We start from the raw sequence: 72,089 nt of genomic DNA, 5'->3' as shown, positions 1-72,089 counted from the left end.
AACTACTATAGTAAATTACCCCATTTTCTATAATGCGTATTTGGGCAGATTAATGTGTAGTGGCAAAATAAATACAATTACCTATTTAACCTCCCTAGCGGTAACCCCAAGAGTGACTCGGGGTAGAAAAAAGTTGCTACAAGTGGTAACCCCGAGTCACTCTCGGGGTTGGAACACCTAGGGAAGGTTAGTAAATAGAGCGCTTACCTAATCCACCGGGGTCCCGCGATGTCCAGCGCCTCGATCTCCGTCTTCTTATTTCTTCTTCCTGCTTCTGCATCCGATGAGTCATCGGGGGAGTTCCCAGTGACGCTGGTGCGTGTGTACATCCCGGCCGGGCGGGGCGGGAAATTCAAAATCTATTTGTATTGCATTCAATACAAAATTACTGTATCGAATGGAATACATTGGATTTCTATGTGTAAAAGCAGTATATTGTTTTCAAGAACATTTATTTTACAGTATGTATAATACTATGGGTATAATATGTATTTTTTTTTTTATTTTTGTTTTTAAATATATAGATTTTTTAATTTATTCAATTTATTGTTTTTAAATGATTTTGTGTTTCAAACTTTATTATACTCATACTATTATATTATACTGTAAAATAACTTTTTGTGAAAAACAATGTACTGCTTTTAGACATATAAAACCGGAAAGAAATGAACCGCTAGGGAGGTTAAAAAAGAATGCTCAAGAAATAGTGTGAAGTACAGAACATCATAACGACTAATGAGAACTGTCATCATTAAAACCAACCTACTGCAAGTTACATTTTTATTGATTGCTTGCAGTGCTTTGCTCTGTTGAATAAACCCTCAGATACTTGAAAACGTTGAACAATTCTTACGTTTTTCTATATCATGAGTTGTGGAAAGAAAACTGTATGCCCTGTGCAGTCATATTTTTATAGCAACAATCATCAAAGCTTTACATGCAAATGTATAGGACTCCCGGGCTCTACAATAAAATCTGAACAAGGTCTTTTTTTTTTTAAATAATCTCAGAGGATACAGTTTAGTCCTTAGGCTAGTGGGTTTTATCATCTAATTTCTCAGTGAGCCAAGTAAGCTTTGAAGAAGCTCCAGCAATAGATATGAGAAAGAAAAGAAATGCTGTAAAGGACAGGGAAACTACACTTTTTCTGTGTGGATGAAGTGACACACTTTTGTCACTTTTGGACTGACACTGTACCATCAAGTAGTTATGCTATGCTTGATATCAGCAATGTCATTTGAATCAAATGATACATCACATTCCCAGCAACAATTAAACTTAAATTGGGATAAAAGTGGGATGGAAGTGTATTCCATAAATAAAGCTATTTTATCACCATCCTCATTGTCAATATTCTAGATATGTACCTGCTGATATGCTTGAAGAGCAGTTTCTGGAACACGGATCCCAAGTCTCAACATCCATTTTGTCTCTTCAATCAGGTGGATTATTCTTTAATTAAATATAGAAATAATAAATACCAGACATTTCTAGTACAACAATACTTTACAAATAGAAAAATTAATATTACATTTTGCAAGGGAAAATATTATTGGAATAAAAAATTACCTCATATCAGTGTTGACCCTTAGCCGTTGTGTAACAGGTTCTCGGACAAGTAATGTAAAATTAAGTCCACTCAGACCTCTGTCTACCTGAGACTTCCATTTTTGATACCACAGATCTTCGTATGATACCAAGGCAGAAGCTATTCGATTGTAAAGCTTTACTGTATGTGAGTATGTCAGGCATGTTGTTACAATTCTGACATTTTTGAAAGCCTTTGGAAAGAAAAAGGCACAATGAAAGATATGGTAATATGATGTTGAACACCAACATAATAACAATACTTAGTAATTAGACACCTATTAAAAATAGTATAGAAATACTCATAAATTATTATATTTTCATAAATCATTTAGACAGCACCACCATGAGATTTGCTTTACCTATCTGAATAAGAACAAGTAACAATGTCATTCTTTCTTCTAGGATAGTAGGAAATGCTGGAAATTGATATTGAATCAAATATTATCAAAGTGGGATAAAACAAGTGATGTCCCAAGAAAATTTACTTACAGTTTACTGTTGTAAGTAGTTTCATCGGGTCATTCCCCTATTGTCCTAATACAACACCATCCTAAACTATAGTTCATTAAAAACTGAGAAACAACATCCAGAAAATTTCTGTGGCCATAAACTTTCTTTCAGTTGGGCTTAAAGTTTAAAGTGTTTTTCCAAAAGGGGGGATGGAGGTCACTGTTGTTGCCTGTGTAAAATAGGAGCTTTGCCTTGCATGATCCAGCTTGCACTGGTAACTTTAAAGGTCTGGACCTGTCTTTTTTATACTGAAACTTAACAAGAAGCTGGTTTCCTCTACCTTCAGTCCATAACAAACTATGGATAATTTTAGCTAATGTTTATTCTCCCTATATTTTTTATTCTCTTTTGCCCCTTGATAAAGAAATTTAAAATAAAACTTTTCTCTGTTCATTTCATACCTTATTTTAGACCCAGTGACATCATCACAAAACATTTGAGTTTCTCTGTACATATCAGACAGATCATATCTGATTGGGGGGGGGGGGGCTAAAATCCAGTAAGGGAGGGAGGGATGGATAAAATTGTACTCATTTTTAGAGTAGAGATTAAGATTATTGATTATTGAAGATTTCCAGTGATACATTTTCATTATCATCCCTACCTTCATTGTATTTTCAATCCTTGACAGCAGCTTTCGTGACCAGATGATTGCACCAACCGCAGGTGGCATGTTTCTTGATAAACCTGGCTCTTCCTAATATAAGGAAAATGTACATTGTTATAACAACATAAACTGGAGTTAGAGATATAAAGTCATAAGGGTATTGCATGTTTCTTGTGTATTCATTAGTACATCTACTTTACAAAAAAACATATTTTTCTAATCAGTTCACAAATTTATTTTTGCCAGATGGGAACTGTCACACTTACTACACTAACACACCCCTAACAAAATACTGTGTGCTTTTATGGTCAACCACAGCATATGACAACTGCTTTGTCGTGCTGTGTCGCTGAGTGTGGTTAAGGTTCGGTTCTTCCTCCAAAGGAGGTGAAGCAGCTGTGAGGCCAAAAGCCACGTGTCAAGAACTGAATGCAATCCACCACAACTACAGCTGTGTGCAAACACTTGAATGGGAATGACTGGGAACTTGTTTGAACTTCCTAGAGTGCAAGTCTCAAATGGCTCTGAATAATTTAGCATCCTTGTTTGACAAGAGGAATACATATCAAAATTGGTTCATAAATTTAGCACATATTTCTAGGTTAAAAAAATGCAAAGCATTAGGCAAACATTCACTATAAAAATGATAAACATAAGTTGTTGTTTTTACCACAGTAAAACAAAAGTACCACAGTACCACAAAAATATTGTATTCCAAGCAATAGACTGCAACTTGTTTCAAGCATTAATTGAGCTTTAGTTAATGCAAAGTAACAGTTTTAGGCACTTTTTGCCCTTTATCAAGTCATGGGTGACTAAATAATGGGAAGGGAACACATGAAATTGTTGCCTTTGTTACTTTACATGAATAAATAAACTTTGAAAAATATGCTGCAGCCTGGTGTCTTGACTCTTTATAGTGGGCCATGCTGCAGTTACATTTATAAAAAAACTAATTTCACAGGCTGCTTAATTACAAGGCAGCAAAACCACAGAGAGTAACTTTACAAAATATGACAGCCAAAGAACTTGATTCTTCAGAAATAAGTCTATGATGCTCATATTTCTTAGATTTCCTTAGCTCACATGCCCAGTGATTGGCCTACACAATGGAGGCTACACAATCCACTGCACAATCAGGCCCCCTCTCTCTGTGACTTTGCCATCCCTGCACCTGTAATCAAGGGCAGTCAATTGCACATTGCAAAAGTTTGCAACAGATATTTCACCGAAGATGAGACATATTTTCACTCTAAACAGGCAAATAAGTAAAACATGGTTATAGGTCAGGCTTCATTCTCTCACATTTCCACTTTCAAGTCAAACATTGTAGTATATGTCTGGCACAATCTGTGTCACTGCTCTTGTTTCACATTGCCTTGTCGTAAACTTACATTTTATTGGTGGTTGGTTTTTAGTTTACAATACTATAATCCAGCAACTATGAAGTGCAAGGCCCAAGAGTCTATATAGGAAAAAGTAAATTAAGGGTTTGTATGGCCAGCTTATTGTTACAGCCATACAATACCTCCCTGTTCAGTATAACTGAGCCCAGTCATGTCTGTTTACACAATTTCACATTCTTTATATATAACATTTCTACGTACCTTGAAGGTTTCATATAATTGTTGAACCTCTTTTAGCTCATCATAGAACCAGTCAAAAACTTCTACATAACATTCATTTATGATGTGCTGTATCCCCTGCCGATGTCTTACAGCAGAAAACCTTTCAAGAGAAGAACAGCATTTTGAGTAATGAAAAGCAAAAAAACAAGCTACTTATATATAATAATATTATAATAATAGTTGTATTGATTTTTTAAAAGGCAAAGATTAAAAGCTAAACGTGAGTCCAATTCTTTCCTGCTGTTCAAAGTGACAACTTTCATTCCTAACCTACATCATTTTATGCAACGTTTTGTGCACATACATAAAAAGGATGTTCTATTTTCAATGGAAAATAAAGCCGTCAACAGTATTTCACGGAACTTTCCAATATCTGGACAAATACGTTTTTGATAAAAAATCTGTAATAACTATTATGATATTTAAATATACAGTAAAGTTAAATTGTTTTAACCTAAAAACATTTTAAGTTTTGGAGTGGAGAAGAATAAGAACTCATGAATGAGTTTTAGGGCAATATATAGGGCTATACCCTTAAACAAAGTCTGAAAATCTTTATATTCCATTCTAAATTACATATGAAATGGACACTCACATGGTACTTCATGGTAATGGTAAATGAATAGGCTGCTTACTACACCAAACAGCAATGCACAACATAATACACATCTATATGACCACACTAAGACTGTTGCACAGATATGAATTAGGGCTTAGGGCAGGCATGTCCAAAGTCTGGCCTAGGAGACAATTGCGGCCCGAGTTCGGATTTCCACTGGCTCGCAGCCTCTGTCATAAAATCAATAATATGTGGCCCGCCAGCACTGTTGACCACAGTATAAAATACACGTGTACAAAAAAGCTATTTTATATTTCATTAGAGTTGATCAATCGCCTTGCAATTATCGGCCCGCTACTTGATGGGCATAATCAGCAGGACGGGAGTGCCCAAGTGTGCACAGGGAATCCCCTACATTATTACGCATGGACCACGCCCACTCTGATTCCAAGAATGTGCTCTGCATGGAGCCCGGACTAAAACCGGAATCCGTGCACAAGGAATCCCTCACGTCACCCTGGTCGGCGTGTGCTATGAGGGACCTGCGCAGATCATGCCCACACTAACCCTGGTTAGTGGTCAGCCCCCACACATTTTCACCTCACCAAATCTGGCCCTCTTTGCAAAAAGTTTGGACACCCCTGGCTTAGGGCATGCTACTTTCTAGAAATTTGTACTGTATTGATTGATGCAGAAAGTTTTTGAGTAAATGTGAGTTTTAGCGTTTATTGGCTAACTCCAGCTATTAGGGATGCAAGCTTTTGGGATGACTTCGACCTCTTCGTCAGTTTATACAATTCTCTTTACCAGTAAAAATATGGATGTAATAATTCTTCCTTAATATAAATTGGTATACCATATTTATATTATATTTTTATAATAAAACATTTTGTTGATTATGTTTCAAATCAAATTCAGTTACATTTCTACACAATAACAAATATCTAATTATTTATAGTTTTTTGCATTTCCAGAATTTGTAAAGCAATAGCCATCATTCCATCAAGGTTTATAATAAATATGTATAGAATGCCACAATATAATTTGCCAAGTTATAAATAGGTTAAGTAGTTCAGTGAATATTTTAAAGAATATATGTTGATAAATATTTGTAAATAACCTTGTTGACACGGTGCAGTGAATGTAAATATGTGTTCCAGTAACTATACTCAAGCAAAGTTTTCTTCTTAAAATGAAAATAAGCAAAGTTTCTTCTTCTTAAAATTATACAAACTTGGCAATATTAGGACCTATTAGACATAGCGGTGGTCTATATAGTAGTTGCTCACAGGAGGCCTATTCACTAATCTGATCACAATACTTAATCTTAAATTTTCTAAATCTAGACCATCACAAACCTGAGTTTTCCATCTCTAGTTTAGAATTGGAAATTAGGAAATAAGCCTACTGGTAATTGTACAATCTTACCGATGAAGAATAGACAAGGCATCTTTGCATGGTATTCTTCTAAGAAACAAAGCTTGTATGTACACAGAAATGTACTTTTCAGTTTGCTGGTTCATCACTAAAAATTCTGAATACCCCTCTTCAAAAGGGTTATGATCTCTGTAGAATAGAAGATAAAATTTATTATGTAAACCCTCTTGGATAAAGTCAGTGTACATGGAATTCAAAGTCAATATCCTACGTATTCTAAAGTAAAAAAAATGAGTTTGAAATTAAATTCTAGTTTTAAATCCAATCTCTTGGAATATTTATTAGATATGATACACAGAGCAAATAGTGAGAACTCCAGACAAATCAGAAAAAGAATAAAGAACCAACACTACAAAGAACAATTTCATTTTGTTGTACTCAAAATGTTAAATGTAAAATAACATTTCAAATAGTTGTAATTATTAAACAGCAATTATTGACCATTTAATGAAGAACACTAAGTCTTCTGTAAAGACTAAGCTTTCCATAAAATTAGATGGTGGCACAGGCATAGACACAAACATACACAATATCAGCATCCCTACACTGAAATCTAATATCTTAGGAGGTGGTACTCTTAGCTTTAAAATAATTGTTGCACGTCAATCAATCATCAGTTGGAGGTCTCATTTTATGAATCCATTATAGCTTGGTAAGTGCTTTGAAAATATACTGACATATACTGCTTTCTCTGAAATATTCTATGTACACAGAGTTGTGTATATGAGTGTCTTTTAATACAATCCAGCCCATGAAAGTGGTTTGGATCCATCTACAAGCCGCATTCATCTGTAATTTGTATTCTGCACAACCTAGAGTTATCTGCCATGTGGGTCATATACATTATACTGCTCTTTAGGGCCCTATAAGACCTACCTATACATATTCATATTATGTTTTAATAGCCAACATTTATTTTGAAGCAGTGGTAAAAGGGCTTAAACTCTGGACATTGGCCCTGATTTATTAAAGTTATCAAAGGCTGGAGAGAATACACTTTCACCAGTGAAGCTGGGTGATCGAGCAAACCTGTAATGGATCTGGTCCAGAATTGAAAAGATTTGCTAACAAATAGCTAATGACTTTTAGGTAATCCATTCCAGGTTTTCTGCATAACCCAGCTTCACTGAAGAAAGTGTATTCTCTCAAGCCTTGGAGAACTTTAGTAAATCATGCATGTGTCAAATATATATGATATATATTTAGTCGATAAAGCTTGAAGTTTTAATATCTTCATGTCATAATGTTACATAATTCTTAAGATTCAGTTTTAGGCTAAGATAATAAACTTTTATGACATTAATAATGTACATACTATCAATAAAATACAAGGTATCCCTACTAATATCCCTATGTTTTACCTGAAATAGGTAAGAGCTTGTCTGGGTTACTTACCTTCTTTCTGTGTCTAACAGTATGTCGATATCTATATACTGAGTCAGCAGTTCAATCATCTGCTCTATCTTTTCCATTAAAACTGAAGACAATGTACAGTCATCATCATCCATATCTTCTCTGTTATACAGATTAGCTGCCAAGATATTTGAATTATAACAGATGTTGTTATGAGCTGAATATGTGTCACCAATAAAGTAAAAATTCTTCAAGCAATCACAATAACCATTGCCTATCAGCAAATTCTTTTCGGTTTTAGGCTGCAATTCTTTGGTTTTATTAGAGTTCACCAGGCAAAACGTTAGTTTTTTCTAGGATCTTGAACCTGCATTCTTATAGCCTACAATTATTTATCTATGATGTTTCAATTCCATTGTAGACAGTTCTGAGTGGTATCTTGCTAAACCAAATTTTATAGGGAAGAATGATTGAAGAATCAGATACATTTCTTGTTTATGACACATTAAGTACTTTATAAGCAATACAATATCATATTAGTAATCCACATTTTATTTACTTACACAATATTTCTTTATTCTAGTGACTTTTAAATTAGTTATTGCTTTAAGGATCAATTAGTTACTAAGTAATAACATTCTAACATTGTAAACATCTATGGCACAATCCACATAGTCGTGTGTATCCAGGGTCGACTAACCCCAACAGTGCATATGACCTTAATCTACATAAATAACTAGGTATTGTGGCACATTGCAGGTGACGTTATTCAAAACCAAAACAAAAACATATAGGTTATTACCAAAACCATGTTATATTTTATAAACCATCTAACTACAAAAATGTCACCGTAACAATATGGTTTATGTGCAGTTCTTAATATTTAAAGAATAAATAATTCACTAAATAAACAAATGATACAATGCACTAAAACACAATAATGTAATATTGGTTTGATCAGGAAGTGCAAGTTACACTTAAGAAAGTCAATCCATAATAGGTTTCATATGGTATTTGTAAGCTGTGTAAACCACTTTACTCAAAGAATGCAGGTCTCCTGAGACATACCCAGCATATGTTTTTCCTCATTTGAAAGCATCATTTCAGTGTCTTCTTCATCTTCTGAGGGATCATCAATTTTTAAGTCAGATGGCGCTTTGTGAGGAAAATCAGAATGTTTCACAGAGGGAACTGTTACCATGTAGGGGTCATCGGTACACATCTGGAAAAGTGTCAGTCAACACCAGGAAGTTAATAAGATGCAGGCATATCTAGACATTATGTTATATGCTGTTTTTTTATTGTATATGAAAAATACTATCGTAAAGCCATACAGAATAATCTGAATTTTTTAGTAAGACTACATTTTATCCCATGCAGCATGCAGTGAAAACCTAGAAGACATTCTATCCAAAAATGGCAAGTAGGAATGCTAAGTATAGGTCCTCTTAAGTATTTAATTACACTGAAGACCCAGAAGTGGCATTGAAAAATTGGTTGCAGATGTCTCCATCAAGCCATGTCCCTCTACTTCAGGGATCCTGCATGTCAGGTCACTCACAGTTGAACATAATTCTGGCAGAGGTGTTCTTCTACCATTGGCTTCCTAGCACTGGGGCGCACTGGGGCGCATACTGTAAATCTGTAGCTAGAGAATCATTAGCAGTGCTGCAGATCCAAATGCATTCCAAATTGGGGTTTATAAGTCTCTATCTAAACTACTGCTACCCAACTCCTGTTAATATTTCAAAGACTAACACAATACAAGCAAAAGTCACAATTTACAAGTTATTAGAGTGCATATTGAGCTATCAGGATGACAGTAGACAAACTATAGGGTTTCAACCAGGGAATGTATGTTACAATTGTAACCTACAGGCCCTAACTCAGGTCTGAAAATATGAAACATGTACTGAAAGTTATGTTTATTAGTGTATTATCTATACATTCTCATTGCTAACTTCTTTAATAACCATGGCATTCTGTTAAACCTTTCTCCCTGAGCCAATATGACATTGAGATAGGCAATGAGAAGGTAAAATTATTGTACTTTATAATGTTTTTGAGGGCTGAATTATAATTTTCATTACAAAGTACTGTTACAGAAGCTTATTCCATCAACTGTTAATCTTTAAAATCTCGAAGAAGGTGGTGGAACTTTATCATGCCCAGTGTTTGCAGAGAGATGCGGCAATTGAATAGCAGGCACCGGTCTTTTCAATTTAAACAAATGTGGTTAGTACCTTTTTCAGAGTGATGTTTGAATTCAGTGTGAGTGTGGGGGTGGAAAATCTCAGTATCATGACTAGTGTATATGGGAGTAATAGATTTGCTGTCTACTGTGAAAAATACAGAACAATTTTAAGTATGACAACTGCAGGGTGTGTGGTGAGTATTTTTGTAAAGTGTTCTCACTGTAAACTGTGGTAAACACAGAAAAATTCTTATTAAATGGGTGAAAAAAATATGTGAAGATCAGTGTGGTTTCTGCCCCACTGTGCTATGAGACAGCAGAAGCAGCACTGAGAAGCTACTAATAAGGATGACAAAGGAAGCCCTCACTCTCAGGAGGTAAATCTCAATCTATCTCTCAATATGACTATGGCTCTATATCAAAGAGACTGGATTTCTTCCGTAAAATTATTTCTTCTAGCTGTAAAGGTTGTTGTAAAGCTGCAAATCTGTCTTCTTACCTAACACACTCCCTCCCTGCCCTCATCAAGAACAAGAATCAGAATGTGAACAAAAGTCCCAGTCTGTGTTTCATATTGGTAGGAATGGTGGGCTGAATTCTTGTTAGTTGATAGAATGGCTGCACATGATCAGTGTGCTTTGCACTGACACCTAGGAAGACTCTATTGGTTGAGTTTTAGAGTTCCTGGACGCATGTTTGCACCAATTTTTGAAATCATAACAAAACTCCAATCATAACAAAGGAAAACTGCAATGTAGTGGGTAAAACAAGTAAAATGATACCAAATTGTTTTTTGAATGAAAAGGTGAAATAGCTCTTTACCTGAGCCTCATCCTCCTCAACAAGAGTGTGCAATTTCCCAGGAGAACTGGCATTTTGCCTTAGTATTTGCGGGTGGTGAGGGACAGCTTCAGTCTGGGAATCTACAAACAAGAAACAAAATTTACACAAAAGCAAACAAAAATAAAAAAAACAAAATATATTAAAGGTGAAAAAAAGTGAAGGTTGCCTTTAGTTTTATTTTGTGTTCACTGGGAAAATTAAAAAATCTTATTGGTTGGTGTGAGCAACTCTTCCAATTTTCCAAAAATTCCAAAAGTATACAGCAATCCAGTGATTGGCCCTTACTCTATGTGATAAATTTAAAACATTTTGTTCTGCATACAGTATTTTGTTTTAAATATGAAATTTCCCGTCTGTTGTATATTAGATTTTGTTTTTCTGTGTTTAGGAAATTGTTTGCTGGAATGCAATTACAGAATGACTGAGACAGATCACGTTCCTGCTCACATTGATCATCCTGTCTGAAAAAAGCATGTGGGTAGAAAAAAAATGATCATAACCAGGCAAAGGAGAGAGCAGCAGGAAAGATTCTTTCTAATACATTTTAAATACTCACAATCAGAGTTCATTTACAACCCTTTAGCCAGTCACTCATCAGATTTTTCTAAGAACTGACCTGTTAAAGTTTCCAAATAATAATGGCTACTTATAGACATTCAATTTAGTTTAAAGAAGTGGAAAGGTTCAAAAATGTGTTTATTTACACCTAGGCACTGACTGAATGGATATAATCTGAATAGCTAATTTAGGTATGCTCTCATATTACAAAGAGTATAGTACATAGAGCTAGTTTCTGAAATATCATGGCATGAAATGTGTTTTATATATGAGTATCACCAGAAAAATTGGTCTTAAAAAAATTGAATTTGACATTTTTTCATGATTTTGTTTTTTGACAAACAACCTTTATGTGTGTTAATTTCCCCATATTGACAAAACAAACTTTTACAATAGACCATTTGGCGCAACAACATGTGCTTACACTGAATGCAACCATAATCCTCGAATTGTTTCCAGTTGGGTTCACTCACATATGCCTGTGCACAATGCTTGCAAGTTTGCATGTTCAGAGGCACACGGCTGATTCTAGAGTTACCATCAGAAAGCCTTACGGACAGAGCTGTGATAGATGATTGTTGGATGACAGCTTGTATCTTGTCTACCTATTAATGACCTGGCTTGTCTCCTGTCCAGCGTTTGTCTCTATCAACCTGTTGCTCACCAAGTTTGTCTCTCAACCATAGCTTGTTGTCAGATCTGACAAGCTCTGCTAAACAATCTGATCTCCATTGATCACCCATTCCTTGGGTCCTCCTTAATCACAACAAATTTTCTTCCAAGCTGGGCCTGTTGGCACCTGTGACACTCTGTGACCTCAAGCTCTATTTTACCCATCCAGGGACATTTGGACAAAAGGTGCAAGAAAGGTACCCTTGCCAAGCAGGCACATGATATTTAAACAAGGATGAATTATTTTTATTTTTAGCCTAAAGACTGCACTTTTTTAAAATCTCATTATTAAATGTACATGGAAGCATAATTTCAAAACTTATTTCAATAAGGGCCCACCTAAAAGTTTATGCAGTTTATATCAAAAAGGTCTATCAACAGTTATTTGTTAATATATGTCTGTGAAAAAAATCAAGAAACTCTAACTGGAGTTAACCTGTTTCCTTAATTTCCTCATTTGTGGTTACACAGACGCTTCCAGATTCACTGTTATCATCTTCAATGAGATCTTCCTGAGGAGGCTTTCGTAGACCTTGTGTCATCCTGGACAATATTTTATACTGTAAAACATACATAATACACTAAAATATAATCTCTAAAATAGATTTATCCACTGATAAGACTATATATAATTTTAAACAATGTTGTTGTTATGAACTTCAACCTATATAGAAATAGCTGGAAAAAAAACTAAAAAAGTGTAACTTGATAAAATTCACACGTTCAAACAATGGTTATTTAGCATTAGTTATTTAGCTTGGTCCTAAAAAAATATCTATCATCATCATCATATTAATAGCTAAATTTACAAACCATTGCCTTTTCCATAAGTAAAATGTTACCTCATGCAACTTTTCCATGATGTCCAGAGTTTGTTTAAGCTTGATGCTAAGAGCTTCCAAGTGGTACATAATTATATCATCATCTGTTATAGCCACACCACTGCTTTGATACTCCTGCTGCTGGTCTAAAACAAATGAATTGCAGACAAACAGAATTTGTGATGAACTGGAATCCTCCTTCCTAATGTAAAACTATTGCAAAAAGCTAAAAAAAAACCTGTATCCAAACCCAAGAACAACAATTTTTATATAATTGTCTACCAGACCTTACCCAGTCTATCTGACCTTTTAGCCAGTCTTTGAACTCTCGCGGACACTATCCAGTTTATCAAATGCTGAAGTATGTTTACAAACAACAATGTAATGTGAAGGGCTTCAAAATGGAGTAGCCCCTACAATTAGGCCAACTGCCCACCTGTACCTATAATATTTAGCATAGCAACTGCAATTATATCGTAATGGTGTCAGTAGGCAGCACTATTATCCTTACAAGAACCTTTGAACTGGTTAGTAGGACTAGTACCTGTTCCATATAGGTTCATGTGTATCAGGGCAATTTATTCTTGGCCATTTAATGGGTAGAATGTGTGTGTGTGTGTGGGGGGGGGATGGTGAAATGCAGATTTTTCTTGAAGATATGGTTTACTGGTACACATCTTTTCTCATCTTTTTCAAAAGCTTTCATTGCAGCTGCTGCCATTTTGTCACATGACAAAATGAGCTGCAAAGGACGTCAATGCTTGAAGACTTCCCTTGGCCAGACATGAATGAACAGGTAGTTATGTAATGCTCAGAGGGTGCCACTGATTGTGGTTACTACTCTGATCATTGTCCTAATGGCATTATCCCTGGGTCACCCAACATATCTTAGTACTAGCCCAGGGGGAAAATGCTCCCCCAAGCTCAGTCCTCTTCTGAACATACGACTCATCTCAGTAAAAAAAATTGTAGAATGTAATATTGGTATATTTTGGGGATTCACTTTTTTTTCCTGTACCTTTTTTATATACATTGGGTGTTTTCTTTTATATTTTTTTCTTTTACTTTCATGTGGTTCCATAAACTTGGTTAATACAAAATTCTTTACCAACTAATTTAATAATATTTGCAATTATAATACACACCTAACCTTCTACTTTTGCACAGAGTGAGCGACTATCCATATTACTTCTGACAGATAATAAAGGTTCCCATATACATTTTACTAAATACAGCAATGACATCATTGCAGACAAGCACTAAATTTCCATTGGCGTGCTTTGTTCCAGCACAATCATTTGACCATTTCCTGTCACATTCTGGTTTTGCATTTAGTTTGATTTCCATTGTCTCTTTATCTGCTGTCTCTGTTACTGCTCAAGGGATTTATGCAAATGTGAACTCATAATTAGATGTCCAGATTTACATGCTCACACAGCAGGAGAATATTAGGCATAAATAGAGTCCACACAGTCTAACATTACAAAGAACAAAACTGATGCTTTAAAAATTATTCTAACAGACATTAAACTGCAATATGATTATTCAACATAAGAATGGAAAAATGTATCTAAAAATGTTGAAAAAACAATGAAATACTTCACAGACTTTCACTTGAAACTTGTACATTCAAAATCATTTCAATCAATTTTATTTCAATGCATATATTGGGCCTAATTTATTAAAGCTCTCCAAGGCTGGAGAAGATACATTGTCTTCAGTGAACCTGGGTGATCCAGCAAACCTGGAATGGATTTCGTAACGGTTATTCGCTATTTGTTAGCAAATGTTTTCAATCCTTGGGCCAGAATGATTCCAGGTTTAATGGGTCACCCAGGTTCACTAAAGAAAGTGTATCTTCTCCAGCCTTGGATAGCTTTAATAAATCCAGGACATTATGTCAGCCAATAAGTATATTGTGTCACATACTCAAGGCAGTAGACTGTGAGAAGAGGCAAGAAGCCTCTGTGCCAAAAGGTGATGTTATTAATGCGTGGTAAACAGTGGTCACTATAACAAGCTTGTTTTTTCTTTTTTTTCTTTTTTTACATCCGAAGCTTAAGTCCACCACCTTACCAAAAGCTTATTGCAAATTAAGTGAAGTGATTAAACACAAGCACTGACAAAAAACACTTACCATTTACTGATGTCTACATTCCAAACAAAATAATAAATATACTCTCATGAAAAACAGATATATGTCAATATACAGTGGTTTCAATACCACATGTTCAGATGTAACAACATGGCTTAAACATTTCTGGTCTGATATACTTGGCCTTGTGTACAGATAGTTGTTGGGAATTAAGACAGATGTTATATTTTTAGAATAGCACAATTAAAACATATTAAAATACCTATGCTAGATGTAAGTGATGGTGGCATTTTCAGACTTGTTTTATTAGTTTTGGCGGCCGGCAAGGAAGATAATCTTCCAGGTGCAGTGGAAACAGAACTAAGAGAGGAGTATCGGTGAAGCCCATGAGCTCCAAACAGCCAATCACGTAATCGGTGTACTTCCTCCTGAAAGCAGTTGTGCACTGCAAGGCAAGCTTGTATTCTGCATTAAAAAACATACAAATTAGACAAATAGGAAAGGGATATGATAGTAAAAGTTTTTTACGTTTTTTTTTTTTAGATTGATCATCCAAAATTCAAAACTATTTAAAGAATTTATAAAAAGCATTGATTGCTTTATTACAGTAACACCTGGCACATGCATAGGTACATAAAAGGCAGCAAGTTAACCGTCAGTTCTTGAAGGTGATATGTTGGAAGAATAAAAAATGGGCAAGTGTAAAGATCTGAGCAACAATGACAAGGGCCTAAGTGTGATCGGTAAATAAATGGTAAATAAAATATATTATAAAATAAAATAGGTAAATAAATCAGAGAATCTCCAGAATGACAGGTCTTGTGGGGTGCTCCCAGTATGTGATGGTTATTACCCACCAAATTGGTCCAAAAGAACAACCAGCAATAGGGTTATGGGCACTGAATGTTCATTGATTCACAGTGGGTGGAAAAACATACTAGTTTCAAGTTCAACTGCAGGCAAACACCTTTTGGCTTTTGATAATATAATAATTGTTGGAACCTTATTTAGGTTTTGATTGGTCTCTGTATGATTTCCCTTTACTTCCAATTTTCTGCTATTTGTGCTTTCCACCCAGTGGCCCCAGTACCGTTCATCTCTTATTCTGGTTACTTTTGTTTACTGTATTCACAATTGGTTGGTTAGACCTTAATAACTAAAAATGATGAAGCTTTTACTGCATTCTATCACAACTAGTCAATTTGCTTTCACTTTAAAGAACACTGAACATATCTATCAATATTGCACAGATCGATATACAATAATGCAAGCAAAATATTCCCAATAGCACATTTTGTCCTGTTCATGCATTAGGGATTTTAAGTTGATCCCCTCAATACACTTTTATATATACTGACAGTTTTTTCTGTGTTCTACTGTGTTCTGTTACTCACTTTTCATAAAAAGAACTGCCGTTTTTTAACATAAATGACTTGTATTTATCTTTGTTAGGAGCTTTCTCTTCTGCAGCCTCAGTCGGAATAGATTCTTCTTTATTTGATACCATATGATTTCTTATTATGTACCAGAGTCCGTCTTCTGACCCTCCAGCCGTGAGACTTTCTTTTAGAAATAACTTACAGTTCTGTGTTAACTGATTTGATACCTGGCAGAAACAAGTAAGCAAAATGAAACCTAGGAAACAAGGACCTACATCACACTAATATATTAGAGATTTGAGGTTTGTACAAATGCCTGGAAATTCATACATAATAGTTGTTTTGCGGATTCCAGGCATTTATCAGATGGCTATCCACATCCCTTGACCACTTCCCTTTTCCCCCTTCCACTGTAATAAATGTGGATAACTACCTGGATATATAGTTATTTGCAGTTGCTGTTTGCAGAACTATGCATCTCATTTTAAACCACAATAATAGTCGGACAATAACTGCAAGTATTCTCACTGTCTATTCAGGCAACGCAGTCAACGCATATTATTTAAATACTGAATTTATCTTGTAACTAACTGAAATTCATCTCTCTGTTTTTAATGTATGTTGCAAAAAAATAACATGGAGATATTGAACTTGTTGTTAACAGTTAACCTACAACATATATAAAATACAAAAGTGAAATACATTTTAGGGGAAACTGAAGTGAGAGAAGTTAAGTGATTATAATTGTTGTTAGTTGCCTGGTTATTCATTCTTAACACCTGATCTGCAAGATCAATACACTTTCTTAATTTTGTCATTTCTGATCCTCGGGTATAAATCTGATGTCAGTAGAGGAGTCCCAGTACTTTTTAGTAACCTGCCCTGCTGTGCTGTGTCACTGGGCCTGATTTATTAAAGCTCTCCAAGGCTGGAGAGAATACACTTTCACCAGTGAAGCTAGGTGATCAAGCAAACCTGGAATGGATTTCTTCAATGTCATTTGTTATTTGCTAGCAAATGCTTTGAATCCTGGACCAAATCCATCCCCGGTTTGTTGGATCACCCAGCTTCACTGGTGAAAGTGTATTCTCTCCAGCCTTGGGGAGCTTTAATAAATCAGGCCTATAAATCAATGTCCACTTCACCTCCCACTCCTCTCTGCCCCATAGAACAGAACAGGCTGTCTGTGCAGCAATTGTTCCTAAAACTGTCACTCATAACAAACACTATCAACAATATAAAAACATAAGCTTTTGTAATACTTTAAGGAACCCATCCACAACACCTTGATTAGACAGTCAGGTAATCTCAGCTAAGGCAGCAGAAGAGCTAATCAGCAGCTTTTCTAATGAGACTTGGCACATGCTAATGTCTGTGGGAAATGTGAAAACAATACAAAATAAAAACAAATTTTAATAAATGAAAAATAAAAATAATTTAAGTTTTTTTGACCCATATTTAATACACTATGTATGGGTTCTGAGGGGTGGAAGCAGAGACTGTATGTCTATGGACAGAAGCCACAGTCATACCAAAAGGGCTGAGCTATGGGCATCGGCCTGTGATGTGATGGCTTCCTGATAGCACGGCTCTCTACTGTTTCCTTCAAAAAGTCAACTGTCAAGGCTGTCAATACCACAATGAACATGAACCCATGGGAATTGTTCACAAGGAAGAAGTAGAAAGTTAGCAGACACAAGCAAGACTGTCAGGACCAACTGGTATTTGGGTTTATTTTAATGCCACAATACAAAGTGGCTTTGCAAATGAAAAAAAAAATAGGATTATATACAGTTAAAGTAATTAAAGTTTCAATTTCATAACATTTTACCTTAGTAAGTAAAAGTCCCAAATAACCATTTTTTGAGAAGAACTTTGTCATGTTTTCAATCTGCTGTATGCCACTGAAGAAGCCAGGGATTGTGCTGTTTACGAGATTTGCTGGATCCATGTCATGAGACAATGCTTCTATGTGACGATAAACCGCCTCCAGGTACTTCACACGGTCCTTTGTAGCATTGGTAGCCTCTGTAATGCTATATAAAATATAGTGTTACAATATAATATAATAACGTTTTATTCACAAAAAAATCCTTGTAAATCAGTCAAAAATCATTTGAGGAAAAAGTAGCTTTCCTTTTTACTTTATTATACTTTGTTACATTATTACCCAATGTCCATGGCTTTCCACTTCTTTAATAGTTTGGATTTGGCAGATATTATGACTCCAATAACAGATTTACATTCTTTTCCTCGTAGTTGCTCTGTTATCAATCCCAACATCTTCTGTCTCTGGTGCCAGCGCTGAAGTTCAGTCATAGGAGTCGCTGCAATATCTAGAACTCTAAAATCAAGGAGATTATATTTAGAGAAGTCCCCATGTAAACTTAACAATAAAAGATTGTAATATAAATTTTTAAAAAACTTGCACTTTAAAAAAACAGCATTGATTTGTTATGTTTTGGTCATTTTAAATTAGGAGATGTAAAATTATTATTATTTATACATCATTCTATTTCAAGATGAAAAAAAAGTATATCCATAATATATTTTAGAAAGTAAACATTTTGAACTGGTGTAATTATTGATTCTATGTATTTCAACTACAGATATGCAAATAAATGCTGCACTGATTTCTGTTATTAGGATTTTGTGCTAATGTGATTTAGTGTAGTGATTACACAATAAACAAATTAATATATGTATTCAAATATATCTTCAACTACTATATCACATTAATAAAAAGCACAAACTGCCTATACAGGGAAGAGTGTCCATTATCCTTATTCCACAATTTCATACCTTTCATCTACACTTTCCACCAAAACCTGTTCAATGGTTTTAATCCATTCAGATACTACGGCTTCATTTTCATTGACAGTTTCTGAATCCAGCATCATAGATCTCTGTTGTAGAAGGTCTGGGCTGATAATGTTATGTGGTCTCTTCAAAATCTGCATAAAAAAAAACATTTAGTGAGCAAATGAAGATAATTTTTAAAGTTTACAGTAAGTAACCAGACTTTTAGTCATTACAGAAATGTAGCAAGTAAAACCATATATATTAGAACCAGTACAGGAAGAAATCTTTCTACCAAAAGTCAGAATTAGATTTTGTTTGCAATCCCTTAGAAATGAGAAACTTTTCAGCTCAGGCTCCAATAATGTTGGTTTATTCATGGGTTTATATTCTGAGAATTACAGTAAATACATTGCAATGCAATATAGATTAGGCAGACAGCCTATATTATAGAATATGGGACTGATGCTAGCTGTTTAATATAAGGAAAATAAACATATTTTGTTTTCAACACAGATCAAAATATTGGGCATTGGTTATACAGTAAAGCCATAAATCGTAAATTGTTATACCTACCATGTTCACACACCACCCTTTTTTCCTTTTTTTTTCAAATAGTTGAACTAATGGTTTATAACTAATTAAGATTAGCAATTCTGCGAGGCTTACATTTCTATGGAACAAACCTAGAGGCAAATTCCATTAAAACACCTGGTGGTGGGATTTAATCTTGCTAATAAATTCTTATTAAAAACTTATACCAAGTCACGTATTGGTATATTAGGGCAAAATACTGGCAAAAAAAGGTGCGGAACATGCAGTTTTGTGGGCAACATTCAAAATACACAAATACCATGCTTAGGGGAATGCCTTAAAGCTGTACATGGTGTTATAAACCCGTTTGATTTTCACAGCGAGTGAACTGGTCAATGGAACTGACTGAAACTGACAGCAGAATTATGCTGGACATTTTTCTTTGGAAAAATATGGCTGAAATGAGGGACAAATATGCTAAATAAAATAAGCATCATCAGGATTTCCCTTTCCTCAGCCAATCAGGGAGAAGAGCAGTCAGCGGAGCTCTGTAGTATAGCTCTGTAGTATGTATTACAGATACAGAACACATGTCACAGCTCCTCTAGTGCTGCGGGAGTGATCAGGGGAGCGGAGCTGTCAGCATAGCAGACCTCCGCTGACTGCTCTGCTTCCTGATTGGCTAAGGAAAGGGAAATCCTGATGATGCTTGAGCTGTCATCAGGGTTTCCTATTTCTCAGCCAATCACAGAGCACTAGAGATGAATGGGCACAAGTGTCCCCATTCATGTCTAGTGCTGAATCGCTGAGAAACGTAAAAACCTCTGCCAATCACAGACCACTAGGGGTGAATGGAGAGGCTGCTCATTGCAACCCTGGAAATCATCCTGTCATTGAGATAACCTGTAAAGAAAAAAAGTATAATTACACAAACACACACATTTATTTAAAAAATTTAACATTAAAGCCTCGTCCAATTTTTTTACACATATTTTTACCCTTTTGAGGGAATGAGTAAGCAGTTTTATGTACCACTGTACTCATTTCCCAGGGTGGGGTGGTGGAGATCTGGGAGTCTCCTTATTAAAGGGGGCTTCCAGAGTCCAAAGTCCTGCTAAAAACGTTTATAAAAGCCCCTATTGTTTTCAATGGAAGCTTTCATAAAAGCTTAAAAACACTTGAAAAAAGCTTCCATTGAGTTCAATGGAAGCGTTTTCAAATGTTTTTATGCACTTTCCTGCGTTTTCTTGCGTTTATCCAGTGTTTTGATTTTTTAAACGTTGCAAGCAACGTGCCTGAAGGAAACGTCCTGGTGTAGATTAGCCCACTGAAATGCTTGGGGACTTCAAACATGGTCTTTAAAAGCCTCAGGTTAAACGCTGGGGAAACAGTCCGTGTAGACTAAGCCTAAACTATATGTCTAATACATGTGCACTGTTTGAACTCATATCTGTGATATTCATCTGCTACTGAAAAATAAAACAATATAGAATTATTACAACATTATATAATATGTGATTGAACACAGCAGCATTGTAAATAAATAAAAGTGATATAACAACAAACTAAGTAAAAAAAAACTAAATAAAGCATAAGTTTACAGTCAAATGATGTTTCTCTGCATTGTTTATAATGGCAGCATCTTCAATAGCTGCAACATGTTTCTCCAGACTTGATAGAAAATGAGAGACACTCTCTTGGCTGCAGGATCCCCAGTCTTTCTGGGCCCTCAGTAAAGGTATACACAATTCATTCAGCAAGCATTTAAGACTTTCCACTGGGTTTTCCTTGATTTCACCACAAAATATTTCTTTTTCTATCATAGCAGCATCAACATCATGTTTTGTCTGGAATAAAAATATAAAGATAAAAAAGTAAGACAACAAAGAAAGACTTTACATGGGGTTAGGTGAAAAATAGGTTTTATTGCTGAATGGTTGATTTTTTTTTTTTTTTTACTTTTTTAGAAAGGCAGCCAGCTACTGCTTATAATATTCTCAGACAAAGACCAAAACTTTAGCCATTGCAGGTCATGTGCATGATATGGGACCCCATAGCACAAACTGAATATCCCTGAAGGCAAATGAATTGAGAGGATAAACAGAAAACAATTAACATATCAATTGTTGTAGTATTGTAAACTGCTTTCAAAGCAATTCGTATTCTAAAGCTATTTTGAGAATATTACTGGATTGTGTACTTGGATTGCCTTTTAGATTTAGTTTGAAGGACAGATATATACAGATTTCACCAAGGGACCCTGAAAAACTAATTGGTTCTTTTGGGCTACTATTCGTGGGTGTCAAAAGATTAGTTGTTGATATTATGTTGCCTAAATTTGTTTCTGACATTTTATTTTTTTGGTGTGACTGTATCATAAGCATCAGTATTGATAAGACAATAATTGTAACATGTCCAGATATTATTACTGTAATGGTAAAAAATATCTCATGAACTTTGGGGCTAGTTAAAGTCAATGGATATAGCTTTAGGGCTTGAGAAATCAAATGAATGCAAATAAAGTTATCAGAGCATATACATATCATACACTGGCCAAATGAAAGCATGTTTTAAGTTTAAGACAAAAGGTGCAGAATATCTGCCCCATCCTTTCATTTGCAGTAGGACCTAATACAATCCTTACCTACCTAGACACACTGCACAGATGTGTAGTACTTTGGGATCCTTCCAAGTTCTTCATGATAAAGTGAAGAATCACTTTTTTAATATCTCCAAGTGCAATTTCAAAACGAGCCTACATGCAGCTGATTATCAGTATGGCTTGTAATTACGGTGACCTTCTATCGCTAGCTTATATACCTGGGGTCAGTCATATTGGTTGTCATTCTCTTGAAGACACTAATGTCATTAAAGTCACACAATGCTGGGCAGCCAAAATAATGAAATGATTTTGCAAAATTACATTTTCTAATTCGTGTGAATTTCAATTATTTGAATTTCACTGGACTAGAGAAGATAAAGTATCATGGGAGAATCTGGGTGATTCGGCAATCCTGGAATGGATCAGGTCCAGGACTGAAAACTAATAATTATATATGATTTTTAGGAAATCCATTCCAGATTTGCTGGATCCCCCAGGTTCTACCATGATACCATGATTCTCCAGTCTCGGAGGGCTTTAATAAATTGGGCCCATTTTGTTTTTCTACTATAAGCAGTCAGGTTTTTGCTGCATTCTACATTTTTATGCTTCTGCACAAATTAATATGAGTTTTGAAGCAATGAGTCATGTAACCAAACAAAGCACCATTTTGCAGATACTAAACACTAACATCTTTACAGTTTAGATAATCAAGTAGCTTGTCTCTGTGTATTTACCTCTGCCCGAAGAAAGTAAACCACTGTGGGAAATGATGACTTTCCGGTGACATTTTCTAAACTCCGCAGATCTGATCTAAGATGAATTTGCCAGGTGGAAGGATTTGCTTGATCACAAGCTTCAATCAAAAAGAAGAGGGCCTGTTGTCCTCCAGCTTAATAAATAAAAGAAATTAGCATTAAATATATGTTGAGTCAATATGAAATGACAACAGAAATATATATTAGCATTGTAATGGCATTGCATTAGGTTTTGGTGGGATTTATTACAAAAAGAGAAAATTGCTTTTGTGATCTTTTTTAACAAAAATGTAAATTTCCATGATATTCTAGTCTACTGTGTAATGCTTATAATAGATCATAGGTCAAAAACACTGAGAAATTTTATAAGAGGTCCTATAAAACATACCCAGACTACACTTACTGACAAATCTCCCTTATAAAACAGTTACAGGCAATATATTGGACAATTCTAGGTGCTGACTCTTTGTTTTTCTATGAAGAAAAGAGTTAACAGCTCCATGCGGATATGTAACCATGATACCCATGGCTGGGACAGCATGTTAATGGATGAGTCTAATACCCATTGGGCTTGGTAAGAAATGTACCAATTTAATGACTTAAGTTGTCTTAATCAGGAGTTTGGTGTATTATTATCTGGTCATTTTTGCCTATGCAAATGAAAATAGCTACATTAGGAAAAAGTCAAAGATTGTGTTAACACTTATTGTAACATGTGTTGAGGTGTGCTGATGTGCAATGCAAAAATGTATTTAAATGCATATTCAAATGTGTTGCAACTCGCATCAACATACTATACATGAAAATAAGTATATCACTCAAAGAATGTAGCTTAGCACAGATTCCCCTACACCAACACTAACCGAGCAAGCTATATAATTTAGAACCAGGTCAGAAATGGCTATTTATATTATCTGTCAGTGTGGGTCAAGTTCACCTGAATTATAAATAATCTCAGAAGTGTTGCTAACTGATGTCAATCTAATGGCATTTCCACAAACCCAAAGCCCATCAACACAAGACCTTAAGGACAACAGGAAAAACCTCTGACTTGCCTTGTGTCAAAAAGTGTCTGCTCAAAGAATGTCAAACTAATGGCATTGCCATTGTAAATGTAAATGAAATGGTGTAAACATGCCTAGCCAAGTGTTTGCATTTGATTTTATTAATATTGCTTTCTTCTAAATGGAATATGTCTCTATTATTATTTGGCAACTTATTATATAAAAAAAAGCTTCTTTTGCCTAAAGTGGTTTTACAAATTATAGTTTGTTGGGATTATATTTAGTTTATATTTTGTTGAGTTTGTATTCTAATAAACTGTGAGCACTCAGAATAGCTTTTAGTTTATTTGTTTATGAGTTTTAATGCTTTAGATATGTTTAGGTTTGTGTACTAAATGAGTTGTTCCTGTTTATGCATCCTCATGCATTGATTTTAATCTAAATTGCATGCATTTGCCCTCAATATTAGTTTAATTTAAACCATTTCGCAATGACAGGTACACAGAGCAAATGCAAAGTATTTTTCTGGCCAACAAATGTGTGGGAGATGTGTGCATTGATGAATAAGCAGGACCGAAACTCCTCCATAGTAATCATTAGTTCCCCATTTGAATCTGGCAAATGCTTGCAATATTGAATGGATGCTATTCGAGACTCAACTGGACAAACATGGAACATATGCATATGAATGAATTTTATCTAAATGCCGAACTTTATTGCACACGTTTGCCACAATCCATTTGTCAAAAACTTGCAAACCCCTAGCTTTTTTTTTGCTTTTAATAATTTTTTGTGTTTTAGTGGTAGATACAAAATACAACGTATAGATAGGCTCTTTTCCATGAGCTCTCTCTTACTGCTTGTAGGTTTTGTACATAATATACTGCCTTGAATTAAATATATATATATATATATATACACAAGAGTGTGTATGCCACATATAATGCAGAATAAGTACACTGGTTTGTATGCATCTGAGCTAAAAACTGCTGTGGGTTATTTTGATGCATTAGCTTTTACATTATAAAAATATATGAATTAATAAATGTACACAATATATCAGCATTAAAAAATACAATATTAATTTAATATTAATTAATTTTGTCTAAACCAGAAGAAGTTTTTTGCTGTGGTTCCAATTAAATATATATATATATTTATATATATATGTGTGTGTCAATAACCCTGAAACACAGAGGCAATGCATGGTGCACAACAAGCTCATTCACCCCCCCCCCCATGCTTTGATATTACCAGGTATTTGGAATAATCATGTAGCATTATATACCAACCTCGGAGAAAACTGTTGACAAGCTGTAGGTTGTTCGCTTCTAATAGGAAGGCTTCAAGTACTGTGGAGCTGTCCTGTCCTGCAGTATGGAAAGTCTGCTGAACTTTGCCTGCTATCCACCAATGTCTCTCATCCATTTCTTCAACCTTTCAATCCAAAAAACTTTGAAAACTCTGCTGCTTCATAGAAATAAGAGTATTTAAAGAAAGGTGTTATATCAGTGCCCAGCAAAGTTGCATCTGTTGTCAAGGCCAACAGTAAACAGTCTTGAACAATGAACATCTCTCCAACTGGTAACCCTTTCATTAACTCCTGGGGACAGTAACAAAAGAAGCTGTGTTTGTAAACCTGCAAATAAGCTTCTTGTTATAGACTCTGTACTTTAGATATAAGCTACAGGAAACTAATAAAACAGCTTGACATTTAAAAAAAATCAACAAAAGGTAATACTAATTCTTTAAAAATCAGTACCATCAAATATAAAATGATGACAACTGTAACACCAACTATCTAGAGATAGAAAAAAAGATTTATGTAAAAAATTGTGCAAAATATAAAAAGATGAATATAAATAAAAAAAAAGTGGTAACAGGCAGCACTCCAGGATTCCCCCCAAAATGGACTTTGAGATGACTTTCATATCTATCTATAAGCAAACTAGACAATACTGTTCAAAAATGTAAAAAGCATCACTGCTGCCTTTACACTATCCAGTTATAGCATCCTGTATACTGAACTCCAAATACATATCTAGATTAGAAAGCCCCCGTCTGTGAATAACATAAGTAGTTCCAGTTCACATTGGCATTTTTAATTAATATATCTAGGAGCAGAAATATTATCAGCTGATAAAACAAAGTCGAGCCACTGAGCAGTAGCATTATGGATACTGTGTGTATCTGTACAGTAATTATCACTGATGTGTATCCAGGGGGTTAGAGCTCAGAAAAGGCTTACATCTTAGCATGGGTTCATCCAGAGATTCATACACTTATCCATATCCTGGCTATATTTAGGGTATGTATCACAATACATACCTACTTACAATATATGGTGCCACACTTATTCTCTTGGATACAATTAATGTTATTAATACACACAGCAGCAAATGCATGGGCTTTACTGTGTACATTTATAATGCAGCGAATCCCTTGTGTTGTTAGGGAAAGCTTTTTCTAGACCCATCATTCAGTGGACCAACTGAAGAAATTTGTACATCATATCTGACTTTTAAAATGTAGTGTTGTCCCAGGGCAAACTTTTAGACCCGTTTTAAAGCCTTGACATGGGCCTCAAATGCCTGGTAGGTCCCCAGTTATAGCTGGGTATAGACTAAGGGTAAACATATTACACGGTCTATAATGTATTTAATTGCATAATCTAAATCAAGCACTACAATACTGTACAGACATCAAAAAGATTTCTGTCTCTCCAAATGACCTTTCCTGATCATTTCTAGTGACAGAAGAAATGTGCACTGTACACACAGAAATGTTCTGTTCTATAGAAGGCGCAGGAGAAAGCAGCACCCTGCTGTGGTCTTCTCCATAATACAGCAGTCATCCATCAGAAAGTGTTAAGTACAAAATGTCAGTGGAGCACTGCACACATGCTAGATTTATACTGGTAATACCAGCCAGTCGTCTCAAGTGACAATCATCTACTGTATGTAGTTTAGGTGTGAACACATTACTGATTTATGTTGATGCCTCAGATTTCATATTTTAGGATCTACTAGGTAAGTGCAATATTATTTAGATCCCCATGACTGACTTGTTATTTCCTGGTCTCATTTTTTTCCTCACAAATAAAAAAATACAGTGACTGGTTTCACAAGTAATAAATAAGACTCCGTGTGGGGAGATGCAATTGAAAAGGAATGTAAGCAATGTTCTGATCTAGGATACAAGGTGATAAGGAGCATGGTTACTGAAATATTATTGTGGAAGAAAATTTGTTGGGGTAATGCAAAAAAGCTGCTATTGCTGCCCTTCCTTTCTAAAATACTAGTTCTGGGCTATCATGATGATGTAAATGTTACTCATTATGCTTGTCCCTGGTGTGCTTTTTAAAGAACTGAAGCCAGAGACAGTCAGGAATCTGTTATTTTTGAAAGTGGTCAGCAATAATGGTCTTCAATGCAAATATCAATTGTATGTACAGTATAGTTGCCACTCTATGTTTCATTCACACTGCCATCCATATACCAAGATCAATATTTTACAAAGGACACCCTGCAGGCAGGGGAATTAAACTGCTACATCTCGCAAACTAAGCAAAGAATAAAATAATGAAAGCACAAGCAAAATTATTTTGCTGAATGAACCAGAAAATGTTTATTGAAAAATAATTTACAGACTAACATTTGAAATAGCACATCCGGATAAAGAGTACAGACATCAATTTTTAAAGGGATTTTCCTAAAATGTACAGCATTTCCACACAGAGCCTCTCCTGTTAGAAGGTAGTTACATGAGTAGACAGTCCTATGCCTCAGTAATGTTCTGAAGGACCAGAGGAGGTCTCTAGCTCTTGCACTGCCTCCTGCCTTTCTGATGCAGTGATTACCAAGTATGCATGCATGATCTAAATGATGAGGCACAATACTATGAATAGTTTACTCTGGATAGAGAAAGCGATAGTAAATGACAAACTTAACGTACCAAAATTGCACTTCAAGAAGAATCCTTCTACTGTTATCCCCTTAAGCACACATAAAGAGTGAGACACACAGACTACCCCATTACATATACTGTTCAGTAGATAATCATATCAGATGAAAAGTTTGTGAAAGGTTCTGAGGGCCAGATACCAAAAGTATATTTTTACCAATACTTATCCAAATAGTCCAAACTTTAAAACTATCTTTGGGCACTAATCAGCACAATTCAATAGAGGAGCATCAAAACAAAGGGTTTGCAAAATCCTAAAGTTTTAATGCACAATAACAAAATACAGTCTCTGCCCGTGAAGCAGTGATCGCTCAGCAGAAGTCCAACATGAAAAGCTTATTGGAGATTCTGGGTTTGACTGAGTAGGAAGTGTGTAAGACCTCTGCAGAGAGACCAACGCTACCACACACTGAATAGGGGGCATTATGTACAGCAGGTTAGCTAAGGACAGGCTTTTTAACAGAGGATGTTCTTTAAATAAATCAAACTGTAAGCCTTTGCACACCTTTTGTTTTTGATGCACCTACAATGCACTTAGTGGATTTAAACTGAAAGTTCAGTTGTGCTTAAATCAATTCCTGAAGATTGTAGCGAAATATGGATCAAGAGCAATCTGGAGTAAGATCAATGTGGAAAAAAACATTTTAAAAAGGGCACTTTTAACACAGTCAATAACACTCTTTTCTGTTCAAATATTCAAGAAGTGGGTTACATAAAATATCAGTATGTATAAAAAATAAAAATATATTATTAGTAAAGTTAAAGAAGAAACTTTACTTAAGACACTGTCAATAGGTTAGCCTACCCTGAATTTAGCGGTTAATATAAAACCTCTATTTTGGTAAATAAAACAGTTGCAGATAAAGAAAAGAATTCTACCTTTATTGTGGTGCAAAGTCATAGATCTTTGCAACAACCTTTACAAACAACTGTAACTTTACTTTCTTAACTCTCCCCACAATGACTGAGGTTACAAGGTGAGTGGATGGTACCTGGTCCTGGAGAAAGGTATATATACATACTGGGAAAAGTTCACTAATCTTGATACCTGGTATATAATTCTACCATTCAACATTGGTGTAGTATAATACAGAGAAAGATTTAGAGAACCATTTGCTTGCACAAAAGTATGTCGAACTGTATCAAACTAATCAGAAACTTTGTTCATTCTACTGAAGAAAACAAATACAATATTAAATTGTGCTGAATTTATTCCCTCAACTGCTTGCAATTTTTTAGTGCTCAGTAGAAAATATTGTATTTAGCACATAATTTCACTGGTTTTATTAATGTCTAATAATTTTTTTAACCTGTGCTTTAAAAAGAAAAGGCTCTCATATAACATTTGCACTGCAGGCATATAGCATAGGCAAGTACATTTTAAAAGAATTTAAATGTTCCTTTGCATGGCCAGCCTTTACAAGGAAGGACAAGATTTTGCATTCTCTAGAACTCCTGGCCTTAAACCTAATACAGACACGCAAAGTTTTTGTTGTGCCGTTTGTAATCAGCTCAGGTGATAATCCATCATTAGTACAGTTGGCCTTATGACATTGTTTAGGAATTAGTGGTGCCAGATCACTAAACAGGCTACAAAACAACAGCTAATGAAAAACCCCTTCCCTCTCAAAAGAACACAACAACACTGTCTACAGCAGATGCAGCAAACAGTATATTTTGAAAATAGAATAAAGAAAAAAGTGCCTAGTTACATTGCTGAATATTTGAACTAGCATTACAAATAACTCATTCTCTCTTTCCTCTTGAAATGTTTAACTACTCCTAATTTAAAAGCACAGGAGAATGCAAGGCCTACATCAGCCTAGTACAGACCAGGCAGATGCACATTTAGCTTCTTATTACTAAAGTACAGCTATTTGCATTATTTATTGGAATTCCATACTGCTTACATTTTTTTTGCAGCAGTATGGTAGTTACATGTTACATGAATCTCAGAAAATATGAAAATCCATTAGGCAAACAGACAAACTGGCAGCAAGCTCAATAGTTGATGTTAATCCTGAAAAGAGGGCTAGTCTATGCAACTAGCATGAATTAAAATAATGACCTATTCCCTTCTAATATCTCCTTCATCCAGCCACACAGTACACAATAAATCAGAAAGTGCAGTCCTTGTAACTTCAGAAACAATCCTTCATTGTTATGGAGAATAATGAGGACTTCCTTCAGTCACAGTGCATGACAAGACGATGTTGTTCTGATGTTGTGCTTGATCTCAAGTTTACATAAATTCTAAATTTCTTCATTCTGCAGGTTAGAAAAGAAAATTAACATCCACTGCAATTCAAAACAAAAAAATATGCCTAAAACATTGAAAGGAACAGATTAGAAAATAATCAACAACAAATATCTTTGCATCAAAATGTAGAAACAAAAAATAAAACACTTCACTGACAAACAGTAAAGAATGGATGAGGAAAAGCACTGACTTACCTACAGACAAATAAAGGTGATGTTACTTAATGAAATGGGCAGTTTAGTTCATATTTGGTAAAGAAAAATATGATTGTGGGAATCTGAATATTCAGGATTTAATTTTAAAACTGCAGGTTTACTTTGTCCCTGTCTGTAAACTGGGGATCCAAAATTACTGCCAGTCAGACCTCATACTGCATCATTAGAGGATAGGAAACTCTGTGACGTTGGGCAGTTGACAAGCCATCATTCACAAAATACATCAGAAAAAAATCCAGATAGACTTACAGGAAACAGTATTTTCAGGAATGTTCCGGGCAAGGGAGAACCTGGGAGATGATTGTCCCTGCTCCCACAGAAAAAACAATCTATACAGGGTTACAATCCCTTTCCAATCCCTTTACACTTTAGGTAAAATAAATGAGACTACCACTATGATGATGTGCATAAGGATATCACATGAAAAATAGTTTTTATCAACAGGAATATTTCTCAACCCTACCTTAGGGTTGGACAACCATTTGCAAAACTTTTCTGCCAAAGGCCACCTCTTGCTTTGACAGAAAGTCCCCCTGATATGTCGAATATGTCTGAAGGTATTTTAAAAAGACCAGGTGGCTGTTATACTAAAGCTGCGTACACACGGCAAATTTTTCTCGCCCGATAATCGGTATCGGCCAATTATCGGGCGAAAATCTGCCGTGTGTACAGTCGGTCGTCGTCCATCGTCCGACGACCGTCCTGGCGGATCCATGGACGATGGACGACGACCGATCCTAATGAAAGGGAAGGGGAGAGCGCGCAGCAGCGTGCCGCTCCGTCGCTCTCCCCCTCCCCTCTCCATAGAGCATGAACGGTGCTGTATGTACAGCATCGTTCATGCATCCTGCAGTCTTTTCTCGTTGGAAAGGATCGTGAAAGATCCTTTCCAACGAGAAAAATTGCAGGTGTGTACGCAGCTTTACGCTCCTGCTGCAATTTGCCAGCAAAAACTCTTTTGATCAAAAGATTGCTTGCCAACTTGAGATCTAAGAAAACAGATAAGGCTGAAATGTGTATCTTTTATGTATTTGGGGTTAGTCCCTTTTCAACCCTAACCGGAACATACCTCTAGAAACACAGGAATAGATGGACAGAGGAAAATATTTTCTTTGCGCCTTAGAATAGATTTTCCTAATCACTTTCTTCCTGCTGTTGCGTAGGGTGTTGACTATCTTGTCTGAACAGCCCTTATTTTTAAGATAAGGCTTTCAATTTCCATGCCATGAAATGTAAGAATTCTGGCCTGGGTCACATATCGGCCCTTAAGTCAAAAAGACTGGTGCCACAACGGTGGTATGGGCATTCTGTGGACATCTAAAAACAATGTTTTCCTGGGCCACCAAGGGACTATCATGAGAAGATGGCAGTTGGGTTGATTCAACTTCTGCAATACTGCTAACCTGATGATCCTTTCAGGACTGGCCAAGAAAATAAATTTCTTCACTTTGTCTTGTATGGGTCAATGAGTCAACTTGGTAACCTAGAAAAACTGTAAACCGATTTGGTAATAGAGAGGACTTTTGTTTATTTATTAACCAACCTTAGCCTCTTAAGCTACGTACACACATCCAATGGTTCTCGCCCGATAATCGGCTCAGGGCTTTTACCTGACGAGAATCTGGCATGTGTACAGTGCCCGTCCTTACGGATTCACGGACGACGAACGGACCTAATGCAAAGGAAAGGAGAGAGTGCAGTGGGGTGCCGCTCCGGACCCCCCCCCCCCCCCCTCCATGGAGCAGAACGGTGCTGTATGTACAGCACTCTTTCATGCATCGCGCAGTCCTTAGTCGTTGGAAAGGATTGTGAAAGATCCTTTCCAGTTACAATAATGGCACGTGTGTATGCATGCAGCTTTAGAGTTGAGGTGACAGCTTTAGGTTCTATAGGAGCTCCTTTTTTGACAGAGCATAAAGAAGAATGCCATTGAGATAAGGTATAATTGAGACACAGATAAGTCATCACTTCTGCCAGAATCTTAGTAGAGATTCTTAGGACTGCGGAGAAGATAAAGGGATAGACTAAAGGTGCGTACACACTTCCAATTTTTATCGTTCAAAACGAGCGACGAACGATCGATTGGGCAAAAATCGTTTGTAAAAAAAGTAACCAACGACGCCGACGAACGAGGAAAGTCGTTGGAAACGAACGACCGGACCGGCGGATCGGATTGGACGACGATCGTTGAACATCGTTCGTGTGTACGGTCGTTCGTTGATCGTCCATGATCTGAGCATGCGTAATGAACGAACGTTCGTTCACTTTCCTGTCGTGCACATAGTTCCTCTATCGCTCAAACGATCGTATCTATTGTGTGTACAATATCTACGAACGATCGTGTCGTTATCTCTATGTGCAGGATCGGTGCTATACGATCGTTCGTAGATATCGTGCAGGATCGTTCGTCGTTCGTTTTCCAACGATAATAATTGGAAGTGTGTACGTAGCTTAACTGCTAGTGCTGAACACCCTGCCCCATATGTGCCACAAGCCTTAGAAATCTCTGCCACATGGGATGAATCGGAATGTGCAAGTATGCTTACTGGAGGCCCAAGGTTATCATGTAGGAATCTTTTTGAGGAAAGAATGTTGAACAGAATAAATACTTTCCATTCTGAATATCTTCTATGAATTTGTTTAGTTCTTTAAAATGTATTATCCTTTTGAATTTGCCCGAGGGCTTCCTGTCTACAGAGATATGCACGTAGAATGCCTAGAAAACAGGTTTCTTAGGAATTGGGGTCACTGCTTTTTGGTGTTAGAAGATATGAATGAATTCCAAGAGAGCTATTGCTTCCACATGGTCCTTTGGTATTTGGATAAATTTGTTTGGGGGGAGGATAAAAAAATACCAATCTATCGCTAAGTTGAGTAAGAAATCCACTGTCATTGTAGACAAAAAGTTGGCTAGCCTCGTCCTAACACATCTGGTGGGTGCCACCTAAACCTTTTAATACTGCAATATTGAACAACAGACTCACTTTTCCGTATGCCTCTGCTAAAGGACCATATTTGTTCATTTGATCTTGCGGTGATCTCTCTTTTTTTCTGGCAATTTTTTAAGGATTTCAGTTTACCAGAAGATAAATAATGTCAAGGTTTGAGCTGAACAGGAGGTTCCCCTCAAAGGAAATGCATAACTTGGCTTCAGAGGTGACATCCCCATCCCAAGATTTCAGTCAGATGGCCCACCTGGATGAGTAAAGTTCCTACCGTAGCTGAAGCCCTGACAAATTGTCTTACAATAAAAGAATTTGCCCTAAAGATGGCAGACAGAGAGTTCTTTAGACATTAATATCCCAAGCCCTTTAGGAGAACTTTAGTATTCCTATCCATTTCCTAAAAAGAGGATTTCTTTAAAAACTTTGAAAAACTCTTTCCACTACATCTTTGTCAAACAAAATCAAATCAAGAAAACCATTCTTCCAACATTTAAGGGGGAAAAAATTGTCTACTCTTTTAGGATGAGATTTTTAAGGGAAGGGATGAAACATCCCAATTTGCAGCAGATACTTAAAACACCTGTACATCAGATCCTGTACAGTGGAAGAATGCAAGGGGTCAGGAATCTGTTTTATCACATAAGTAATTTGTCCAACATGACTTCACTATATCTTTGGCAAACAAATATTTGGAATATTTGGATTCCTCCTCTTCCTGATCCTCCTCCTTGCCATTCTGTTTGTTTCTGGTCACATTTTGGTGCCTTTTGTGCTGAACTGCCAGGGGACTGCTCCATGTTGCTAGTCCCTTCATGGAACTGTATAGTGCAAAGCAGGCTTCTTATAACTAGAAGCAAAATCATGTCTTGAAAACAAGGCATAGACTGCACTTCCTCTATGGCCTCCTGATCGAGCCAACTACCTACAGGGGGCCTGCAGTATTTCCCCAGTAGACCTTTGACCAGATGATCTTTTAGAACTATAGAAAAAAAATGAACACTGCGATATAGATAAAGAAAATGCAAGCTGAGGGGTGGGAAGAAATTTTAACCCTGTTAGATTGTGTTTCCTGTAACAAAAAAAGGGATAATCACCTGTGGTTCTGCTGTCCTGGATAATAATAGGACAAAAATTAATCAGCGAAATACAAGCAATGGCCCTATACATCTATATGGATACTAACTTACAGACTATACAGACAAAGAATACTCTAGTACTGCAGTAGAGAAAATAAGTAAAGAAATAGGATAACATACCCTTGACGCAGATTTTGACTTTATCCGTAGGAATGATGATACTGTATTACTTTCCTTGGCTTCAAAAAAGTCATTATAATCCTGTTGAAAAATTAAATGTCTAACATTATTATTAAAAACAATGTGAAAAACAAAATATTATAGTACAAGTAAAACAAGTAACTAAAAACGTAAATTACATGAATTTTGTTATACTTAATCTTGTTTTTCTTTGTAAGATCAGAAAGAATCAGCAAAAGGTTTGCTGATAACCACACTAACAAATGTTTGTTTCTTAATCTACAGCCAGGGTTGGATGTGGAGTAGTGAAATCAAAACTAAGATATAAAATACAGGATGGAGAACATGCTATTCTCTCTTACACATTTTATTTACCAAACCATTCCTCCAAACACAGCTATGACTTCCGCTGACTGAAATAATTGGCAACTTTAAAGTTTCCAAAAAGTTTTTCTAGAATATTTATAAATTACTTTGGTGAGTAAATAAAAATAAGTTTAAAACACAAAACTGCTTAGAAACTTTGCATCCTTGATTACAAGTATACTGTATAGTTTACAGAGTTCAACACAAAATGTTAGAGCAAAATAATTGAGATGATTTTAGCAGGTAATAATGACTTTTCTGTGTCCAAATTGCTTTAAAAAATAAGTCCATCACAACAAATACATCATTTAATTTTTCATACAAAGAGTCGTTAGCCGGTAACCCCAAGCCACATTCGGGGTAGCATAAAAAAAATCCACTCCCCATAATCCAGTGGTGTCCGCCAGTGAACCCCGGCCGGCTTCTGCATCGCATTCTCGGCTTGATCGATGTGATGTGTAAAGTGTCGGTATGCTGGGGAGGCCTGGCCTGGCGGAAAATTTAAAGCAGATTACATTGTAATCTGCTTTTAAAACATTGACCACAGTGATAAAGTTATAAAAATAAATCCAAATAATACATTCAAAAGTTTATCTAATATTGTATTTATATTTTACATTTTTTATTAAAATGAATTAATTTGTTATTTTTTATAATTATATTTATAATTATAATAGAATTTTTAATTTGTATTTAAAACTTTAACATTTTCGGGTGTTATTATTAAGAATTAAACCTAAAATTACTTGGAGAAGACAGCTCTATCTGTAACAAAGTACAGGTGCCTTTGTTAATATTTTATGTTGGCAATATATCAATGAAAACTGCATATTTACAATCTGCTTTCGTACTTGATTTCTTAGCATACAATCCTTTAATCCACTTTCAGTAATTGTGTATTCCCTCATAGGACCTTAAAATCAGTCAGTCAATGAACCCATTCTTTCCAACATAACATACTACACACACATTATTTCTGAACTTCCTCTATATAATATTTTCTCATTAGAAAACAAAAAAACTGGACTTGGTGATCAAGAATTTGAAAAATACGTTTAACACAACATTCACCGACATATTGTAGCAGTGCGCCTTTCACAATGCCCTGTAATGTCAATTTGGATCATCAGTATTCTATAAATTAGTTAATGTTGGCTCAGCCTTGCTAATGAGCTTGCAGCTTGTTATCTGTATTTTTGTATCACATTTCCCAATAGCTGGAACATTCTTAGGCCAAGTACACACGTGCAAAAATTGTTGTTGGAAAGGATTCTTCACAATCCTTTCCAACGACAAAAGATTGCACGATGCATGAATGAGCGCTGTATATACAGCACCTTTCTGCTCTATGCAGGGGGGAGGGGGAGAATGATGGAACGGCTCTTTCCCCTTTTTAGCATTATAATCGTTCCTCATCCATTGTCCGTGGATCCGCCAGGATAGTCGTTGGGATGATGGACAACGAGTACTGTACACACTGCAGATTCTCGTCTGATATCAGCCGATTATCGGATGAGAACCATTGCACCTGTGTACCTATCCTTACTCTCCAGGATGTCTCACTAAACCTTTATCAAAACAACAAGTTTATTGAAGTTGAACATTTAATAAATCCTCTGTGCAAAAAACAAAACAAAAACAAAAAGTAAAACCTAATTCCCCTCTCTGTGCAATAAACAGTTTTTTTGGAATTTCCATGCTTCCAATGGAAAAAATGTAGTAGTTAGGCCATTTCTTCCTTTCAGAATGCCATAGCTTTCAGTGGTGGACTTGTGCACAGGTAGCCCGCTTCATACTCACAATGTTCCTACAGAATAAAATATATTTAAGGCTGAACAAAGCCCAAACGTTCCAAACCAACACAGTTTAGATTGTGGAGAGACACCAAGGCCTAAACTGAAGGCCACACTAAAAATAAGGAACATCTTACTTGTCTCTACTTGCAATGTATGGGGTTGAGAAGGGCAATTGGGCAGTTCTGCCTTATTGAATTTGTATATGAGCACTTCTCATTGTTAAAAGAGAATATTTAGAGGTTTAAATAGCTCTACAGAGAAGTTTATTTAAGCTGGTCCTTTTGTGATCTCAGATAAATTATATAGGTCAGGAATTCACATATAGAAAAATTGCAATAATAAAAACAGAACAAACTGCAACTCACTTAGCCATCTTCAAAATGCAGGCAGTCAAATAGAAATTTTCTTTTTAATTTTTTTTTTTCGATTCCAATAGATTAACTGACCCCATTCACTAAGACAAGTTGTAACTAGCTGTTATTGAATAGTTAGCAGAGATTTTGATTTGAAAATACTCTTTACTATAATTTTGTCAGATTAAATGTAAAATGTGTAATTACAAGGCTGTTGGGTTAAACAGTCTGTGACTGCCAACATCTGAATGTAATTTTCTTAGGATTCCTCCTGGCAAGAAAGTAGAGCCAGCATTTCCATATGCTCCCTTCAAATATATCCAAGAAATGTTATTTTGGATGGTTCCCTTGTGAGATGATCCGGGATAGTTACTGATTTACATTACATCATATGTAGCTGGCTAAACTTAATTTTTATAATGCAATTTACCCGAGTAATTATGGGAAGATTTTGCTGCATTCAATTTTCAACATTTAAGGACATCTGACAAGCTTTTATATAACCATTGCATTTTAAAAAAGAGACCCACAGGCAAACATATTTGAACTGCTCACCTACATCTACATTGAGATTTTAATAAACAGTTACTTAGCCAGGTATGAGGGAGCATATGGTATGGGAATAACCAATATGGTTTCTGGTAATTTGAAGTGCCGGAAGCAGGTGGGACTGACACAGCGGTAGGAACTATGGATTAGATGCCCTCTTTTCGCCAAGTAACCATGCAGCACAGTAAGAGGCATTAGAACATGTGTATTTGAAAGTTTCAACTATGTATTGCAATCCAAGGAAACACAGAAATGCAAGAGGCACCCAAACACCACATTTGATTCTGAAAGCTCAAAAGTCTCACAATTGCAAGTCAAGCTTATTAATCTATGAATATTAACTTACTGATTCAAGATAAATACCTATAGTTAGGGTGGAGTATGAAACTTTTGTGGATATATGAATTTAAACTGAAGTGCCAGCCCTGTAAAAAAATACAATTAGGAGGCAATATAAAGTAAATAAATATGTCCTCTGTGTTGTAATAACTTATTTTTGGCTGTATGTAAAACCTTTTCCACATCCTGTATTGATTATCTTGGAACAGCTTTCCGTTAATTTAATAAAACAGGATTTTTTCTCTTTAACAAAGATGAAGTATGAGAGTAATACACCTCTTTAGTCTCAGTGGCAGTACTTAACCCAGAGTTGTTTTTTAAGCTGGGTGGGAAAAAGTGTAGGCGGTTGGCAGCCCCTCTTTTGTGACCCAACTTTAGTGACCACCCAAAAAACAGCTCCGTGGTTTCTAAAATTGCCGGGTGGCGTGCCCAGCTAAAAGGGTCTGGGAAATAGTTTGCTCATGAAGCTTGCTTTAAATTATCAGAAAAAAAACAAGAAAACCTTTAAAGGCAGCCATGGACCTCTGAAAATGCTTGTTAGGTTGCTGTAATTCAGCTCGCTGTCTTTAATATATTCTGGGTTACAAAGTCAAAGCAAGTATGTAGGCCAGTCATTTAAAATAGGTCAGGCAAGCAGGCAATTAGCATTTTCAGGTGGCAGAGAAAACACAGTTACACATATATACATGCAGTAAGCCAAAAGCCATCCCTTCATGCATAACATTTGTTTTAGATTTACAAGCAGGTGAAATAACGGACATCTCAGTAATGAAGAAAAGGCAATGAACTGATTTAGCAATCACCACTCATCTTCCAGGAAACAATCCAAAAGCTACATACACACGTCCAATGGTTCTCGCCCGGACGAGAATCCGGCATGTGTACGGCACCTGTCGTCTGAACGACTGTCCTGGCGGATCAATGGACGATGGACGACGAACGATCCTGATGCAAGGGAAGCAGGAGAGGGCGCAGAAGGGTGCTGCTCCGTCGTTCTCCCCCTCCCCTCTCCATAGAGCAGAATGGTGCTGTATGTACAGCACCGTTCATGCATCGTGCAGTCCTTAGTCATTGGAAAGGATCGTGAAAGATCCTTTCCAACGACAATAATTGCACGTGTGTACGCAGGGAGTGAAAAACTCCTTTTTAACACCTACAGAAAGCTGTATTAGTAAACAGTCAGACCCACACATTTTATTAATGCTCACAAAAGAGCTTTGGATGGAGTTAGAAACACTTAGGTTGTTGCCATCTATATAGGCAGATTTTATTTCCTTTACCTAGTGACTCCCTGTCATACAAAGAAAAGCCAGTACAGACAGAAATGGAATCTCTCAAGTAGGGACAAAGAAAACAAAAAGTCTGATCCAGGTATAACAAACAAATCAAGAAATAAAAATTGTGGACATGAAGTAATAGATAGTTTTTCAAAGCAAGTAAAAATATTCTTGCACAGTCATGAATAAAGAAGATTTTATATTGCTGTATGTTAAGTGGTCCATCCTGCTTTAAAAGCAGAAGTACAGACTGAATAATTGAGAGCAAACTAACAGGAGCTCATTTAGCTTCATTTCCATCTTGATGAGTGAGGATGAACCAGTTATGTGTCTGTGCTTTATTGTAAAGTCTGATCTAGGCCTAAAACAGACAGGACTGGGCATTTGAGACAATACCGAGTTGAGCAGAACATTATAAGTGGTGGTATTCTTTAAAAAAATCACAAAAAGTACCCAGAGACGTCAAGAATAGCTTGTTTTAAAGCTCATTTACAATTTTAGAATATGTAAATAGTTTAAGGTTTATATTTTGGAAATGTGTGCATTTATGTTATTTGTTGTAACTGTAGAAGTTTATATTAACATTTTGCTGGAATATATAATTCTTCTCATTCTTAATCTTTTTTTTTGTCTAATATATTAAAACTTTTAATAAAAATGTGTTCATAAAAAACAAAAAAAACAAAAAAAAAAAAACATTTTTAACATTCTAAAACTGACCAAAATTATTAGGAAGCATAAAAAAACATGTCAACCACGTTTACTATTCCATAATTAGATTCACACTACAAAAACTATGTAGCCATATACTCTCTAAGGGGGGGGGGGAGAGACATTTAGGTCTGGAGGAAGGATGCTTATTTCTGGGGCGGGGGGGGGGGTAGTGCAATTTACATTTACAATGAAGTCAGAAGTCATAAAATTGCTGCTATTATACTGCAATGTCATCACTAAATAGCTACGAATGGTTCTCCAAATTATCATTTACTGCAAGATAAATACCAACCGTTGACTGCTTTGACTTTTTCTTTCCTTTGCACTAAACTATTTTAATTACATGGAATTAAAAAAGGAACATTTTGTTTCAATTAACTCATCTATAGCTTGGTCTCACTAACCTAGTCCATTTCAGATCTGTCAATACAAAAGCCCCATGCATTTCACAAAATATTTAGGCGAGTAAAAGGTTTTTTCCCTGCCTTCTGGACATAAAAGGGTGAAGTTTATGTATAGACAGTGACTCTTTATGATGCTAAGGTGTGGCTTCCTTTGTCATTATATATTTTATTCATTATAAATTATACACCCTGGCTAAACCAAGTTATGAAAGCTAACTATAAACACTGAACTAAGAGGGAAATACTAGGCCTCACTGTGCTGTCTTATCTATGCTCTGCACATTGCATATTTAAAGTTTGTTTCTCTAGTACTTTTACTAAGCAAATATGTGACATGATAGCTGTGCTAGTTACACATTTATGTTTCCTAACTTGTGAAATACCACTGCTTATATTTGTCTTAGGAAAATGCACAATGAGAACCATAAATGAGGACCAGATTAACAGGAGAAAAATACCTAGGAGCCAATATGAAAGATTAAATGAACAAAAGTAAGTTATCTAAGTGAAATCTATATATTTACATAAACATTTATACATCTAATGAATGCCCTTTTCCTATAGATTTTCACCTGTGTCATCTACTTTAATGCCCACATATACGTAAGTGGTGAACACTAAAGACTTTCAGCATTGGGTCACCTTCAAAAAATGTAAAGGCCATGTGCATTACTGACACATCAACAGAGATTTTTTCTGTACTTGCTGGATCATTAAAGTGATGGAATGTGGGCAAAGGTATATAAAATAAGACAATCATGCTTGTCTATAAGCCCTATTTTTTGTAATGTAAATGTATTTTGAAATATAAACTTCAATTTGAAATAATGGTTAAAATGTACACTCGAATGACTCAAGTGGGTAGAAAGCAGTAATGCTTGGTTACCTATAGCTCCCAATAACAGAGCAGTCAGAACAATGCAAGGTGATTTGTAAATCCATGAAGCATTCACATAGGTTGTATCCACTGTATATTGGTATGGTAACATTTAAACAATTTTTCCTGTTGAAAAATCTCACATGGATACTTAGAAAGTAAATTCTTTAGTAGCCTGGATATAATGTAAAAAGTTTATGCTGGAAAAAAATATAGGCATACTCACCCCACAGTAAGTATCGCCATAAAATATCTGTGGTGGTAAAGGATTGCCATGCTCAGGCCATTGGATTTTGGGGATATTTTTGTACATCCACTGTCTCTTTTCTTCTGACATTGTAATATCCACTACTTCAAAGTCAATATTGTGGGCTTCAAGATACTGTATGACTTCTTGTTGCTGCTTCTTTATCTGTTAGAGAAAACACAGGTTTGGTCAAAATGCCACCAGCCAGTAATACACCATGTCCATTTTCTCAGTCATTAGAGATTGCTTTTCTTGTAGAATGCAAAATTCAGATATTACTGTGTAAAGCTGACTGGCCACCACCTACATGTATACACATAGAAAACAAAAGCACCAGTAGCAGGAGTGTACCTAACACCCATGGGACCTAAACCTCCCGGAATTAAATTGTATGTATAGCCAAATCTTGTAAACTTGGGAGAAAGGAAGGATTAGAACCAATTTTCCCAGATTTCAATTGTTTCTGTCAATGTACCACTGGGTAACTTCCTTTTACAGGAAGTTTTATAAAATATCACAAAGTTAGAGAAATTCCCCTCTTCAAATGAATATAGTTTTACTCTTCATTATTGTTTTCGGGACAGCTTTAAAACTTTGGATTTCCTCATGTTTATTTTGTAAAATTGTACAAATAAAGGGGTACACCCCTCCCCATAGAGACATAGGCAGCAATACAAACAGGGTTTAAACCTTGCCTGCTCAATCCAAAACAAATGTATTCTGCCTAGAGTTACACTTTAATAAATCTTGAACAAGGTTGTAATACAAATCAATCAATGAAGTATAAACCCCTTTTATGTAAGTCCCAGTTGACACTTCTTATTTGAAAGTCAAACAGTGACCTAGTGGTGATAATGAATAAAAGCTCCAATTTAATTAAAAAAGGGGAAAAAAGGAACCAAAAAAATGACAGGAAATCCAGCATTCATCTAACCATTCTCCGGTGGAAAATCTTCCAGGCCCACGTGTTTCAATGGCATAAATTGATGCCCACCAGAAAATGTTTTGATGAATGTCAGATTCACTGCTTTATGAATAGACCACTATGTGATTGTAATTAGAAACTATTCCTGCAAGTACGGTGTATCTTTAATAGACTATCTTTGAAAAAGACTTCAAGAAATCTTCAGAGGAAAGCAGTAAGCTAATCAGACAAGGAAGAGTTAATATTTCCCTCCGCTGGCCGCCAAGGTAAGGGGGGCCTCCCTCCGCTGGCCGCCAAGGTAAGGGGGGCCTACCTCCGCTGGCCGCCAAGGTAAGAGAATTGTACTGCCACAGTTCTGCAGTGCTGGAGCATCTGGGCTTCTTTTTCTGTTTTTGGACTGCTAAATTCTTTTGTGTCCAGGTGAGGAGGGCAGCCTGTCATGTTGCTATTCCACAGCATTGGTCCCATGCTTACACTACAATGTCAGCATGTGCACCAAAAATAGAAGATGGAGAGACAGCCAAATATGCCACCTAAGGGTCTGGACTGGCCAGAAAAAAGTAAATGTGTGTGTGTGTGTGTGTGTATATATGTATGAATGTGCTTGTAATCTTGCTCATGTATGCGAGTGTCTTAGTGTAAGTTTAACTGTAATAGAGTGGAGACTAATGTGAATGGTTCTCTTTCAGGCCCTATTCACAACGATGCACTCCTTTAGCACACACAATACATGTTGCCTAAGGCATCCCATTAATTTGAATATACCGCCTAACGCTGCAAACAAAGGGTATGCAGTTTTTAGTAGCACAGTGCTTTTGTGCTGTGCTGCAAAACAAATGCATTGAGAAGGTATGTTTGGAAGACATTAACAATGACTGGCAACTTACTGAACACCAACAAAGAGCCACAATAGGAATAATTGCAGAACTAATACCAATGACAAAAAATGTGAATGATTAGCAGAACTAATCACCACGTATGGAATGTATGGCAACACCATAGCACACATTTAGGGTAATACAAACCATTTACCATGTACAATTGACATAGTTTAGAGCATTAAAAAACAGCTAATGCTGAGAAATATGCACATTTAAAATAGTATTAATAAAAGCTGTAGAATGTGCATCCTAAACCAAAGAAATGGCTTGATAAGCTTTTCACAAGAAAGTTCCTGTGAAAAGCAACATACGCAATCAGAATAATCTCACAAAAGTATTACCTTTAAAACATCAAATACAAACTGAGATTTCACAAAAAAAATGTGAGAAACAGCCAGTAGAACACACTGCTTATATTCTCGGGTAACTGATTCATTTTATGCGGTATGCATACCACAGATGAACTGAACCTTGTTAAGTAGTGTTGCTTGTTTAGTGTGGGGACCCGGTACACAAGAATTAGGTCAGGGCACTAAACTAAACAAACTATGTATGTACTCTAACATGAATTCAGAGGTTTACTATTATTCCTAGATTATCATCCATCTTTAGACAACACAGAAGACTAATGGAATTTTAGGATTGTGGAGTGGCACAAAATTTTGTAATAATGTAAATATTGTTGTAGGAAACTCCTAACACCTAACCTAAACACAGAAAAATGTCATGCATTCCTCTGGTTAATGACTAGTGACATTATTGAACACAGGTGTCATGTGTTGCTGGAACCCCATCATACCCTAAGATGAGTTTGTGCCTAGAACCCCATCAGACTGTATATATTTTATTGAAAGCACCATTCCCATATTTTTTTTCATTAACTAAAGCTCTGGCTGCAATACCTTCACTCCAAAGGTTTACCATGAACACAAAAAAACAAATAAGTATAAGGTGTCATAGCCCAAACCTGTGAACACAACTTCCTGAACTCACACAGTGTACAGTACTGCACTGTCCTGGGCTGGCTTCAATATGTTTTTGCCATTTTTTAAGCCTCTAAAGGTATCAGAATAAAGCCAAGATATTTAGATTCCTGTGCCCTTCAAAAGATGATAAAGAAGTATAGCAATTATATTGCTAATTTCAAAAGTGTGCAAGGCGTATTACTTTATTCATTTTTCAAACAAAGGTTAGAGTTAAAGCAAAAGGTTTATTAAAAAATACTTCAAACATTAATGTTCTTTAAAAAAAAAAAAGAAGCCACAAAACAGTAGTGAGGGATACTCAGGACAAGCCCAAAACCCTGAGGGGTATTACATCATCTTAAATAGTATTTAGCCTAAGATTTTGCAGCTGCTATATACATTTGCAGCTCTCTAGTACAACAATATTTTCCCAAAGTTTCATGTTTGCCAGATGTAGTTGTTATGTTTTAAATTTAGTTCCAAAACCGCACTGTATTTCTAGCTAAGATTCTTATTTCTGTAATATAGCAGAACAGACCATTTTGTTTTGACAACTTGTTGGACCCAGTTTATAAATCATCAGAATAGTATTTTTAGGCAGAACTTATACAACTCTTGTTCTGCCCAACACTCCTAGAGACATTGCTTTTAGATTCCAAGAGGATTTGTCCAGGACTGCTACACAATTTTTAGCAATGTATAGCTCTTATAATAACCCTAATGTACATCCTTAATGTGCTGTAGTAATTCTAGTGGAAATTTTCTATTATTGAAAGGTAAGTGATCACAATATCATCAGAACATAAACAGGTAAGAATATGCAATCTTCAACAGAGCTTTAAAGCTGTAGAGGTTCCACTTTCTGCAAATGTATGTATGCATTTATGGAAACACTACTGAAATTAGGGTAATAAAACGTGGCCTTCTTACATGAGAATGCTAAATTAATTACAATATGTATTGGCAACACTGAAACTATGTATAAAGCAAATGTGCTCTTAGTACATTAGGCTCTCTTAACCTATGATCAGTTAAATTAAATGATTCTGCTGTGTGTGATAGTAGGCATACCGTGTTTCCCCGAAAATAAGACACTGTCTTATATTTTTTTTCTAAAATTATGCTTTACAATAAATTACCAAAAACAAGCAAAGTAATCAGGCACTGTAAATTTTAACAAGTTATTATATGGGACTGTGTTTTTTAACTAAAATTACGCTCAATTATTTTCCCAATCCATTTCCCAACAGCCAGATAGGGACAACTAAATACATAAAATGGGAAGACTTCTGATCGGTAAAGGCCACTATTAAAGCGGGGGAAAGCTGTCACAATCAAACTACTGCAAAGGGTTTTGGCCACTATCATGCTATACATAGAAAGCAAATAATACAATATAATCCTAACTACCAAAACATGATGATTAGGATATCCCCTCATGCCACACTTAGGAAACTACCAGATGAGTGGTACGGGGGCAGTGGCCACCACCCAACCTGCTGCTTTGTCACAATCATGGAAAGACAAGCAAACCCTTACAGCAACAGACACAAGTCAACAATCAAAACCATCCAAGGGAGGGGAGCCAAGGACTTCCACCAAAGTTGGTATCTGACTAAAATGCATGGCTCATATAGGAAAGCTGCACAAGAAGCCAATATACATTAATATGAAGTTGGGTACACTGGTGGAATGTGATACAGGATGCAGTGCCTTTGGATGACCTGGCAAATAAACTGGGGCAGGATGTACTGTAGACTTGGGAATAACTAGCTAACTAACCCTAACTTTATAACTCATAGTACAAGAAGCTGGTTATACTGGCCAGGTGACAGTCCTACTTGGTTCAACAGGTAACCGCTACCCTGACTAGTTCCTTTAAATGTTAAAAACCACGTCTCTGACATCATCTTCGGGTTATGCAGGAAACATTCTTCTCTGCTCATTCAGGAGGCTGACCTGTTCTCTGAGTAAACCAGTAACTAAAGAATCAACAAACCGGTTCCCATACTCAAATATTTACCATGTCTCGGAATCCATGACACCAGTAATAAAGAAATACAGATACAAATACCTAAACAACCCCAGAAACTGTAAAACAACCACTTGTCTACAAGTACTCCAATTTACAAAACATAAAACTTTAAGGGTCCCTGATATGTCTAGCAATAATATTTAAATAGATGCCCCAAGTCCAAGGCAGGTGCAAAGAAGTTTTAGTAAAAAAAGTTATTTTTTTTTTTTTTAAAGTGCTTAATAAAAGTATTTAAAGTAAAATAATAATAAATAAAAAGTTTTGGCTCTACAATGTAATCTCACATGGGAAAAGTTTACTAAAGTAGCGCAAGTCATTAATGTAGAGAAAGTTCTATATTATAGGAGTTCTATATTATTGATCCCTACTTATATTACCATTCAGGGAGAAGTGTGGTGTGTAAAGTGATCCTCATGTGCAGGAAAGCTGGGATCCTTACCAATGTAGAGGAGGATGAGGATGCTGTGTACACCCTGGACACCATGCTGCCAGATCTGGGATACAGGTATATGTCTGGATATAGCGGAGGAATAGCCCGGCACAGCACGATCACTGCTCGCTACACGTCTGCCCACACTCACCAACACACCAAGTGTAACCGGGTGCCGCCTCCTGCACCGCCCTGACCGGGGAGGGGGGAGGAGCACCGGGAAAAGGGCACCGAGCTTCAGCTGCAACAAATCACATCAGTGTCCGTATTATCCAACCCGGATTACAAATGTACAAACTGCTCACTGCCACGGCTGTAAAATCTACTTACATTCGATGCGAGGATTATTTACTGCTGGATCTTTAACAAGGTGGTGACTAGCAGACAGTACTGCCATCTTGTGTATGTTGGCGGTATTACACCATGGGGGTCAATATGCAATATAGATAATACAGAAATAGGTTATTTTATGAAGACAATATTTTGTCAGCTCTATTTAATTCGGAATGTAATTCATGATCAACATTTAGAAAGATGAAAATAAAAAAGGAAAATATTACACACACACTAGAGCATTCTATATTTACAAAAAAATGAAAAATGAAGGATTGGAACTGGGAACTGGTCGACTTATTATTTTATTATTATTATTAAACAGGATTTATATAGCGCCAACATATTACGCAGCGCTGTACAATAAATAGGGAATGCAAATGACAGACTAATACAGACAGTGATACAGGAGGAGAGGACCCTGCCCCGAAGAGCTTACAATCTAGTAGGAAATAGGGAATGCAAATGACAGACTAATACAGACAGTGATACAGGAGGAGAGGACCCTGCCCCGAAGAGCTTACAATCTAGTAGGTGAGGGAATTTCACACACAATAGGATGTGACTTACCAGAAACAATGAGAAATAAGCCCCTTTCAGATTTGTGGTCTAAAACTGCATTATTAGCTCTTTCTGTGGACATAGCAAACCTTTTGCCCAGGGGCAAAAAATTGGACTTCATTACAAGGTTAAAAACAGAATATCAATCACAACTGAATACAATGTACAAAATATGTAATAGCTTATTTCAATACTAAAAAAGGCACATCTGATAAAAAAAATGCCAAACAAAATTTAAAAATTATGAGAGGTGAGACCATGCAGCTGGAAAATTTCTTTTTTGGCCAGTTTGAAAAGCCATCAAAAATAATGAAGTGCCGACTTCCAAGAATCAATCTGTGACAACCCATTTTTTTTAATGTGGGGCTCTATAAATTGGGAGAAATTAGTATTCTCAGCTCTAGAGTTGTAAGACAGAGTGAAATTAACCCGGTGAGCTTTACAATGATTGAAACAGATCTGAAGACACTGAGGAGTCCTATGGTTTATATATTGGTAATAGGGTAGATTGGTCTTTCTAGAAAATGCCACCCATCTTCCAGTGTCAGATAAGTAGTTCTGTGGCTCTTATGTAATCATTTCTCTCTGCTGACAAGAATATGAGAAAGATTATTGTTAATTTTCTGGCAAAGTTTGCCATAAGCATTGTGAGAACTACTCTGCTTCAAGTCCTAGAGTATGAATCGACTTCCAGAAATAATGGCCCAGAGGTATCAGGATGGAGCAAAACAGGGGAAAATACAAAACATTCTGTTAAAGCACATACCTGCTTCATGGGTCAAACTTTGCAACTCTTTCCCTTCTTGGTTTGGTGATGGGACCTTCTACAATTGAATAATAGAAGAATAATGGTTATTCACTAGATGGAAATTTTTATAACTGAATTATACAAAACATGGAAGAGAGTACAGAGAGCAGGCATTTAACGACAGATTAATTTCTTGAAGAAAAAGATATTTCTAAAACTAATTTATTAACAATATTCATAATAGCAAAAAAGGAGAAAACTGTGTTCTAACAAGTCTGCTGAGCTAGTGCATAGTCAAAGCTGAGCATTCCTATATACTATAGCCTTTTACGTATTGGTTACAGACATAGAGTATCATTTCATATGCTGAATAAGTGTTGGTCTTTTTTACCCAACGTATTTCGCCCACTAGGGGCTTCTTTAGGGGATTTCAGAGTTCAGGGTATTTTGCCTGTACTAAATGACTTTTAATGGTCACGTTATAAAATGAGATTCAAAGAAAATTGACCGACTGGCTATATGTATGACAGTTTTTCTACCTAATAATGGCTTGATGTCACGGGGAAGATCCTATAGTGTTGGTCGATGGTATGTTTATTTTCCAATAGAGTACTGTTCCTGGAGGTGTTAATTAGGATATAGTGCCAACAACTGTCTTTGTTCTGATTCCTTCAATAAAGGTTAATATGGCTGGAAATTAGACGCTTAAAATATAGCTTAAAAGTTGTTTTGAAGTAGTTTAAAGCAGTGACATAAAGCTTCCCTATTGGTATCCTGTATAGTACTCTTGGTGAACAATTTATATTCAGCGTAGTAAAAAGGAGAAAATCGTCAGCGGTCAGTCAGGGGTAGGGTAATTGAGTAATCAATTGAGTAATCCCTAATAAACTGTTAAAACAATTTGCAAAGCCTAGGAATCTCAGAATGGATTTTAAGCTTTCAGCCCAGTTTAGGATTGCTGACACTTTATCAAAAACTGTAGACCTGCCACAACAGTTGGCCAGAGACTGCAAACTATTTGCAAGAGATGGTAAAAGACTGTGATCAAGGCATAAATGTATTCATTACATTAGGCTGCTAGTATCAGTAGACTGGTATTACTGCCCCTTTACAAATTAATGCAGATTGCAAAATCTTGATCTAAATGATGGAAGATGGCACACCACTTCTTCACAACTAAGCTTGGAGGATACTTTTCACTCATTGTTTACACCAACCACTCACACTTTGAAGTTTTCTACTGTAGGCACAAGAATTCATGGCCTTCTGAAGTTTAACACAAATTAAAAAAATTAGTTCCCTAATCATCTAAATTTCCACTTTTCCACAATATATAATCACACTCCTTTCAATTATAGTGACAAAATTACCAAAGGATTTAGAGTAGTGAATAAGGCCAAGGGCTCCCTCCCTCAGCACCCTCTGGTAGTATGTGAAACAGGTAGGCACCAGTAAAGTTGTGCCTCTCTATACTTGTCCACAAAACTAGTTTGAGATGCCTGTAAGGAAGTCAGGTGCACTGTATTTTTTGTTTTTTATAGGTTAGGTTAACATTTAGCAATATACTAATAGTTGTTGTGTGTGGTTGCTTAGCACTCCAACCTTTGCAGTGCTGGGTCCTAGGTTCAAATCTCAGCCAGGATACTATCTTATGGAGTGAGCAGATTCTCCCAATGTTTGTGTGGGTTTCCTCCGGGTACTCCAGTTTCCTCCCACATCCCAAAAACATGCAGTGAAGGTTAATTGGCTTCCCCCAAAATTGACCTTAGACTAAATTAATGACATATGACTGAGGTAGGGACATTAGATTGTGAGCCCCTTTGAGGGACAGCTAGTAACATGACTATGAACTTTGTACAGCACTGCATATTATGATGGTGCTATATATATACTGTAATATTAATTATTTCTAGGCAGTTTTCCTAATTTAAGCATATGTCTGCAAGACAAATAAGAAGAATCTTTCAACAACTGCATTATAATTTATTGCATTAGCATGCAGGGATTGTTTATAGCTATGAATAATTTATGGTAGTGGTTTACTAGTCAGGAAAGCCTATACAGAAGTTTGGTTGAATTTTATATATATAGGAACTGTCAATGATGCCTCATTACTACACTAAAAATGCCCATATACACCTAGTGCAGACCAGAAACTGGCAACACCCAATAGACAATAAGGATGATTTGTTCAGGGTGTTTAAGCTGTTCACTTAGGAATGGGAGATATAGCTATCCTTATTTTCTAGTTTACATTTGAACTTGAAGAATCTGAAAGTTTGAATACAAAACCTGGTTGCTGGAGTGCTGGAGGAGGAAATTGCTAGTAACAATGTATTACACACTTGGCAACACACTAATGGAAGACTACTAGCTGAACCAATAAAAAAAATCTCTGTAGAACAAGTCTCTACAGTCACTAGCTTAATGCTAAGACCATTTCTGGAAAACACCTTTGGACTTGATATTAGCTTTTCAAGAGCATTGTGTGTTAAAAGAGTGGAGCAGTCTTTGGATAACTTCCCATTCTGTTACATTCCAATCCATGCAATCACTCCATGTAATCCTGACCATGAGTCATTTGCTGTGGCCAGCCTCACAGCCAGAAATCTATATGTAATGCATATCACACATGTAGATATTCACAACGCCTGATAACCTGAATGTCTTGATATTACATTCTAGGTCACTACATTGGGCCTAATTTAATAAAGCTCTCAGAGACTGTTGAAGATAGACTATCACAGGAGAACGTGGGTGATCCAGCAAATTTAGAATGGATCTAATCCAGGATTGAACTAATAGCACATTTAAAAAAATAAATGAAAGGTTTGTTGTATCACCCAGGTTCTCCTATGATAGCATATGTTCTCCAATCTTTAAGAGCTTAAACAATAAGGCTCACTGTATCAGAGTATAGATGATGCTAAACATGACCCCCACTCCCTCCTTCTTGAAAGTGACTGCTGATGGGTAAGATTTATAATGTGAATACATTTAAGGATGAAGATTGTGTCTTTAAACTGTTGCTCGTTCTAAAGCCCAGTCTAATCCCCCAAAGCCCAATCCCCACCCACTGAAACTTGTTTTTCTCAGGGTCAGTAAACAATGATCTACCTCCGTTACCTTCTTCATGTGCTCACCTACATATGCACATAGTACCCAGCTGTTGGCACTTTTCTGGAGATCCCATGCCAGCAGCTTTATGAGGCCGTACAGCTACAGCTGGCATTGGACATCCACAAAGTATGGCAGTAGAACAACAGCACTTCCCTGTACTAATAGCTAGGGTTCTATTTAAAAAAAACAATATTAGACATTGCTTTGAGGGAATCTTCCCGGTCCATGTGTTTCAATGGCAGTAATTGATTCCCACCGGAGAATGTTAAAGGGAATGTCAGATTCACTGTTTTATGATTAGAGCCCTTAGAGTTTGTTGCTACCTGCTTTGACCCTATTGCTTAACAGACAGAGCGACATCAGACTGTTGCTGCCCCAAAACCCAAATAGGTCATCTTCCCATATATGAATGATACAAGTAGGCAGTCGAATTTATGTACACACCTTTATTTAAAATTCAGTTTTATACAACTGTTTACCAAAAAGGGACTGCTACAATGTGACATTGGGTATAGCATATTTTGGGTCAGCATGAATTTTGGTTTTCAAGTGAAGAAACTCTGCCATCACTGAGCACAGATCATGTTTCTGCAGATATGATCTTTTCCTGTTGGATTTAGTTTGTGCTCACATCAGGTAGGCGGTATGATAGACAGTGAGCAATCAGGTAAGGTGAAGCAACAGAGCCAGTATGGTGGACAATTGTTGTGCTATTCATTGAGGATTTTTCTGAATTATTCTTTAAGTTGTACATTCTTAATGTTTGTACTGTATTGCACACAGTGCACACACAATAAAAATATTTTTATTAACTAAAGTATATGAATAGCTGAAACATTTTACATAGTTCAGGATAATGTAAGAAAGGACCCTTGTTGATATATTTATTACAGTGCCCTGTTGGGGAGATTTCTCTGCACCCCCTTGTGTCACAGAGACACAACAGGAAGTGAGGTAAAATTCCTACAAACTCTCTTGGCAGTCTATTAATAAAGCAGCAAAACATTCCCTGGTGGAGAATTAATTATGGCCATTGAAGCACATGGACCTGGAAGATTCTCCACAAAGGAATGTTTCAGTGAATGTCCGATTTACTGTTTTCTTTCCCTTAGCTTGATGCAATCATAATCAGGTCAATGTCACCAGGACAAATAGAGGCAAATCTCCTCCATTGGGTACACAATTAGTAAATAAAACCTAATAAGGGTGCCTAGTTTATCAAAATATGGAATATATATAGATATAGTTATGGATGCTTCCCCTCCTCGTTCCTCTACACATTACCCCTTTTACACATCAGATCAATCATCACTTATTTATTACAATATCGGATATTATCATAGACATAGAAGGGAGTGTAAGTGTTGGTGTTGCTGTATACTGCACACACACAGCAGGAGGCCTGGCACAGCAGAAGCGCTGCACTTGTATCCTAGCAACCAGTACACCCTACAGGATTCACAGAGCAGACAGGAACTAATCACACGGGGCCTTACGTTCCTCCAATGAGACCGGCCCTTGCTCCTATGGTTGCTTGGTGTAAGTCACGTGATGCGATGAAGACACTTCAGCGATGTGGTTGCGATGGCTATACGCTCCGCCTTTTCCCTGTTACCGTGGAGCTGCGTCTAAATAGAGGGCTGAGAGCTGCCTGCGACATTGCAGTTTATGAAGGAATCGAAATACAGGGGAGTCTGAGGGCTGCCATTAGAAGCAGGCTGAGTACACCAGCAAAAGGCGCGCAGTACTGAGAGGCACAGGGTATGAGCGGTGTGAGGCCCGGGTGACAGATGACAGGAAGGTGGGGTGACTGTCACTCATATTGTACTTGCTATATATGAAGAAATAACGGTTCTGTACTCTTGTAGTATGTCTGTGTATGTGTGGGGGTACATATTATACTTATATCTGTGTATGTATATTATACACTTTGTATTGTTTCCATTCAGTCATACAGAAGCATGACCATAGCAACCAGCTGTGCAGGGTAAGCACTCATTAGGTGACAGCAAGTTGCTGAGGTACATGTAGTTTGGAATTATAGACAAAACTTTTTTTTCTTTTTATTGAAGGGTTAGAACCCCTGTGTATGTTTTATTTTGCTGCCTGTATAATAGAATATTGCCTAAGGCTGGAATAGGAACTTTGAAAGTGGGAGCAGTTGGAAGAGTTGCTCAGTGTTCTCCTCAGAGCCTTTTAGCTGGCCGCACCACCCGACACTTTTTAGCCAGGTGGTTACTGATGAGTTGGGTCACGATACAGGGGCCATAACCTGCCTACAAATAAAATTAGGGAATTGCCCCCATTGGGTCTGTTGATTTGTGGTCTATATTCAGGGTCTAGACCAGTTTTTGTCATTTTATTTTTGTACATGGAAGAACCCTTAAATTTCAGGTCTTCAAGGAACTCCTATTATAATGACTATACACACAGCTCATAGCACATTAGTGTAAGGGTTAGTAGGAAGAATTGCTCAGGGAACCCTGGTAGAAAACACTGCACTAGAAGCATGCTCTGTGTGTCCATGGTTCCTGGATCACTGCTTGGATGAATAGATATTATGGGTCACATGATGTGGATACAAAATCCTTTGTTTACCGCAGTGTATATTAATGTATATGTTTAATATTTTCAGAAATGAATAGGTCACGGTCATGAACAGCAGAAGTCCCTACTCTCAGTATGATGAAAATGATAGACAGACAAGAAAAATTCCATCATCTCCCCTGGAATCTACCAGCTCTAACATAGTATCCAAAAAGAAAAGCAACCAAAGTAGGATGAAGGGTGATCAGGACATGGCTAGGGAAGAATGGGAAGCTACAAGAAGCCCCCAGGATAGAAGTCTTGATACAGACAAGAATAGTGATTCATATTTTTCTGATGAATATGACAACACAACCTATGGCTCTGAAAGATCCCCAACACCCAGCTCTAAGTCCATATCTCCTCGTGCCAAAAAAGCAGGCTATAATGTAAGATCTGTAACTCCAGTACATACCCGAGGTAAGTGTATTAGTGTTTTTTAGAATATTGTGCATCCATTTTTCTATGACCTTTTGGTAAATAACTGTTCTTATATGTGAATTCTGGACATAACATTTTTTCTTTCTATAAAACTGTTGCTTGTTTCTTTAAATAAAGGTCCTGTAATGCAGCTCTTTCTCTAAACCTAGATAAATAAGGTAAATTTATTTTGTAACAACTAAAATTTGTTTGGGGCTTAATTATGTTTAATCTAATCAAAACATAGTCATTAAAATAAATGGACTAGCAACAGAGTCACTTTAAAGCAATTCAAGTTTCAGAAATATAAACATTAGGTGGTTCCTAAATGAGTTGAAGACTCATCTAAAAGGTTTTAAAGATAAAAAACTGGATATTGTGATTATATCTAGACAAAATTGCATGCCTTCCCCCCCCCCCGTAAAACTTTGTTTCCAGTTGACAGAAGGCAAAGTTTTTTTCATCAACTGTTGGAAGATTACTTGGATAATGTCTAGAGCACAGTACATGTCCCAATTACATAGTCTTTTTTTTTCACAGTAAATCAGGTGGTAAATTCAGTGATTTGAAATCCGATGAAATCGAATGGGGCCCAACTTTCTTTTGCCAGTTTCAAAGAGGGATCAGGCAAGGAAGAATGATAATTGGAGAAGGGACATCACCTGTCCTTTTCTGCATTAATGCCCTGCCTGATCTACAATTTTTAAAAGGGGAAGAACTTTAGTTCCACTTTATTAACACCTTCTCATTTTTGATTACAAGCTGACCAATGGATGAAATGTTAATATTATTTATCATACATATTGCATACATATACATTATTGTACATATTACAGTTTTTAATCAATGACTACTATGTTTGCTTTATAACAAACCCTTTCTAATGGATTGTATAGTTATTGTATTATCAGGAACTAGTCATGATGTTCCCCTTTAGTGACAGATGGTTTAAAAGCTAGGATGGGGTCAGTTGCATACTCCCAATACCACACTGGAACATACTGAAGCTTAACATACTTTTGGCATAAGCATCAGTAACACATTCGTTGTCCCAGTTTTTAAATTCCTACCGTACTGTATCTATGCAGGAGCAGCATTGCCTTCCTAGGATAGGAAGCATATAGTATACAGATAGTCACCAGCAACCTTCCCTTTCTACTAAAATATTGTAAGAGAATTGTTGATACATAATACAATGAAAATTTCAAGGTTTCAGAGGTTCCTTCTTTAAGGTAACATTGAAAGAGTACAGAATTACATAGGGATATATCTGTAGTCCACAGACTTGACCTGGGCAAGGCTGATCAGGGTTGGATTCCTGTGCAGTACAGTAAGTGAGGTACACGCTTGATTTCTGGCAGATTCATTAGGTTTTTTTCTGTACTTGCAGCCGTTTTTAAAGGGACAATATTTGGTAAAATATGCATATTATGGAGAGCTATGATATTTATGAATTTGTTTCCAGATTGTGTGGGTAAGAGTTATTGAGCAGCAGAATATGTGCTCTTTCTTTTATTACTCAGAAGTTCCAAATAAGGTCATTATTGGAGGCAGTTTTATATTTTGATTTCAAAATTGTACTTCAGGTATAAAGAAACTGAATTCCAAGTTTTCTTCAAGTAAACGTGGACCTAGATGGGGATTTCGCTCCCAAAGTTTAAACAAGGAGTCACCTCCCAAGGACATTGATATGGTTACTAAAAGAGTTCTCTCTGCTCGACTTTTGAAGATAAATGAACTAAGAAATGAGGTATCAGAACTTCAGATGAAACTGGAAGAATACCAAAAAGAAAATAAGACTCTAAAAAGGCTGCAATTCCGGCAAGAAAAAGCTTTGAACAAGTTTGAAGATACAGAAAATGAGATCTCGCAGCTTTTATCACGACATAATAATGAGGTTCGGATTTTGAGGGAGCGTCTTCGCAAATCCCAGGAAAGGGAGAGGAATTTAGAGAAGAAACTGAAAGAAATGGAAGAGGAGTTGTACAGGACGAATGTTACTTTAAAAAAGTTTAAGCAGCTTTCAGAAAATAGACATCTTGCAGAACGGGATGAGCTAACTAGAAAAGTCGAAATGATGGAAAGCAGACTGGATGAACGAGAAAGGCGAGTAAAGGTATTAAATCTTTTTGTCTGAATTTTTGGATTTATTATGTAACCATAGCCCTGTTTTATATTGAATTATACTTTACATTAGAAAATATATAAAATCTTTATTCAGCATGTTGACACAAAATTTATGGAGAATCTAAATATCATACGGCACACACAAGTACCGGGGCTGTAGAAGTTCATTTTTTTACTCTGAATTGCAAGTGTCGACATCTCGAGTTAAATTGCACCTGTGTGCTCCAGTGCTGTACTGAATCAGCATCAGGATTATATTACAAGCACCCACGATGGTCCATTGTGGGCAAGAGCTTTGAAATTCAGGTTCCTTTTACCATACTCACAGTATTTAATAATGTTCTACTTTATCTAAGGCCCTTTGTTTTTCACACTTTTACTTCCCAGTTGCCAACAAAATCAAACGTTTAGCCTCAAGGCCCCACCTGACCTGAAGGGTAGTCTACAATGTAATTTTCTGAATGTCTGTATTTCTGCATCCTAGATTACTCTTGAAATCATTTGAGTTAGGTACAGTAGCAAGCCGCAAGATATGCAGCTAAAGTCAGTGTTATGATACTGGCTTACTATAAAGTGCCTTCAGTCCTGGGAGATGGATCCTGCCGCACAAGAGCAGCCAGAAAAAACTGAAAGGCTGAAGGTGTAAGATATTAAGTATTTATCTGTGGCTGGTGAGGATTGGATAATTTTAATCAGGGGTGCCAGGTGGGCAGAATAAATGCCGCAAGTAAAGTCTGCTGTGCATAACTATTTAGAATCTGAGAACATTGCCTTTCAGCATGACAGCCACACAACTAACTAATGGGTCTTTCTTGAATATTTAATTGACAATTAGTAATTTGTCATCATGAACCCTGATTTTGATGCACATTTGCTATCTTCTAGGACCTTGAGAAGAATATTGAACTGACTCAAAACAGCTTCCAGAGGCAGTTGCTGTCTGAGAAAAAGAAAGTCCATGATGTACAAGAAGAAAACAAATTATTACAAGAAGAGCTTCAACGCTTGACACAAAAGTTAAAGGTGTTTAACTTTGTTTTGGTTTTCAGAGAGTTTTTCATCCTTCATTTGTGAGTCTCGGAACATAATCCAAAACAAGCTTTGATACTGCTTTTCTCTCATAATTTATTTAGATATATTTTTAACAATTTGGGGATTAACAGAGAAGTGTTTTTGGTTTGAGGGCATGTGAAATTAGAGTGGTACACATGTGGATACATTCAACTAACCATGTGACCTCACTGAAGGCAGTTGGAGTTTTTGTAAATAATCAGGAAACTGAAATCTTTAAACTGACATTATATCATATTTTTAGTAGGCTGGTAACACAAAATTCTACTTAAAGCACGTCTAAACCCCCCAAACAAAAAATGATTATATTGAAGTTTACTATTTCTTGTAGTTGTTTCATTCATTTTTATTTTAAACAAATATTATTTTAAAATATAGAAAATATCTGTTGATCCTGTCTGAAATTACATTTCTGTTACTAAAAAAAAGATAAAATATCCTTTATTGTGAAATACTAGTCCCATCATTCCACCTTGTAATAAAAAAGGCAGATTGATTGCAGCTTATGTGACATTCAAAGTGGGGATAAATCTTAAACCGAAAACTGAAGTAATCACCACAGTGTTCTCCCCAGCCCACTTTTCATTACCCAACCATCTGTTTTTGGGTGGCTATCAAAAATTTGAGTCACAATACAGAGGCTGCCACCCACCTAAAATTTCTTCCCCTTAAAAAATATCTGGGTTCAACACTGCACCACATTTATGGATTGGTAAATTGAAATATACTACATTGTTTTGCGGTGTTGATATTCTTTAGTGGTACATTCTGGGAAAAAAATACAATTTTACTTTGATACTTTTTTTGATATGAAGGCAGAACAGTGTACTTCATTTTTACACTGTCATTGTAGTGCTAAAGTCTACTCCAGTTTTTTTTTGTTTGACCTTGGAATCTTACTACTTGCAGTGCTTCTTGCACACAAAAAAACTGATTAAAAATGCACTACTGGGAAGTTTATGGCAGGTGGAAAGCAACTAGATTTTAACCTGGAAGCAAAGAGAGGTGAAGGTACACAACACATCGTGCCCCCTGTTTATTCCTTAGATAGCAGTTTGCTCTTTGAATGTAATGGATTACAGATTGTTCAGAGTATGGTAAATTGAGAAAATTTTCATTTACAGTTGTGTTATAGATATCAAGTAGCTCAATTCCTGTTTTTAATATTATATTTACAAATTAAAATACACTGAGCAAATTTTGGAATTCATAAACACTACTTTAGTTTAGATAGCCTAAGCTATGCTTGGTGATGTAGGGGAATTGGTTTGGGACTATAGCTACGTACACACGTCAGATTTTTATCGCCCGATAATCGGCATCGGCCAATTATCGGGCCAAAATCTTCCGTGTGTACAGTCGGTGTCGTCCATCGTCCGAACGACCGTCCTGCCGGATCCACGGACGATGGACGACAGCCGATCCTAATGAAAGTGAAGGGGAGAGCGCGCAGCAGGGTGCCACTCCGTCGCTCTCCCCTCTCCATAGAGCATGAACGATGCTGTATGTACAACACCGTTCATGCATCGTGCACTCCCTTGTCGTTGGAAAGGATCGTGAAAGATCCTTTCCAACGACAAAAATTGGCAGTGTGTACGCAGCTTAATATAACCAGCTAAATAAATAACAGTAGACTGAATTAAATATTCTGGACTGAAACACCTACGTCTGGTGAAAAGATTCACAGCCTGGTAAAGCAAGAACTGTTTGGCTGGAGATAAATTGAAAACCACTTTGTGGACACATTGAAACCTATAAATTACAGGAAAGAGTAGCTAGAGAGGAAATCAAACCTGGTTTAACAAGACAATTATTATCATGGTTAACCTATATTTATATAGCTCTGACAAATTTCACAGTGCTTTCCAAAGTCCATAGATATATTTTCTACTTTCCCTCTGAGGGGCTCACAATCTAATGTCCCCACCATAGTCATGTCATAAACACAGTCTAAGGCCAATTTTTGAGGGAGCCCATAAGCTAACTGCATGTATTTTGGGATGTGGCAGGAAACCCATTGCCCAGAGAAATTACATTCAAACATGCGGATAACATGCCTTTAGAGTATTGTACATGATCTACCTAAAAGCATTCCAACTATTAAGAAGATAGCAAAGATTTTGTTTACCACATTGCTTCTGCACTTGTGGTAAAAAGCAGCCCCCAGGCCAAAAATGCAAATTTATCTATGGAAATATTGTAAAACTTGCTTCTGGCAATCTCAATGCTTTTACAAAGTTTCATCATCACTAGTTGTGTTATATATTACTAGCCTCATATTTGAAGCTAACAGACTTATAGGTTCTAGATTAACAAATCTGCTCAAAACATGGTTCTGTTGCCACAGTTTATATAAAAATAATCCTCATGCTCATGTCAATTTGTTTTCTATTACAATATTTTTACTCAGGATAAAGAAAGGGAACTTGATGCTAAAAATATATATGCTTACCGTCTCACCAAGCCTTCACCAAAGAAAGATACAGAGATAACTCCTAGGAAGAAAGGTAAGCTTATTGATTTTCATGTATAAAGTTACAAAACACCTGTGATATTATCAATGCTTAGACTCATGTTTTTCCTCCAAAGATTGACTGGGTGACTGGGTGAATAGCCATAGGATAGGGTTTTTTTTTTAGTCATAAAGTGTTTTGCATTTTCCCTGATAGGGAGGGCCTTTCCTGTATGCAAAGTAACAAACATCCCAAATCTGGTACTTCTATCAAGTTGCATTCTTAGCCAAGTTTTCTGTGCTTACCTAGGCCCCACCAGGCTATGAAGACCGACAAATGAAACACACTGTCAATATAAACGTCTTTATTTAGGCCTGCTTCGTTGTAAAAGGTTCATTTTTAGGTACATACGTAGTCTAATAAAAACCACTATCGTTTTTTTTTCTGTGAATGTACGTAACCTGCTTTTACTCAAGTATAAAGCTGGGGCACAGGCTTTACTATTATTCAATAAAACTAAAATGAAAAAAATGCATCCATGTTGTGTTTTTAAACACAATTTATTTATTACATTTATTTAAAAGGGGAAAAAAACATGAGTTTTGTCTAGAGCTAAATGACAAAGAGGTGGGTGTAGAAATATACATTGTATACAGCATTGACGGGTGGGGGGAGCTGGACATTGTATACTATGTATATACAATATGGTTCCTGGGGTCTAAATGCTGCGTATATACAGCATTGTGACTGGGGACCATATACTGTATATATGTAGTGGCAAAAACATAAATATATCTCATGCTACACTTAGTAGTACTCCCTTGTAAGGTTGCTTTCCCTGATATAATCTGCAGATTGAATGTCACACCTTTTTATCTGGCTGTCTAGTGAGTTCCAGAACAGTGTTTACAGACACTGTTTAGAAGCCATTGCTGTGTTAAAGAGCAAGTATCAAATATAAATTTGACAGGCAGGGATTGAGATTCAAGGTGTATGTATGTGTGTGGTGGTGAGGAGGGTCAATAGCAGGGAAGAACAGGGTGCGATACATAACCCGGCAATTTTTTTTTTTTTTTTCCACTAGTTTACATCCAGTTTATAAAAAAAGTATTGCTAGTCTTTCTTTTTTTTTTCTCATTAAAATCTGAGACAGATTGTTTGTCAGACCTCTAATGTATAATAATCTGCCCAACACTTTTTTAAGCTGTTTCGTTTGTTACAGGGACAAACCTTTGCATTAGTGTGGGCGTCCAAACAACAGAATCTTTGTCTACCCCAGACTCAACTTTTCCAGAACCGCCACCTCCCATTTTTTTGGATGAAGCAATGGAAAACCAGCAAGAAGTTACAGAAATGGTAATCTTAATCTATTAAAATATTAGTAAAAATGGTTAAAGTAAACCTGTCATGAGAGAAGTACATAGAATGTGGTTGCTCACATTCTTCTACTTCAGTGACCCACAGTTAGTATGCAAAGAAAGCCTGAGAAAAGTCCCATAGCCCTATCTGCATATTTGTTCCAGGTCAGTGCCGCAATATGTGTGTAAGACAAGCAGCATGACAACCAGGCAACTAGTATTTTCAGCAGTCATCAATGGCCACATCAATTTGTCTCTCTTGCAGGTTTACTTTAAAGCTACTTAACAAAAATGTACTTAAGTAGATATAACATGGTTCTGTAAATGTTCTGTTGGTCGACCAGTTTTTAACAACATTTACGATGCATTAAACTGTATCACGGGTAAACTGGGTAGCATCTGCCATAGTGTCAAGTATGTTAAGCATTCTTAAACTTTTTGGCAGACTTTCCCATTGGTTTGCACTGTTTCAGCGTTGACAGCTCTCTGATACGCATTGAGACAGCTGCCATCTTTTTCCGGAATTGTGTCTTCTTCTCTGGCAATTGGCTGACCAATATTGATAAAACGTTAGCATGTGCACAAATAAACCCATTCTTGTCGAGAGAGGGATGCAAAGTATCCTTTCCAAAAGGCTTTACCTCCTGGCATTTTTTCCTTTAGTTAAACTTTACAGACATTTTGTTCTTTAGATTTTCAAGGAACAAGACAATCTTGCAAAGCAGATCAAAGAAGAAGCAGAGAAGCTGAAAAAAGAAAAAGAGCAAGCAGAACGAAAACGTGAACTTGAAGAAAAGCTCAACAGAGATAAAGAGCAAAAGATATTGGAGGACAAAGCAAGAAAACTACGTGAAGGTAGTGGAAAAAAAAACTTGAAAATGATGTTCAAGAAATTACTGCATCCTTTTGCCAAAGTGAAAGGACCATTATCTGTCACTAGTTAATTAATAAACCTTGTAGGAGGCACACAAACACAGATTTTACATTTTATATACTATATTAAAAACAACCACAGCTTGCAGCTTAGGTTTTTTGTTATCCAGACATTGCTATTATTCACCAGTCCACCCCAGTTCCTTTTTAGCTGTAGAGAAGGACAGCAATTTTTAGGAACTTGCTACAAGCTCGATTTAAACCTGGCATGTAGGTTCAGAATGTGATTCTTGATACAGAAAGAGAAGTGAAGTTAAACAACTGAAGCTCCAGTAAATTCAATCAAAGTGAAAATGAGAGCTGTTGTGTGAAAGCCCGCTAGAGTTGAATACAGAAAATGTAAATTGTTCGAACTTTCTGACTTAGGCAAAGTTTCAGTGTTGGCTGATACCATAGCTTTCTCATTATAATAAATTGCAATTCCAGGCAAAAGTTTTACTAAAGTAAATTTTCATGAGAAAAAATAAAATAATGTTTAATATGCTTTGAAAATGTGTTAGTAGTAGTGCTGGTAGTTCAGAAAAGTCCCAACACCTATCTGCATACTTGTTCTAGGTCTGGAATCAAGGTTTTAAAGCAGGAAGGTCACCATGATAGCCAGGTAGCTAGTATCTTCAAAAGGAAAGGTCAGCAGTGACAGCCTTCAGCTTTCTGCTATGACAAGTCATGTCATGCTATTTCAGCTGGTGAGAAGTGTTGATATAAAATCGGTGGTAATATAGAGCCCTAGCAGAAGAATGTTTTTTTTTTTTTGGCCATTAGAGAACAGCAGAATATTAGCTGGGAAGATGCAGTTCTCTCACACACAAGTGTAGTAAAACAGTTTTGATGTTTATATACTGTAAAGTCTAGGGATTTACTCAGACTGCAGCGAACACGCTTTCCACCAAAAGGGTGTAACAGACACAAGTCTTTATTGGGATAACTAAAAAAACAGTTTCTTTTCAGCAACTCGGGGTTTAAACAAAACAGAAAATGTCTTACTTCAGCCTAGTGGTGTAATTGTCCATAGTCCATCAGAACGTCCCCACGATAAGGATGAATCCAATACAAGTCTCTCATGACTGGGGTTTCCATAGTCCATAAATCAACAGCTTCCCATGTAACGGCAACACCACTTCTTAGCTTGATTTCGCTCACAAGCTTGTTAACAGGCTACTTCCTGCAATTCTACATCCTCTCCCTTTTGCCCACCTCACCCCCTAGGGGATTTGCCTAATTGAAAAATAATCCCGGACTCCTTTCCCAACAGACCAATTTAAAAGGGACCAGCGTCCACCATATATAGGGGAAATGTACCTTGCATCCAGGATCTAACCCTGCGATCCTGTACATACCCAACCCCCCGCCTCAACCCCGAGGAGGTGGAGGCACTTTGAACACCGAAGCAATGTATTCTTGAAAGGGCATCAGCGTTCTGGTTTGCCTTTCCAGATCAGTGTTCCACCGTAAACTTAAACTCCTGTAGAGAGAAAAACCACCTTGTTACCCGTGCATTGGCTATCTTATTTCTCCTCATACAAAGTAGAGGAGCGTAGTCGGAAATCAGTCTGAATTTTCTCTGACAGGTAATAGCGGAGAGAGTCTAGTCTAGAAAAACTAAGGGATGATCCTCTCTATCAATAACCTGGGACAGAACTGCCCCCAATCCTACGTCTGAAGCATCAGTTTGAATCACAAATTCTAGTGAAAAATTAGGCGACACCAAAACGGGCCGTCGGCACAGTGCCATTTTTATATCCAGGAACACTTTTTCTGCATCCTCATTCCATTTAATCTTTACTGACTTGCAGCCTTTGGTCGGATCACATGGGGGAGCTGCTATGATTGAAAAATTGGGAACAAATTGTGGTAGTAGCCAACGATCCCTAAAAAAAAAATTTTTATATCAGTTCTGAAATGCTTCCACCTTGTTCACCTGAGGTCTCACCAGTCCCCATACCCACAATGTATTCTAGGTACTTTGCCTCCTCAAACCCAACTGCACATTTTTCGGGGTGCACCATGAACCCTCCCTTTTCCAGATTATACAGTACCGCCTCAATTGACCAATGCATATGCATGATGGGGGCATAACAGCTGTTTTCTCCAGGGCCTCATTGGTCAAGGGTATTTGCCAATACCCCTTGGTTAAATCCAGCGTAGTGATAAAGTGCACAGGGCCTAATCTCTCTATTAACTCATCCACTCAGGGCATGGGATACCCATCAAACCTCGATATTTCATTTAACTTCTGGAAGTCATTGCAAAATCGCAGGGTCCCGTTGGGCTTCGGTACCAGCACGATGAGCCTGGACCACTCCAAGTTCTAACATCCTTGTTATTTATTTGTTTTAGAAAGACCTTATTAGGTATTTTTTTCTGTCACAATAATATTTTCTATCAGATGGGTGAGCCCAGGTAAGCCCAACAACTTTGTTTTATTCCTCTGGAGGAACTCTTTCACCTGCTGACTTTCAGACTTAGAAAGGGTAAGGGCTGTTTTAACACTGTCAACCCCAACTTGGGGCACAACCCTGGCATTGGCCATGGCGGGAACTGTCTCTCTCTCCAGGGTTTCAACAGGTTAATGTGATACAGCTGATAAGGTTTCCATTTTCCCAGTTTGTGTATCTTATAGTTTACTTTGCTTACTTTTTCCACTACCTGAAAAGGCCCCTGCCACCTGGCCAGGAATTTACTTTCCACAGTGGGTATCAACACAGCTACCCAGTCCCTGGAATTGTCTTAGTCTGGCCCCTCTATTGTACATTCGGCTTTGGGTCTCTTGGGCACTCTGGGGATGTTCCTTGACCAAGAGCATGACCATGGCAATCCGTTCCTGTAACTGGGAAACAATCTGGCCAGGCTCGAGGTCAGTATTAACCCCCAACTTTTCTTTTAGGGAAATTTCTCCATCAACATTTCCCCCGTTTCCCACCTGGTAGGGCTGTACTGGAATCTTTCCCTGCCCAGTGATAGGGAGAGCATCCTCTACCCACTTATTATGCATTTTTTCTGTCCCCTCACTCACAAGTTCCAAAACAAAGGAAAGTCTCGCGCTAATATCACCTCACATATTGGGTTTCTCACTCCTCCGGTGTATCGCTCCACATATTCCACGAGCTGGTCTGCTGTTTTAGAGTCCCCATGACTCGCCCACCTCTGCAACTCCTCGGGCAGAGACCGCAGAAACAGGTTGACCACAAAGCGTTCCACTATTTTGGGGACCCGTCAGTGTCTCAGACTGCAGCCACTTGGTAACAAACTGTATGAGATCATGCATCTGGGACCGAGGGGGTAGATTGATGCAGTATCTACTTAAACACCCGCTGTGCCCTGACTGTGGTAGTAACTCCCAGACAGGCAAGGATCTCTTTGAGCCAGTCATAATTTTAGGAGTCTCTCGGGGTAAGGTCATAATAGGCTTTCTGTGGTTCTCCAGCCAGGAAAGAGGCGATGAGGCCAGCCCATTTATCTCAGAGCCACCCTTCCCTTGCAGCAGTCCACTCAAACTTTAATAGAAAGGTTTCAACATCATCTGTGAATGTCAACTTTTAGAGAAAATGGCTGGCTCCCCTCATGGCCTGGTTGTTAAGGCAACCCTCATGGTTTTTTGTCCCTCTGTTAGCCGCTGCACAGTCTCAGCCAACATCCTTGATTTTGCCTCTGGAGTCCCGTAAGTCCGCAGCTTAGGCTGCCGTTGCTTCCCTAAGCACTACCATCTGAGCCTCTGTGGCTTCCTGCTGGCTGGCCATGCTCCTCTGTAGCTGCACAGTGGTTAGTGCCTGTTGTCGCCGCAGCTCCTCCATAGCAAAAATTTTGGGAGCCTAGCCCTTTAAATGTCACTTTTCATTTTTAAACAAAAACTTTTTCTGCAGTGCTGCTGCCCGCTTCCTAGCACCAGTTGTAAAACCTGGGGATTAGCTCAGACCGAAGCCAGCGCGCTTTCCACCAAAAGGGTGTAACAAACACAAGTCTTTATTTGGATAACTAAAAAAACAGCTTCTTTTCAGCAACTCAGGGGTCATAAACAAAACAGAAAATGGCTTACTTCAGCCTAGTAGTGTAATTGTCCATAGTCCATCAGAACATCCTCACGATAAGGATGAGTCCAATACAAGTCTCTTGTGAGGGTCCAATCCCCAGCCTGGGGTTTCCAAAGTCCATATATCAACTAAATCATGTCAGCATCAACAGCTTCCCATGTAACAGCAACACCGCTTCTTAGCTTAATTTCCCCCACAAGCTTGTTCCTGCAATTCTACTTCCTCTCCATCTTGCACACCTGAGCCCCTATGGAATTCCCACCTTCCTGCTGGGCAGGTGTAACTCTTGGTGTGTATTCAGATAGACTAAAGAAGCCCACCTAATCCTTCCCCTTCAGTCTGGAGTCCAGGTCCAGTGACAACTAGTGTAATACAGCAACATAGTTGCCTAATGGAAAAATAATCCAGGACTCCTTTCCCAACACACCAGTTTAGAGGGACCAGCCTCCATATATAGGGGAAATGTACCTTCCAACCCTGTGATCCTATACAATACATTTTCTGTAGGTAAATATGGTTTGTAAAAGTCTTCTAGCTGAATGCTGATTTTTAATTGTTTTGATTGTTTGTCTTAATCCAAGTTCAGTTCAGAATGTGTGCTACCTTTTACAATGTTTGCAGAATGGGAAAAAGAAGAGTCAGAAAGAAAAAGGAAAGAAGACCAAGAAAAACATTTTCACCAAGAAACCGTAAACAAGACTGAAGAAGACAGACGCAGAAAAGAACTTTTGCTTGCAAAAATGTTTGAAATTGACAGAGAAAACCAGGACCCATTTTACACTGATTCCTCTAAACATTTTTCCACAATATCTGTTGGAGATACAGCAGTTAAAAGTGACATGACTGAAACAAAACAAAAAACATACAAGTTCACAGAGCCAACTGAAAAATTGTTCAATGGACTTCCAGTTCATGGAGGGAGAGAGAGAGATGTCCCAAGTCATGAAATCCCAAATGACAACACTGGGGATATTACATTTGGGAGCTATACCCCATCTTTTGTGAAAGGAAGATCACCTAGTAACAGCCAAAAGAAAAATGTTTCTGCAGAGCCCATAATAAGCACCACCAAGCTTGAAATTAAAAAAGAAAAGAAATCAAATTTAATGGAACAGCTGTTTGGCGGGAGCTCCACTACTGCGCTGCCTTCAGTTTCAAAAGGCAATGATCAAACTGTTTTTTCTTCTAGCAGTAGTAGAGTCACTGACATTGATGCTAGCAAGACTCTGCCTTGGGAACAAAACAAACAAGGAAAAGGCAACCTACACTTCACCAGTGATGGGAAAACCATGGGCTCAAGTAGACACCGCACACAGCACCCTCCTGGCAGGCCAATAGTAAAGGCTATTGATTCCTTCGAGGATGAAATTGAAGAAGTAGCATTATAGAAATGGATGTGAATGTGCCTGATCACAAACTGTTGAACAATTCCATGTCAGGGCATTATATAATGTAATAACAGCCATTTTTTGTTAATGTCATTTAATAAATTATTGCACATATCTATATGGATTTCTTTAAAAACTAGTTAATTAATTTACCTCACTTGTGACCATTGTGGTTGTACATGCAGAAAATGTTTTGTTGTACAAATTAATTTTTTCAATTAATCCATTATGTGAAAAAAATCTTTTTTATATTTAAAATAAGCATTATTTCTCATGAAAGGAGCCTAGTCTAAATGAAAACTTCAATAATGAATGAAAAGAAAAACTTCCAATGACAGAGTTGTTTGGATTCTCTTAACTTTTAATCTGTTATTAATTCTATTATCACTACTGAGGCTGAGCTGCTAATAGGCTCATGAACCAGGGAGATAGAATAATTTTTCTTTGATTGTCCTGCTTTAAGGTACTTTAAGGACACAGGGAGTAGCATGTTTCGGGATATTTCATGTTTGTTAGATACATTCCAATATTACAGTATTGATATCTAGAGGCCCAGGCAAAAGTTTGCAGCTTCAGCATCAGTAGCTGTAAATTACATTAGGTTACATACCTGAAATATATTTTTAAAAACATAAAACATTTTATTTAATATACTGTTTCAGTAGAAACCCTTCTCTGTTTGTTTTTGTATAGACTAACACATAAAAATGTTTTGTAATCTATTTTTTAATGTATTATTTAATAAATACAGTAATCTCATAATTACAGCATTAAACTTGTGGCACTTCAACCTTAAGGGGGTAATATTTTATTTATTAATAAAATATTTATTTTGCAATGAAGACTTGAGACTGCATGTGATCACTAGCCATAGTCATAAGAGGATCCTGAGCAATTTCAAACTGTTATATGCAGTTGATCTTGGGACCACACCCCCAAAATGTAGGTAAATGGATCCTAATCTTTTCATGTTTATGAAAGTATTTTGAGCATAGTACTGTATTAAGCAACACTAACATACAGATCATGGGCATTATTGCACAATTGTGATTTTGGTATTGTTATGATGTAATGTGAAATAGGAGGTTTTAATTTGTAGTCTACATTGGTTTTTAAGGAAGTTGCTGATACTTAGAAATGTGTGGAGAAGGATATTTTACACATAGAAAAGCAGAAAGGCTAACACATGATACCAAAGATATACAGTGAAAACCAGGAATCTATTTATTCACACAATTGCAATTAAGCCGAAACAGCCATCTAACCATGTATTAAATAAACTACCCACTCAGTAAAAGATTACCAAAGTGAAGTCAGCCCTTTGGTATTCTAAAAGTTGATGTATGATTTAGTCAATAGTGATTGTTTTATAAAGTCCTTGTCAGAGTACAGATCATGTCTAATTGCTGTTGTCAACAGTTCAATAGCTAAAGTAAATGGCAGTGGTGAAAGAGGGCATCCCTGCCTAGTACTCCACCGAATCTGAATTAATGGTGAATAGTGTCCCTTAATAGCTATGTGTGCTAAAGGAGTTGAATACAGAGAAGATATCCTAAGAAATGCAGGGCCAAAGCTTTTTTATTCCAAGTATTCCTAAAACAGGCTGTCATATGCTTTATGTGAAAATAGTGATAGGAGCATAGCTTCCCTATCTTGGCTCCCATCCCTGTTCCCCTTAATACCATAGCTGAGATCTGTTGTTTTCCTTGTCTGATCTGGAGCCTGATGATGAGGTAAAAAGCCAACTTGCTTGGGGTGTATATATTGATCAAAGAAGGAGCCCAATCTTTCAGATAGAATTTTTGTCGTTATCTTTAAATCGCATTTGCTTAAGGAGATAGGTCTATAATTAGATACCTGAGGGTGATCTTTACCTGGCTTGGGAATAGCACTATAAGTTGCTTTGTGACCTTTTCTCAGATAAATAAAATAATACGCCAAATGGGGGGGGGGGGCCAAAAGATCTCCAGAAACTTTATAATAAACATTGGATAACCCATCTGGACCCAGGGCACGGTTTGATTTTAAGCCTTTTATCGCTCTCAAAATCTCGTCTGTAGTAAATTCTTTATCCAGAAGTTTTGCATGAGCCCTACTCAGATTGGGAAGGGGGACATTGGAAAAGAAAGACTCCAACCTGGCTCCTGATATTAACAGCTTGGCCACGTAAAGCTTTTAGTAAAAGGCATGAAGGGTCTCCAGACCCAGAACAGGGTTCTGGGAGTCTACCATCTTTCAGTTTTATTTTGGGAAGAACATAGGTGTGGTTTTTGGGATTAAGATTGTGAGCCAGGAGTGAAGCCTGGCTTATCTTCCCAGGTTAAAAATTTATGCCTGGACCATCTGAGTAATTTTTCCACCTTTAAAAGTCAAGTTAAATTCAGTACAGAGTGCTTCTATTTTTGGTCTCTGGTTAGTTGTTGTTTCTGTTGCTTTTGCAATGTTACTAAATCTTGTTTTTGTTCTACAATTCATAATGATTGTTTTTTTTTATTTTAGTGGTGAGAGAAATAAATTGACCTCTAATATGCGCTTTATGGGCTTCCCAATTACTGTTGGGGGAGGTATCTTTCGGATCATTAAACTGGAAAAATTCAGTTATTTAATTTCTAATAGAAGTGCAATGTAAATCGTCACTTAAAAGGGACTCATTGAGTCGCCAAGTTGGACGCGAGTTTCTTTTTCTGAGGCCTGTTAAAAGGGAATACAACGTGGTCATGATCCAACCAGAGCTAGTATTTTCGCTTTAGCCAAATAGGGAATACAGGAGGATTGAATAAATGCATAATCTGGTCTGGAGTATTACCTGTGAGCTGAGGTATAAAACCTATAGTCCCTGAGCGAGGGATTGTGTTCCTCCAGACATTTATTAAGTCACATTGCTGCAAGAGAGAGGCAAATCTCAAACTTTGTTTTGCCTGTAAGTTGGCACTGTTGTCTTATCCAAAATCTGAGGTTGGCGTCTCCTATCATTACTAGAGAACCGTCTGTCCAGGGTGATAGTTTGTCAAGCATATCTTCAAAGAATACATTTTGACCTGTAGTAAGGGTGTAGTAAACCAGGATGGAAACCAAAGCCTCAGCAATTGTCCCAGTCACCAGTAAATATCTGCCATTTCAGTCTCTGTGTTCAGAGTGCAACGTAAAAGAGACTTACAGAAGCATGGAGCCACTCCTCTTTTTTTCCATGGTGTTTGCCAAAAACACCAGAGGGAAATATCTGTGAAAGTATTTGAGGTAAAAGTAAGTTTCATGTAATGCCAGTACAACAACCCCACAAGAGAGATCACAAGAGGAGATAGGGTTTTAGGGAATGAGAGGAAGGAAAACGCAGAGAGGGGGAAAAAAGCCTAAAAAACACTCAATTAAGGTAAAACTGCAGATAAAAAATAGAAAAAAAGGTCTCATCACTCCTAGGGAGGCCATGTTTTAAATTAAAAGCCTTCTAAATTGAAATTAGAAACATTATATTGTATGTTAAACTTTCAATGTCACTAGCAGCATAGTATTAAAAAACATAACCAACAACATCAAAGGATATTTGGTGAGTCCACAGCATCACAGGAGTTGCTATAAAATGAAGTGTAGTGTCCACGATAGGCAACCCCTCCTGGGCAGCAGAAGAGGAGGATCCTTCAGGTTCAAGAACTTTTCCTTCTTGTCTTAGAGGATGTCTGCGCTTGGGTCCAAATGGGAGAAAATGGTGACGCAGCTCCACTAGGTGTCAAACTACTGGGGGGGGTTCCATAGAGATTGGTCCAGATCTTTTAGTAGGGATTCTCTTTCAGGAAATGTAGAGAAGATTTGGTGTTTATTCTGGTAGTAAAAACACAGTTTAAATGAAAAGGCCCAACAGTAGGCCTTCAATGGTTAAGTCAGAGAGAGGTCTATTTTTATGAGCGCATCCTTGTGTTACCACTCCACCTGCAGATCATCTGTTCACGATGGTGCAGCATCACCTGCATCCCTGTAGCTATGAATTTTAGTCAAAGTGGTTTAGTCAAAGTCCAAGACAACGCTATTAAGGGGTGACTGATGGAAAATCAGATTTGCTTCCTCAAGAATAGTGTAGACAATTGTTCTTTTACTCATCCAGAAGGTCCATGGATTGGTTTAAAGAGGTAAAGTGTATAAATGGGGCAGATAATTCCTTTGTGCCTTCTTGGGTCTCAAAATTCTTTTTTTCCCAAAGTTTTCAAAAGCTAAAATCCAGCAGTTGGGAA

General features: G+C 37.0%; 3 protein-coding genes across 5 annotated transcripts in view; 1 reads left to right on the top strand and 2 right to left on the bottom strand.

Annotated features, from left to right (window-relative positions):
• The window catches only part of LOC140329794 (dynein axonemal heavy chain 5-like), a 102,967-nt gene extending 81,552 nt beyond the window's left edge, over positions 1-21,415 (bottom strand). Inside the window, 16 exon segments of the mRNA XM_072410187.1 lie at positions 1,368-1,452; positions 1,570-1,781; positions 2,705-2,797; positions 4,315-4,435; positions 6,323-6,460; positions 7,727-7,862; positions 8,753-8,906; positions 10,701-10,801; positions 12,388-12,511; positions 12,794-12,918; positions 15,130-15,332; positions 16,262-16,473; positions 18,078-18,282; positions 18,417-18,590; positions 19,049-19,200; positions 21,181-21,415. Coding sequence (XP_072266288.1) covers positions 1,368-1,452; positions 1,570-1,781; positions 2,705-2,797; positions 4,315-4,435; positions 6,323-6,460; positions 7,727-7,862; positions 8,753-8,906; positions 10,701-10,801; positions 12,388-12,511; positions 12,794-12,918; positions 15,130-15,332; positions 16,262-16,473; positions 18,078-18,282; positions 18,417-18,590; positions 19,049-19,200; positions 21,181-21,402 — 2,457 coding nt within the window. The 5' untranslated portion in view covers positions 21,403-21,415.
• A 6,127-nt stretch (positions 21,416-27,542) lies between these two features.
• On the bottom strand, positions 27,543-47,034 carry SH3BGRL2 (SH3 domain binding glutamate rich protein like 2). 2 transcript variants are annotated; one of them, XM_072408562.1, is made up of 4 exons: positions 46,688-47,034; positions 41,484-41,669; positions 34,583-34,663; positions 27,543-30,174 (listed from the first exon to the last, which is right to left on the bottom strand). In XM_072408562.1, the coding sequence occupies exons 1-4, from the start codon at positions 46,688-46,690 to the stop codon at positions 30,160-30,162; spliced, it is 285 nt and encodes a 94-aa protein (XP_072264663.1). In that variant the 5' UTR covers positions 46,691-47,034; the 3' UTR covers positions 27,543-30,159. The 2 variants fall into 2 exon arrangements, with proteins under 2 accessions (XP_072264663.1, XP_072264662.1); XM_072408561.1 differs by having other exon boundaries at positions 46,750-47,031.
• Positions 47,035-53,053: 6,019 nt separating this feature from the next.
• On the top strand, positions 53,054-68,662 carry LCA5 (lebercilin LCA5). 2 transcript variants are annotated; one of them, XM_072408558.1, is made up of 8 exons: positions 53,054-53,263; positions 54,138-54,508; positions 56,095-56,624; positions 57,521-57,658; positions 60,117-60,213; positions 61,382-61,515; positions 62,210-62,372; positions 67,100-68,662. In XM_072408558.1, the coding sequence occupies exons 2-8, from the start codon at positions 54,157-54,159 to the stop codon at positions 67,864-67,866; spliced, it is 2,181 nt and encodes a 726-aa protein (XP_072264659.1). In that variant the 5' UTR covers positions 53,054-53,263; positions 54,138-54,156; the 3' UTR covers positions 67,867-68,662. The 2 variants fall into 2 exon arrangements, with proteins under 2 accessions (XP_072264659.1, XP_072264658.1); XM_072408557.1 differs by having other exon boundaries at positions 53,054-53,303.
• Positions 68,663-72,089: the final 3,427 nt, after the last annotated feature.

Source organism: Pyxicephalus adspersus, chromosome 4 (assembly GCF_032062135.1).
Source record: "Pyxicephalus adspersus chromosome 4, UCB_Pads_2.0, whole genome shotgun sequence".
In the NCBI taxonomy this organism is placed as follows: domain Eukaryota; kingdom Metazoa; phylum Chordata; class Amphibia; order Anura; family Pyxicephalidae; genus Pyxicephalus; species Pyxicephalus adspersus.
Note: the sequence above shows the minus strand (reverse complement) of the source record. Positions and strands in the feature narration are given on the sequence as shown.

Coding starts and splice junctions, on each gene's coding strand:
- SH3BGRL2 (XM_072408561.1), bottom strand. CDS start 46,794: ATGGTGTCCAGGGTGTACACAGCATCCTCATCCTCCTCTACATTG. Junction 41,670..46,749: donor CCTCATCCTCCTCTACATTG/GTAAGGATCCCA, acceptor TTTCTCTAACAG/ATAAAGAAGCAGCAACAAGA. Junction 34,664..41,483: donor ATGGCGATACTTACTGTGGG/GTGAGTATGCCT, acceptor ATTTTTCAACAG/GATTATAATGACTTTTTTGA.
- LCA5 (XM_072408558.1), top strand. CDS start 54,157: ATGAACAGCAGAAGTCCCTACTCTCAGTATGATGAAAATGATAGACAG. Junction 54,509..56,094: donor AACTCCAGTACATACCCGAG/GTAAGTGTATTA, acceptor ATTGTACTTCAG/GTATAAAGAAACTGAATTCC. Junction 56,625..57,520: donor AACGAGAAAGGCGAGTAAAG/GTATTAAATCTT, acceptor GCTATCTTCTAG/GACCTTGAGAAGAATATTGA.